General features: G+C 33.4%; 4 protein-coding genes and 1 non-coding gene across 9 annotated transcripts; 3 read left to right on the top strand and 2 right to left on the bottom strand.

Moving 5' to 3' along the window:
• Positions 1-18,157: 18,157 nt before the first annotated feature.
• On the top strand, positions 18,158-21,319 carry LOC130973314 (uncharacterized). 5 transcript variants are annotated; one of them, XM_057897788.1, is made up of 5 exons: positions 18,170-18,276; positions 18,378-18,436; positions 19,781-20,075; positions 20,320-20,526; positions 20,816-21,319. In XM_057897788.1, exons 3-5 carry the CDS (start codon positions 19,818-19,820, stop codon positions 21,110-21,112), a joined length of 762 nt encoding a protein of 253 aa, XP_057753771.1. In that variant the 5' UTR covers positions 18,170-18,276; positions 18,378-18,436; positions 19,781-19,817; the 3' UTR covers positions 21,113-21,319. The 5 variants fall into 5 exon arrangements, with proteins under 5 accessions (XP_057753772.1, XP_057753770.1, XP_057753769.1 ...); XM_057897790.1 differs by having other exon boundaries at positions 18,224-18,276; positions 19,792-20,075; XM_057897789.1 differs by having other exon boundaries at positions 18,158-18,436; positions 19,792-20,075.
• Positions 21,320-35,676: 14,357 nt separating this feature from the next.
• Positions 35,677-38,454, top strand: LOC130973355 (cationic amino acid transporter 5-like). Its single transcript, XM_057897838.1, has 3 exons — positions 35,677-36,560; positions 36,863-37,249; positions 37,732-38,454. Exons 1-3 carry the CDS (start codon positions 35,789-35,791, stop codon positions 38,319-38,321), a joined length of 1,749 nt encoding a protein of 582 aa, XP_057753821.1. The 5' UTR covers positions 35,677-35,788; the 3' UTR covers positions 38,322-38,454.
• A 1,330-nt stretch (positions 38,455-39,784) lies between these two features.
• LOC130973403 (cationic amino acid transporter 5-like) lies at positions 39,785-42,103 on the bottom strand. Its single transcript, XM_057897899.1, has 2 exons — positions 40,838-42,103; positions 39,785-40,723 (listed from the first exon to the last, which is right to left on the bottom strand). Exons 1-2 carry the CDS (start codon positions 42,021-42,023, stop codon positions 40,197-40,199), a joined length of 1,713 nt encoding a protein of 570 aa, XP_057753882.1. The 5' UTR covers positions 42,024-42,103; the 3' UTR covers positions 39,785-40,196.
• A 235-nt stretch (positions 42,104-42,338) lies between these two features.
• LOC130973404 (uncharacterized) lies at positions 42,339-44,456 on the bottom strand. The gene is made up of 8 exons (XM_057897900.1): positions 44,222-44,456; positions 43,990-44,139; positions 43,656-43,832; positions 43,430-43,521; positions 43,274-43,338; positions 43,056-43,158; positions 42,747-42,857; positions 42,339-42,629 (listed from the first exon to the last, which is right to left on the bottom strand). Exons 1-8 carry the CDS (start codon positions 44,319-44,321, stop codon positions 42,510-42,512), a joined length of 918 nt encoding a protein of 305 aa, XP_057753883.1. The 5' UTR covers positions 44,322-44,456; the 3' UTR covers positions 42,339-42,509.
• A 13,375-nt stretch (positions 44,457-57,831) lies between these two features.
• Positions 57,832-57,939, top strand: LOC130978291 (small nucleolar RNA R71). The gene has a single exon (XR_009085943.1). It is a non-coding gene; the product is annotated as a small nucleolar RNA R71 (small nucleolar RNA).
• The last annotated feature ends 14,150 nt before the right edge of the window (positions 57,940-72,089 follow it).

Here is a 72,089-nt window from a genome sequence, read left to right as displayed (position 1 = left end):
GCTACGTGATGGAATAGGCAGAGATTGGAGCAGATGAAGCCATCATCATCATGAAGCATCAAGGGCCAGAATTTCATCTTGGAGAGCAAGCCAAGGATGGAACGCTCGGATTGATGAAGAGTGATGACAAAGGAAGAACTAGAGGTATTTGCATGTTGGATTTTGCATGGGTTACCTCTTCTCTCTCTTTGGCCGAATCAGTTATGAGTGAAGGAAAAAAGTTAAGCTTGGTTTTTGTTTCAACTGTGAAGGCTTCTCCTCTCTATAAAAGGGGTGAATAGTCACGGTTTGATTCAAGGAGTTAGAAGTAAGCAGTGAGAGTGCAAGGCACAGAAGTCTCATAGCTACCTAAGCTTACAGATTTTCTTCTCCTTCAATGTATTCTGTTTAGTATTTTTCTGTTTAATTTTGTCATGTCTTGAGTCTCATGGAAAAAGGCAAACATTGAGGTTTGTAAGAAAAAGCCATAGAGCGGAAAAAGGCAGAGAGCGCAAAATTAAAAGAAAAAGTCATAGATGTCCTTAGAGTTCCTTTGTACATCTGTGTTGTGTGTCATGATTCTGTGGGAATCCCCTTGTAAGTTGGGTTAGCACTTTACAGTTTGTAATCAGGATGATTATAGTGAAATTCCATCATTGTTGTGATGGAGACTGGATGTAGGCTGTACTGCACTTAGCAGCTGAACCAGGATATATCTGGGTGTAATTTTCTCTCTTCCACTCCATTTCTGTTTCTACTGTATAGGAGCTAAAACCGAAAAAATATCTCGTGCCAAGTGACGAGACAAAAATAAAAGTCTCGTGGCTAGGGACGAGACAAAAATCAAAAAGTCTCCTCAAAGACCAGAAAGTGAAATTGACAAAAAGGGGGGCTAAGATTCAACCCCCCTTCTCTTAGCCACTGAAAACCATCAATTGGTATCAGAGCTTGGTCTCAAAGAGATCAAGCTTTGTAGCTTGGAGAAAAGATTCACATGGCAGAAAGTAGTGGCTCAAATCTGGTGTCCTACAACCTTACAGAAGGACAGTCAAACAACAGACCGCCTCTTTTCAATGGAAAAAACTATACCTATTGGAAGGAGAGAATGAAAATCTTTGTGCAAGCAGTAGACTACAGACTTTGGAAGATCATCCTAGAAGGTCCACAATTTCCAACTAACAAAAGTGCTGAAGGAGTAATCACACTTAAACCAGAAGCTAGCTGGACTGAGGAAGATAGAAAGAAGGTTGAGCTAAATGCTAAGGCTATAAATCTACTCAACTGTGCTATCAGCTTTTAGGAATACCGACGGGTATCAAGATGCACAACGGCAAAAAAATCTGGGACAAACTGCAAATCACTCATGAGAGAACCACCATTGTGAAGAAGACTCAGATAGACATGTTAAACAGAGAGTATGAAATGTTTGCAATGAAGGAAGGAGAATCCATTGATGAACTGTTCGAACGGTTCAACACCATCATTGTTGGCTTGGATGCTATGGGAATAACACATCTAATTCTGTGCTTGTGAGAAGAGTGTTGAGATGTCTCACTAAAGAGTGGGAAACAAAAGCTTTAATTATTTTTGAGAGCAATAGTCTTGATTCCATGACATTTGATGATTTGAGAGGAAACCTTCTTGCTTTTGAAAACACTTATTTGAAAAAAGATTCAAAAAAGAAAGGAATTGCTTTTTCTTTTGTAACTAACCCCTTGGATGATGAATCCAGTGATAACTCCTCTGAAAATAAATTTGTATTGTTTGCCAAAAAATTCAGGAAAATGGTGAAGTTCAAAGGCAAAGGCGGCAGCTCAAGAAAAATGAAGAAAGACCTTAGCAAAGTAACTTGTTACAACTGCAAGGAAATAAGGCACTTCAAATCTAATTGTCCTAAGTTAAAGAAAGAGGAGAAGCAAAAAAGGGGGAAGAAGAAGGGTCTGATGGCATCATGGGAAGATTTGGAAAATGACTCAGACAGTGATGAAGAATCTGAGACCAAGTCACAGCCTTGTCTCATGGCAAATCATATAGATTAGGTATTCTTTCAAAACTCTGACACTGAAGATCTTCATCTTATGATAGATCACCTTTCTGAAAAAATAAGATGTTTTTTTCTGGATAATCAAGATCTTGAACAACAAATTATCATTCTTAAAGCTGAAAATAATTTTCTCAAAGAAAAGCTAAGGGAGGCCGAAACTGCTTGTGATCTTGTGGAAGAAAATAAGCAGTTGAAAGCTTAACTTAGAAGTTACGAAAGTGATCATTCAGTAGTTGCATATGTAAACTGTTTCAAGAAAAATGAAAAGTTGCTGAAAAGGGTTAAAAGTCTTGAAAATGACTTAGCCAAGTTTACTCAAAGTTCTGAAAATTTAAATCAAATATTGGCTAGTCAAAAACCACTCTTTGATAAAGCTGGTTTGAGATTTTATAAATCTGATAAGAAACTTTCTTTTAAAAATAGAGCTTCTTCCTCTAATGACACAAGGTTTCAAGATCTCACCTACTTTAACAAAACAGCAACTCCAAGGTTTTGTAGGCTATGCAACCGAAACGGTCTTTTTTCTGTTCAGTGTTTTTTTGGTGAAAGAATGATTGATGATAAAGTTTACAAAGTTATTTTTTATTACAATGATTTAGGACATAGGAGATGGTTTAACGTGAAAAGATCCAAGAAGATTTGGATACCTAAGGTCACTTGAGCTCATTTTGTAGGTATGCCTAGCATCCAAGAGGAAGGAAAATATGTGGTACATGGACAGCGGATGCTCTAGGCATATGACCGAAAAGACAACCTTCTCCATAAAGCTTGATGAATATGATGGAGGACTTGTCACTTTCGGTGATGATGGTAAAGGAAAGATAGTGGCCGTTGGAAAATTTGGTAAAAGCTTTTCATCTTGTATAAATGATGTTCTCCTTGTAAATGGTTTGAAACATAATTTACTTAGTGTAAGCCAATTATGTGATTTAGGATTTGAAGTTATTTTTATAAAGTTTGTGTGTTTGGTTGTTTGTGAAAAAACTGGAGATATTCTTTTTGAAGCTAAAAGATGCAACAATGTGTATGGATTAACTCTTGGGGACTTGAAAGAACAAAATGTAACATGTTTTACATCACTTGAATCTGAAAAATGGCTATGGCATAGAAAGTTGGATCATGCTAGCATGTACCAAATTTCTAAGCTAGTAAAGAAAAATCTGGTTAGAGGAATTCCTAAAATCAAATTTGATAAGGATCTTACTTGTGATGCTTGTCAATTAGGCAAACAAGTTAAATCCTCTTTTAAACCAAAAGATGGAATTTCAACCAAAAGGCCATTAGAGATGTTACATATTGATCTTTTTGGTCCAACAAGAACTCAAAGTCTAGGAGGTAAATACTATGGTTTGGTAATGGTAGATGATTACTCTAGATTTGGTTGGGTACTTTTTCTTGCTCATAAAAATGATGCATTTCATGCCTTCTCAACTCTTTGCAAGAAAATTCAAAATGAAAAAGATTTAAAAGTGGCCCATTTGAGAAGGGATCACGAAAAAGAATTTGAAAACCAAGATTTTGAAAAATTCTGTGATGAATTTGGAATTACTCATAATTTTTCATGCCCTAGAACACCTCAACAAAATGGGGTTGTTGAAAGAAGGAATAGAAGCCTTCAAGAGATTACTAGGGCTATGTTATGTGAGAATGAGGTTCCAAAGTTTCTATGGGCTGAAGCTGTAAATATAGCATGTTATATTTTGAATAGGACCATTATTAGAAAAGGGTTAAAGAAAACTCCTTATGAGCTATGGAAAGGAACCCCTCCAAATCTTAAGTATTTTCATATTTTTGGATGCAAGTGTTTTGTGCTTAATAACAAAGAAAATCTTGGCAAATTTGATCCAAAATCATATGAGGGCATATTTGTTGGATATTCCACTACTAACAAAGCTTATAGAATTTACCTCAAAGATCATAGAACTATAGAGGAATCCATACATGTTACTTTTTGTGATTCTAACTTAATTCCCAGTACTGTGATAGATAATGATTCAGATTGTGAAGAAGGTGGAACAAGTAAAGAAAATTCCAAATCTGCTCAAAATAAAGAATCTGCCAGTCAAGTTTTGTCTCGTCAGAATGGATGAGACATTTTCATTTTGTCTCCTGAGCCAGCAAGAAAAATTGAAACAGTGAGACCCATAAAAGATCATCAAAGCTCAACACCAATCCGGAAGCCTAGAGAATAGAAGTCCATGAGGGGTTATCCTCATGACTTTATCATTGGAGATCCTTCTCAAGGTGTGACCACAAGATCCTCAACCAAAAGGCAAGCCAAACCAAGCAATTTTGCACTCTTGTCACAATTGGAGCCCAACAACATCAAACAGGCTCTTGAAGATCCATCATGGGTGAAAGCCATGCAAGAGGAGCTTGCTCAATTTGACAAGAATGAGGTTTGGACACTAGTACCTCATCCGGATGGTAAGAAAGTTATGGGTACTAAGTGGGTGTTTAAAAATAAACTTGGTGAGGATGGACAAGTTGTTCGTAACAAGGCTAGATTAGTGGCCCAATGTTATGATCAAGAAGAGGGTATAGATTTTGATGAATCTTTTGCTCTGGTAGCTAGCATAGAAGCAATTAGGTTGCTCCTTGCCTATGCTGCCCATAAGGGCTTTAAAATGTTTCAAATGGATGTTAAATATGCTTTCCTTAATGGCCTTATTGATAGAGAAGTGTATGTGGCTCAACCCCCCGGTTTTGAACATAAGGATTTTCCAAATCATATTTTCAAACTCTCTAAGGCTCTTTATGGTCTTAGACAAGCTCCAAGAGCTTGGTATAAAATGCTTAGTACCTTCCTAATAGAAAATCAATTTCAAAGGGGTGTCACAGACACAACTTTATTCATTAAAGCATCTATGGATGATATCCTCCTAGTTCAAGTTTATGTGGATGACATTGTGTTTGGATCGGCCAATGAGTCCTTGTGTGAAGAGTTTGGAAAACTCATGACTAGTGAGTTTGAGATGAGTTTAATGGGAGAGCTTACTTTCTTTCTTGGTCTCCAAATTAAACAAACTCCTAGTGGTACCTTTATTCACTAAGGAAAGTATGCAAAAGAACTTATCAAAAAGTTTGGCCTAGAAAACTCTAAACCAATGGAAACACCAATGCATCCAAACACTAAACCTGAAAAGGATGATGATGGCAAAGATGTGGATGAAACACGGTATAGAGGAATGATTGGTTCACTAATGTATCTTACCTCCTCTAGACCGGATATTGTTCAAAGTGTGGGTGTATGTTCAAGATTTCAATCTCACCCAAAAGAATCTCATCTTACAGCCGTTAAACGCATCATTAGATACATTAAGGGAACTAGTGATTATGGCTTATGGTATCCAAAATCTGATAATTTTTGTGCAGTAGGGTTTTGTGATGCAGATTATGCGGGAGATTGAGTGGATAGAAGGAGCACCTCCGGCATGTGTTGCTTCCTTGGAAGCTCACTCAACATGTGGTCAAGCAAGAAACAAGCCACAGTAGCTCTATCCACAGCTGAAGCTGAATACATATCTACATCTGCATGTTGTTCACAATTAATTTGGTTAAAAACGCAGTTGGAAGATTACAAATTAAAGATCAATAGTATACCATTATTTTGTGATAACATGAGTGCTATAAATATTTCAAAAAATCTTGTTTTGCACTCAAGAACAAAGCACATTGAGATCAAATATCATTTTATTAGAGAACATGTGCAAAAGGGTACTATTGATATTCAATTTGTAAAATCTGAATATCAACTTGCTAACATTTTTACAAAACCCCTCTGTGAAGACAGATTCTGTTCATTAAGAAAAAGCTTGGGAATGATTGATCTTGTTTCTATTGATAATTTGTGAAATTAGGATTCTACCCAGTTTTGTCTCGTAGGAATGGACGAGATAAAAATAAGGATGAAGGAAGGGATGAGATCTAGGGGAAGGCTGCGCAGAAATTAATTTTCGTGGGCCATACCAAATCTCTTTGACCCCACCATGATCGTTTTATTAGTTCATCACTTTTTGAAAATCAAAATCTTTTTGTGGTCTTTTCAAATCTAGTTGAAAGTGGCATAGTGTCAAATCAAATCTTTTCTTTCAACTAATCCCTTGATTTAAGGAAACCACTTTTTCAAATTCATGGAAACCCCCTGGTTAATAACCGTGCTCTTGATGGTCATTAACTTCCTCCACCATCTCTCTCCAATCCACATTTAATGCTTCCCTATCTTCCCTCCTCCCTCACTCCATTCGGTTCCTACTCAACCTCCTCATATCCTACTTCTCTATTTTCACTACCATGAAAAAGAAAACTGCTCCTAGGAAAAGCGAATGGATTCTCCTTTCTCAAAAATCGTCCACACCCCAATCTCATACACATATACACATTCATTCCACAACATCATCTTCTCCCTCACCTCCCTCCAAACACACAGACACCATGAGAAGAAAATGCATAGCCAAGAAAACCTCTTCAAGGAGGAAGAAGGGAAAGAATCCTATGGAAGAAGAGGAATCACAAACATCCTCCATTCCATCACCACCACATTCACCACCCAAGAAGGCCATTCCTGGAAAGAGTACTCAGAAGACAGACGGTTTTGCACTGCACAATATCACCGAACCTGCCAACTTGGAATCCATGGAATTCAAGAACAAGTTCAGCAAAACACACTCCCACTATGACCCTGCCAGATTCAACTCCTGTGCCTCATATGAATTCCACAAAGAGGTTCTAGAAAGGCGTCATCTCTGTCTAACCTACCTTGTCAACCTTGACAATCTCTCCAACAAATGAATAAATGTATCTCCTCTATTTGAACTACTTCAATGGTCTCCATTACTTCACATTCAAAAACCAGTTTACCCTGGCTTAGTCCGAGAATTCTATGCCAACATGAGGCTCATTGATGGCACCATCCACTCATATGTGAAAAGGATTCACATCACTCTTGACACTGGAACCATTGGGATGGCCTTAGACTACAAAGATGAAGGGCCGAAAGCATACATGGCTGAAAAATGGGATTCTCAAGTCGGCGTTACCTATAGGGTTGTTCTTCAACACATATGTGAAAATGTCTCTGGTTTGGATGGCACTACTCCTACCCATAAAGCCCTCGGTCCCATCAATTCTCTACTACGCAGGATCATCACCCACATCTTGACTCCTCAAAGCAGCTCTCACAATAGAGTAACATATTCTGACTCTCTCATCCTTTTTGCACTTGTTACCTCTACTCCTATTTCTTTTGGTTATCTTATGATCCGCCATATGTGGGACTCGGTAAAGAGCACCAAAAAGGCAAATCTGCCTTATGGTATGTTCTTAACCAGTATCTTTGAATTTTTTTAAAGTTGACCTTTTGAATGAGGTAGTAGAAAACAAAGTGTCAATAGTCAAAGGAGGTGGAGCTGTTAAAGGAACAAAAAGCAAGAAATCTATAGCTTCAGAGAGTGACTATGAGAACAGACCTGAGTCATCCAAAACAACCGAGTCCATCAAAGAAATTCTTACTGAATTTTCAACTATGTCAGAACTCATGGTCCAATCTCACAAGGCAGCATGCAAACTGGCATATGAAAGTGAAAGAGCTTGGATGAGATGCAAGGACAGGGTTAGTTTGATGTTAGAAAATTTGTAGTAGGAACTGAGAGATGCAAGTGAGGACGGGGCTGAGGAATCTGATCTGCCTTTATCTAATGATTAATTCTCTATTTAAGTTTAGGATATTAGCTTAAGTAGGCTCAATCTGTTTTCCTATTCTGTTGGTTTGAATACTTTGTGATACTTTGTGATACTTTGTTTTGCTTAGTTATATCTTGCATATTATGTTTCCTATGTCAAAATCTTTTTGCAGGTGCCCCTTTGATGACAAAAGGGGAAGAAAATGCTGAAAGTTGAACTGGAAAATAGGGGATGAAATTCTCTTTTGAGAGTTCATGATCACCCTTGTTAGAATGATACACTTGATTCTTGATAATGCACACTAATAATGCTTGGTTGATTGTAATGTGATGCATTTGTTTTGACAATATGGCTGCCTGGTTGTTTATATGCATGTGTGGAAGCAATCGTTTTATCTTGATGAATAAGTTTTGGATTAGAAATATACATCTAATCCATCTTGATAAACATGCTTGCTGAAAACTTTATTTTTGGCAGTTCCTTTAAGCATTGGGTATGAAAAATAAATGTTAAAAAATTTGCTGTGATCATGTCATGATTAAAAATATTTTCTTACCATAAGTATGTTGCTCTGATTTGATTGGAAAATATTTTAAAACAGCGATTTATTTTCAAAGATTTTTGGTTGATTAATGTTTGAAAATTAATTTATGATAACAAATGAGTTCCAACTCTGCTCATAAATCAAGCATTTAGCATAATGTAATGAATATGCTAAATAACATTGTTACTTGAAGTTTGATTAAAATGTTACAGGTTAGTGCTTCCCTTGGTAAAAATGGCATATATTAAGGGGGACCCATGTGACAATTTGAAAGGGAGAGAAATTCAAAAATTCAAAGGGAATATTCTTTACTCAATATTAAATTTCTTTCTATTTCAATTTTAATAATGTTTGTCATCAAGGGGGAGATTGATGAGTTTGGAAAACTCTGAATTAATATTTGTGATGACTAAACATGATTAATGTGATTAATTGCAAAAATATTAATCCATATATGTTGATTAAATTAATTTTTGCAATGCAGGTTCTGCTTGGGCCGAAAAATTTTGCCAAGCCCAATTTGATGAAACATATTCAGCATTGATATAAATCTTTATCACTATAGCTGAATTGATTTGGGCCGAAATGATAGAAAATTGGCAAGCCCAAGTGTATTACTAGTAGCTTAGCCTTGAAACAAAATGTCCAAACTGATTTTGGCTGAAGCAAGTTGTTAACTTGGGCCAAATTGATCCATTATTGTTACAAGCCCAAGTTAATCATGTTTTTCTATTTGCCCCAACGCATGATCTGAAAATAATTCATTAGGAAAGCAAATGTTACTATTTGCCTTAAGCCTTCTAATGGATCTAAGCTTATTACCATGTGATGGATTCATTCAATTATCATTTATTGCAAGGGAACTATGAGAGAGAAGTTGTCAAATTAATTTGATGGTGATTATCAATGCTACACGCTACTCCACCTAAGGGAAGTAAAAGCAACTCATTTTAATTAATTTATTCAAACACACTTGATTGCTTTTCTTCATACTTTTTCTTCTCTCTCATCACTTTCCTTTTCTTCTTCGGTCCTTACATAGCAAACCATGGAGACTTTGAGCTATCAAAAAGAAGGAGAGGCAAGCTACAAGATCATCTCAATGATGGCAAGAAAAAGAAAACATAAAGTATGCTGTGGCTGAGATTCTTATCACTTGTGAAAAGATTTTGTGATAGGATCTTAGCTTCTCCATACCAAAAAAGGTTGAAGAAGATCTCGGCCAGCAAGGAGAAGATCCTTGGAGGGATGGCTTGTCTCTGATTTTGCTCAACCACCACAGAAGGTAGCTAGGGTGGCTACGTGATGGAAGAGGTAGAGATTGGAGTAGATGAAGCCATCATCATCATGAAGCATCAAAGGCCAGAATTTCATCTTGGAGAGCAAGCCAAGGATGGAGCGCTCGGATTGATGAAGAGTGATTACCAAGGAAGAACTAGAGGTATTTGCATGTTGGGTTTTGTATGGGTTACATCTTCTCTCTCTTTGGCCGAACCGGTTATGGGTGAAGGAAAAGAAGTTAAGCTTGGTTTTTGTTTCAACTGTGAAGGTTTCTCCTCTCTATAAAAGGGGTGAACAGTCACGGTTTGATTCAAGGAGTTAGAAGTAAGCAGTGAGAGTGCAAGGCACAGAAGTCTCATAGCTACCTAAGCTTACAGATTTTCTTCTCCTTCAATGTATTTTGTTTAGTATTTTTCTGTTTAATTTTGTCATGTCTTGAGTCTCATGGAAAAAGGAAAACAGTGAGATTTGTAAGAAAAAAGTCATAGAGCGAAAAAACGCAGAGAGTGCAAAATTAAAAGAAAAAGCCATAGATGTCCTTAGAGTTCCTTTGTACATCTGTGTTGTGTGTCATGATTCTGTGGGAATCTCCTTGTAAGTTGGATTAGCACTTTACAGTTTGTAATCAGGATGATTATAGTGAAATTCCATCATTGTTGTGATGGAGACTGGATGTAGGCTGCACTGCACTTAGCAGCTGAACTAGGATATATCTGGGTGCAATTTTCTCTTTTCTACTCCTTTCTGTTTCTACTGCACAGGAGCTAAAACCGAAAAAATATCTCGTGCCAAGTGACGAGACAAAAATAAAAGTCTCGTGGCTAGGAACGAGACAAAAATCAAAAAGTCTTCTCAAAGACCAGAAAGTGAAATCGACAAAAAGGGGGCTAAGATTCAACCCCCCCTTTTCTTAGCCATTGAAAACCATCACAATATAAATATTGGTATCAAGCAATGATTGAAGGGCTAAATGCTCTATACAAGACCAATACATGGTCTATTATTGCTACAACTACAAACACTAAAGTGATAGGCTACAGATGGATATTTTCATTAAATGCCATCCAAACGGTGAAATCATGAAGGCAAGATTAGTTACCAAAGGAAATCATCAAATAAAGGACATTGACTATGATCAAGTTTTTGCTCCTGTTATCAAACCCACAACTATTCGGATTATTCTTACAATTACATTGAAAAATCAATGGCAAATTTGCCAATTTAATTTTAACAATGCATTTTTTAGTAGAGACTTAAATTAACTTATTTTTATGAAAGAACCACTAAGTTTTATACAAGGTGATGCTGTCCAAATTTGTAAATTGCACAAGTCCTTATATGGACTCAAGCAAACTCCAAGATTATGGTTTCTTAAACTTTCTTCTGCTCTAGCACAATTTGGATTTATTAAAATTAGGTCAGATCATTCTTTATTTACTAAACATGATGGTGATCTTATCTTATATATCCTTGTTTATGTTGATGATATATGAATTATTGAAAATAATTCTCAAGCCATACAGTCCACTATTAATCAATTAAACAATGTATTTTTCCTCAAGGACCTAAGTAAATTTAGCTTCTTTCTAGAAATAAAGCATGCAAATTAAAATCTAGTGCTATCCACCTTTTTCAAATAAAATATATTTATGATCTTCTTTAAAGAGTGGACATGAAAGAATTTAAAGCGGTTCCTACACCCATGACTACCTTTGTTAAGTTGTCCAAAAATAGAGAGGATGAATTTGAAAATCCTTCTCTTTATAGGTCGATCATGGGCTCCCTTCAATATACTACTCTCACCCGTCCTGACAGAGCTTTTTCGATAAATAAATTGTGTCAATATATGCAGAGACTTCTCACTAGTCATTAAAAATGTGTTAAGAGATTATTACGCTATCTCTCTGAAATTATTACTCATGGTCTTGTATTTCATGCTAGCAATGACTTACATTTATTTACATTTTCAAACTTTGATTGGGACTTGAATTTGGATGATTGCCATTCTACATGTGGTTATTGCATCTATATGGGATCAAACATTGTCTCATGGTTAAGTCGGAAGCAAGCATCTGTTAGTAGATCAAGCACGAAAGTTGAATACCGTGCTCTTACTATTGCAGACTCGGAAATTATTTGGATCCAAAATCTGTTACAAGAATTGAGAGTGTAGATTACATTAACACCAACTTTATACAATGATAAGCAATGAGAGTGATGTCCTCTTGTTCGCAAATCCAATTTTACATAGCAAAATCAAGCACTTTGAGTTTGATTTACACTTTGTGAGAGATAGAGTAAATCAACATCAGCTACATGTGGTGCATATAAGAGCCACTGACCAAATGGCTGATACATTTACAAAGCCTATTTTCTTGAATTTATTCACAAAGTTTACTACCAAACTTAAGGTTGCTTCTAAAGCCACCTTAACTTTGAGGGCCTGATAATGATACCGGTATAATATAAGAATAGTGGCAAGATTAGTTTAGTTAGTTATCAAGAAGAGTGTGTTGTCTTCTTGAAGAAATAAAAAATATATTTTATATAAATACTACTCTTATATCAGTAACTATGGAACAAGTAATAATACAATTCTGCAGAATTTATTTTCACATGTAATTTTACTCTTGATACACAAACTCTATCATAGTTTTAGCTCCAAAAATTAAACAAGTGAAAAATCTCAACCGTTTGAAATCTATTAGTTATTGTAACAACATCTACAAAATTATCTCAAGGGTGATGGTGACATCACATCATTTTTCCAGTTTAGAATGCTTTTGTTAGAAAGAAATAAATTCAAGATAACATAAATATTGTTAAAGTGTTTCATTCTCTCACAAGGAAAGGTAAGAAAAGTTCACAGGACCTGGCGGCTAAACTTGATATGAACAAAGCATACGACAGACTTGAATGAGATTACTTGAAAAAAATTTTGTTAACCTTTGGATTTAACAAGAAGTGGACGGGTGACGGGTCTTATGATGGAATGCGTAAGGAGTATTAGATACAGGTTTAATATCAATGATAATCTGACAAAAAAAAAATATCTCGCAGAAAGAATTGAGATAAAGAGACCCTCTTTTTTCTTATCTTTTCATTATTATTTCTAAAATACTAACTATTCTTATGGATGAAGCATAATAGAAAAAATTAATTTATGGTGTTAAATTAGTTCCTTATGCCCTGACTATTACTTTTTTTTCTTTTTACTGATGATTGTATTATTTTTTCAAAGGTCGGAGAGGAAGAGATTTATCAAATTATATAGATCCTCAACATCTATACTTTAGCATTGGGATAAATGATAAATTTGGACAAGTCGAGCATAATATTCAAGAATCAGATTTCTATTCAAATAAGAGCGAACATAAAAAAAATCTCGGGACCTCAATTTGAGATAATCCTAGTAAATATCTTAAACTCTCGACTTAGTAAGGTAGATCTAAATCAAAAGTTCTGAATTGAATAAAGAAAAAAGTAGAGGAGAAGATAGAAGGCCGAAAAGAATCTCTTTTCAATTAACCTGATAAAGAAGTTCTTATTAAGGCAATGATTCAATCTATCTCATTATATGTCATGAGCGTTGTACAATTTTCTAAAATTGTTTGCAAGAAAGTATATGCTAAAGTGGCAAAATTTTAGTGGAGAAGTCCAAAAAAAGATAGATGAATACAATATAGAAGGTGAGATAAGTTGTGTAAAAGTAAAAAAAATGAAGGGCTAGGGTTTAAATAGCTATCTCATCAGAATACAACTCAACTAGAAATATAGACTTAAAAGTTGGTTCACAATCTTAAAATTTTATGGGTCCAAATCTTAAAACCCATATATTTTTCAGATGCATACTTTTGGGAAGTGAAAGAACATAAAATTTTTTGAGTGCGAAAAAGTATGTTATAAGGAAGAGAATTTTTAAAAAGGAATAACAAATAGAGTATATAACAGGAAAGAAAAGTCAATATTTAAAAAGATAACTGAATTTAGGAATTAAATTATCTGTTGAAAAAGAGAAATCAAAAAGTGAATAAAGTGACAAAATTCATCAATATTCACAAAGAATATAGGATAAAAAGAGAATTCATGATATTTTTTTTAGAATATTACAGAAAAGATATTTCAAACTCCTTTAAGAAAATAGATAAGTTGGATAGTCTAGTTTGATCTTGAAAAAAAAAATTATACCATGAAAAAAATATATCATATAGCCAAAAGAAATGAGTTAGGAAGAGGGGATAGCAAACCAAGCACCAGTGTTGATCTTAGAAGGTTATGAAAAAAAATTTGAGATATAAAAGTTTCACCAAAAATCAGGATATTCCTATAAAAAGCTGTATATAATATAATTTTTATAAAATCAAATTTGTATAAAAAAAGAGAATAACTAATTGTCGTAATTATTCTCTTTTTTTTGCAAGAAAATGAAACATCTATCACCAAAAAAAAAAAAAAAAATAAAACATCTAAACACAAAAAATATAAAATCTACGATAATAGTAGTGTGTGAAAATAGAGGCGTCTTATGTAAAAAAAAATAAAATAAAAAACTTCGTACCGATGTTAGAAACTTAAATTTTAATAATTGTCTTGTATAATTGTGTAATCAAATTGTATATATAGCATTATTAACAGTAAAATTGGTAGTTGACTTAACAAATAAAAAAATACAGTTTAATTAAAAAAATCATTTTAGTTTAGTTTATATTTTTTTTAGTATTTTATATTGATAAAACTTTTTAGATTATTTGATTCTCCATTTTATAGAATTTAAACGTAGAAATTTATTATTTTTGTTAAGTCTTAAGTTGCAGGAAAATATCTAAATATATATCTTATTTTTTTTAATAATTCATATTTGTAGCAATGAAATACTTTAGTTCCTCCCCAATACAGATTTGAGAACGAAAATAACTTTTAATACAATCATGAATGCCATTTTTGCAACTCAATTTAGTATTATACATGTAATGATTATCATGTCTCTTAGAGACATTATTCAGATAGTTAGAATTCTTATTATAACTATTAAAAAAAATTTCTTGTTTATTTAGAAAAGAAGGATCACTAGAAATTTCTAAAAATTGATTTGTAATATCAAAATATATGGAATAACAGTTTGGCTATTGTTATCCCTAACTAAAAAAATTTTATCAAATAAAGTATTTTTAACGTTTTTGACACTGACTAAATAATCAACATTACTGTCATTTCAACTAAGAAAGTCTTTTTTCATATCAATTAAAATTGGGTCTTCACTTGCACTGATATTTTTAACAGAATTAAAACTATCTATTGAGTTACTTGTTTGGCAAATACGTTGGGGAGGAGAGAAGTACGTTTGAGCTTCTTGAAAGTTTCACTTTGATGTTTGGCAATTTTTATCTTTGTGAACGCAGAATTGATTCTGCCTCTAAACCCACGTTTAGGAGAAGCTCAAATTTGTAGCTTCTGCGTTTCACGTTTCACGTTTCATGTTTAGGAGAAGCTAAAATATTTCTTTTTTACCAACCCTACCCTTCATTTTCTTCTATAAGAATGATACTAGTAACTATTATCTTCACAATCAAACTTTGTAGTTCTTCCTACTTCTTCATAATTTTTTAGTTCCATTTTTTTTTTATCAAAATCGTTCAGATTTATTTCAATCACTAACAAATTGAAATTTTTTTATTTTTATTTGATTTTATTCATATGAATTTTATTTACGTTTTATGGTATTTTTTTGTTCATATGATATATGTTGTTGGTTTTATGGAATTTTTATTATTTCTTATCTGTATAATTTTTTTCTATTCTTTGATGTACTCTATTTTTGTTTTGTATTAATTTTTTTTATTTTTTATTCTGAATTTGTAAAATTTGTAATTGTAATTGTAATTATTATATACTACGTTTATTACCAAACTTTTGAATAATATAAATTATGATCCTATAAAAAAGGACAAAATAAATAAAAAATTAATTATAAGTAACAATAGAGTCATAAATAATAAAAATTTATAGTCTAAAATAATACTAAATTAAAGAGTACTGACGATACTAAAAAAAATTATAGAATATTTTCTTTTTGTGTGACATTATAAAATATATAGTACTCTCTTTTATATTTTTATTTTTTATTGTATTTATTTTATTTATATGATAAATATTTTTTATATTATTTTTTGTAGTATTCTGATTTTGCAGGTATATAAAATTGATGTCTATTTTAGTAATTTTTCATCTAAAAGTGATTTTGAATAGTATAATTCAAACAATATTTATTTTACTATAATCAATTTTGATATAAAGATTACCAAACATAAATCACGTTAACCCAAACTAACTTATCATCAAAATCAATTTTACAAAATCAATTTTATGCAAACTCTGGTTTACAAACTGTAATCCAAACACACACTTAGCCTATACTTATATTCTAACTATTGTCTATAAAATAGCATAAAATTGAACCACCATTTTTTTATAGAATTTTTTTTATTACCATTAAAATACAATAAATAAATAGTCATTCGAAAAAAAATCATTAAACATAAATATAAAATATTCAAAATATTTTATCACATTTTTTTACTAATATATATAAATCCAATAGTGATTGGTAACTAGTAATAAGTTAAAGTTATTTTTATAATTAAGTTTAGCAAATTTTTTTATGTTTTTATTAATTAATTTTTATTATACTAATAAACTATTAAACCAATTTAATTAAACTTAATTATCAAATAATTTTGTCATATACCATCATTAGAATTATTTTATTATTAATCTGTTAAAAATTGTAATACCAAAAAATATTAAAAATAAAATTAAACAAGGACAAAATATTTTGTCAACAAATATGATGAAGAAATAATTTTTATTTAAAAAAAAAACAAAACTAAAAAAAAATACGAGATTTTTTGGATAGAGAAAAAATTTTGGTATAATATTTAGTTATTAGGTTTTATGGTATTTTTAAAATTGTGGGTGAAATAATACGTCTCTATGAATTGATAATATATTTCAAAATTTTAAAAATTATCATCTAATAATTAAATATTATACCAAAATTTTATCAATATTTAAAAAAATAAAAAAATAGCATAGACAACTAGAAATGGCAAAAAAAACTCAAATCTGCGGAGACTGCGAAAAAAATTTGCGACGGGGAGTAAAATAAGAATCTGCAAAATCCCTAGAATGATGGAGACTTGTCTCCACGAATAAACGGAGAAGGAGACGGGGATTGAGGTACCCGCTACATGGAGATCTGCTAAATTTTCATTAGTGTAAAATTACTAAAATATTCTTTATATATATACACACAAGTTAACGTAAAATTCTAAATTCCTATATGTTAAATTTTAGATTCAAATAAAAAACTTTAAAATTTAGAGACAAAAATAAGATTAGACCTAAATGTAAGAGACTAATTTAATATTTTATCCCACATCTTATTTACAAACAAATTAATAATTTGCATAATATTTAAATTTGCATTAACTAATTATTTAAATTTGTATTATTATAAGTAGAGAGTATTATCATTGAATTATGATCGTCAATCAAGATTTATTATATTATTATATTAAAAATTTTTATATTTTATTTTAATTTATATATGAAAAATTTTAAATTTATGTTATTATACTGAATGTGTTTAAATTATTTTTAATTTAATATATTTTAGTTAAATTATATAAAATTTTAACGTGATTTTATTTTTTTATTTTCATGTATCTGTCTTTTTTTTTTAAAAATAAATAAAAACTCATAACAAAAATAAAACAGAGATGGAAGACAATTTTTTAAACAGAAATGAGAAGGGGAAAGAAGGTTCCCATTTCCTAGATATCCATTGCCATTCCTGCGTAACATTACTACATTAGAATATTAGATTCAGTTCCAAGGTTTACGGTCCCACAGGATGGGGTGCACGTGCAATAATGTAATGAACATCAATAAAAGCTTTTGGAATGTAATTTTGATATATTAATAGTATAAAAAATTTATATAATTAAAAATTATATTTATTTTTTAAATTATTATTTATATGATTAATATCAAAAAATTATTTTTATTAATATATATAAAAAGTTGTTTTACACTAAGATGCATCAATTTTTTTTTAAGAGTTCAAGGCCATTGTTTTAGGTGCAAAGCAAATGGTATTCCCTCAAAACCTGACGCTGTTTTCTGGTGAATACGCAATGACCATAATACCCCAATACCACATATATTCTGCGACCATAGTTTTCTCTCATCCTACCCTCACTTTTCATTTTTGCCTTTTCTATTCTTCAACTTTTAGCTTATTGCTATAACAAAGTTAGTTTTACTTAATGACTGGTTTGATAAAACCTTTAATTTTCAAAAAATAGTTTATTATAATAAATATAATTTAAAATAATTGTATTTTGATAAAATAATTTATAAAATTTAAAATAATTTTAATAGACATAAATAAAATAAAAAATATAAATATCTATTAAGATATAAACTAACTTAAAAAATATTGTTTCTAAATATTTTCAAAAAAAATATTTCTAACTTTTAAACTTATGTCAATGTCATTCTGTAAGAAATTAATATTATTTCTGTCTAAAATTTTTTAAAACAAATTAATTTTCAGACAAACAACGTAGGAAAAATGGAAAATAGATGCAGAGGAAAACAAAATAGTGACGAATCAGGGGGTTGTTGATTCCTCATTTCCTTGTGACATGTACTCTTCTTGGGAGAGAAGCAATTCAGTCACAGCGTCTCTCTCTCTCTCTCTCTCTCTCTCTCTCTGAATGTCCTTTTTTGCATATATAAAAATGGGTTCTCACTTCTCTCACTGTGTTCTCCATGATTGTGTAGCTTGAGCATTTTCCCATTTGGGGCTTTAAAAAAGCATCTCGATTTTACTTGAGCTTCTGGTAAGAACCAAGATTCTTTTCCTGCCTCAATTTTATTGTTCTTCTTCTTGTTATTGTTGTGATTGAACAATTTGAGTTTATTTCTACAAGTGGATTGTAAAAATATAATCTTTTTTGTGAAATGTTTCTGGGTGTTGACCTGCTCAAACTCTAGTGCGTGTGTGCATTTTTATTTTATTTTTAATTTTCTTTTCTGGTAATTTTCTGAAACTCTGATTTGATCTCGTGTCAACTATTTCTCTCAAGTGTTTTGTTTCCGCTTAAATTTCATATTGGAAATTTTCCCAATTTGAATTACTTTGGACTGGATACTCCATTTTTTTTTTGTAGCTGATGAACTTTGGCTTAGCCACATTGTAAACCTTAGTTCATTTTGACTTAAACCCATTAAGATTGCTTTTTTTTTTTTTATATCTTTTCGTTTAAAAGAAGAATGAAAGTATAAGCCTTTGACCTGTGAGGTAGATGGGTTGATTTCAGGTTAAGATTTTGTGTTGATGAATGATTATAGAGATTAAAAAGAATATGCTTCATTATTTGAACTGTTAGTAATTAGTGATTTTTGTTATTTCTTCATCTTGCATTTGTTGATGATTGCAAGATGAATTAACATAAGACTAGCATTATGTATAACATTTTGAGCTACCCATTTTCCAAGATGTATTAACATAATACTAGCATTATGTATAACATTACAACTAAGTCTAAATTGCTGATGTTTGCAAGGAAAATGTGTTATCTGAAAGTGCCTGTTGTGTGTGGCAATGGTATTTAATTATCCAAGTCTAAGGGTATTTTTGGTTGCGGGTAAAAATGGAGCGAAATTCCTATAAAGAAAATGGGCTAGAAAATTTCATGGATGAGTTTCGTGGGTAGATTTTACCTACAAAGCTCATCCATGGAAAATTTCACTCTCCAACCGAACATAGCTTATCCAGTTCCTTTCAATTTGCAATGGTTTTACCATGTTATACTTTTTTTTTTTTTGGTTCTTCTTGCATTCATCCATTCCTTTAATCATGTGTAGTTTCAAAGCCACGTTCGTATCATTCAGTCTAATAATTCTGATATTTATTAGAAAAGTTCTGTCTCTCTATTCTGCGCAATATTATCAATAACTTCATCAATTCAAAGCAACCATTTCCATGCTCCTCTCTTTTACTTGGTCAAAGATTTTACAATGCTCTTCTTTGATTGAAGTTTCATTTCCACTTCAAGTCACTAATATAGTAATATGAAATCACATGTGCAAGCTTCAGTATCAATGTTAAAGGAGCTCAATACTTTATTCCATTAGTTGATTTATTGCTGCTGTTTGTGAAATTCTTCTGATCAGTCTCTTAGTCAGCACACAGGAGCCTACTTCCCGATTCGCGCTACCATGTCACTACTGAATAAACTACGGTGTGTCACCATAGATGTTACGGGTACCTTAATGGCTTACAAGGGAGAGCTTGGTGACTACTATTGCATGGCAGCCAAGGCAGTTGGCTATCCATGCCCGGATTACAAACGTGTGCACGAGGGCTTTAAGCTTGCCTATAAGGACATGGCAAAGAAGTATCCATGTTTCGGTTATGCAGCCAAAATTCCAAACATTGTGTGGTGGAAAACTTGCGTGCGAGATTCTTTTGTGAGGGTAAGAGTAAGATATCTTTGGAAGTCAGTATTGTTGTATACTTGTACTAATTTATCAAAATAACATGAGAAATGTAGCAAATTTAGTTTTGAACCATCAAATGTGTTGAACCCACTTTGATTGATGTGTTATGCTGCATTATAAGATATTGATATTGATATCAAGTAATGAATTATAGCTTTATGATAATCACGTGTGAAAAGAATTTCTTGAATTTCATGGAGATAGTTGTTTTCCCTGGCAGGCTGGATATGAATATGATGAGGAGACATTTGAGAAAATTTTCAGACGCATATATGCGGCCTTCGGTTCTTCGGCCCCATACACCGTCTTCCCTGACTCCCAACCATTTCTTAGATGGCTTCGAGGAAAAGGCATAACCGTCGGCATTGTCAGCAACGCAGAGTATCGATATCAAGATGTGATTCTTCCAGCTCTGGGTATAAACCAGGTAAACTATCCTACAATTTTTGAAGGTTTGTTTGTTAGATTTTTACACACAACTCTAGAAGATTAGTTCACACCGTTGCGCTTCAATTTTGTAATCATAATTTATCATTTTTATCTCCTGATCCAAGCAAACCACACTCCCAGCAGAAAATTTTGTTGAACCAGTGTTTCTTGAGCTTTAAGACTTTACTAACCACTACAAGTATCCATTGCTTTTTGATACACTTGCAATGCGATTATATTGAATTTTGCTTCTACAATTCCGATTGATTGTCTAAATGATGGTGCAGAATTCCGAGTGGGACTTCGGTGTGTTTTCCGGTCTGGAAGGCGTGGAGAAGCCGAACCCAAAAATCTATGAGATTGCACTGGAGAGGGCTGGAAACATTGCACCTCAAGAAGCTTTACATATTGGTGACAGCATCCGCAAAGACTATGAGCCGGCCAAGAGCATAGGGATGCATGCCCTGTTGTTGGATAGATTTAAGACACCGGATGCCGTGGAGTGGAGGAAAGCCGGTGCAGTTGTCCTCCCTGATTTGGTGGCCACACAGGAATGGCTATCGTCGGAGAAGTCGGCTTGCTAGAGAGTAGAGGAGTCTCTGACTTTGTTAAAGTGAACCATTTGTGTTTCATTTTTCCCCCTCTGATTGGGTGTCATATTTGCTTCATTGCTTGTGCAGCTGCATGTTGCACTAGAGAACCATACCTGAGGACCTGATACTGATGGCAAAGAGCTATGTTTTTATGTAGCTTGGTTATAACTTAAAAAAAAAATTAGAAATTTGTTCAAATTTTCTGTCTCTTCCTTTGTTTCTTGTTTTGCTTTGTCATCATCTTTTTCTTTTTTCTTTGTGTTGAGTCGCAAGGTGGAATCAAATTCAAAGTTTATTATCTCATGAAAGTAAACTGATGAATAAAAACTGAAAAATACAACTAAGATTGAAGCCTTATGCAGCATTGATAATTCAGCAAAACACATTTGATTCAAGTCTTCTAGGCTGGGTTTGTTTAGTTGCAGGCATGGAACATTGAGACGGACGGATCTATGAACAAGACACACAAAATTATGTTTAACAAACAAATGAGACACACAAAATTATGTTTAACAAATAAGCCATGACACAAAATTATGTTTAACAAATGAGACACAAAATTAGAGACAAAATTAGAGCCATGAATAAGAGACATCATGTCGGAGACACTAATAAAGAAATATATAAGGAACACATCTTATTTTTTTATTTTTTCTTTTATTATAATTTATACCTATTAATTTTTTATAAATATATTTTTAATTATTATATTTTTTTTCTAAATTTTTTTGTATGAAAAAATTAAAGTAAATTAAATTTTTATAATTCAGTTTTTTATATTTAATTTATTACTAAATAAAATATAAAAATGCTAACTTTTATATATCTGTTTTTATCTTTTGTTCTTAAAATTAAACAGTCTTCTATCTCCTCTCACATAAAGCCTCGGCTATTATTCAAATCTTTTTCTTTAGTTAGTCATATATTTTTCTTTAGCTTTTTATTCGGACATTAGTCTTATTCAAAGATTTTACATCAAACTAGTATTTTTACTCGTAATACTATTACAGAAATATAAATTTTTTAAAATGATGTAGGTCTGGTATTATAGATTATGACATGAAAAATGTATAGCATTAAACTATTTTTATAAAATGATCATAAGGGACAAAAATTTTCGTCGGCTAAAAAGACTAGAGTCATAAACAAAATTAAATAATAAAATTTAGTTATTATTTTCAAACGAAAAAGTTTAATTTTTTTACTTAATTTTAACATTTGATATCTAAAATTTAAAAGAATTTAACATGTATATTTTTATATTTGATTAGGTATTAAATTTGTTGCCCAAATAGAAATAATTAATCTTTATACTTGTTATTTAAAAATAATATTTTTTCTATATATATATCAAAATATAATTAGATATTAACATAAAAAAATTTATATTGATAGTTATAAAATTAACTCATTTTTTTTAAAATAATTAAATCTTAATTCTAACTTTTAATCACAGTATTAATACTTTTTTTAAATTATATGTAATAAATATTTAAAAGAAAAGAAGTGAAAATATATATTAAAAAGATAAGCAGTAAAAATTTAAAATTAAATAAAAAATATGTATATAATAATATTTTTTATTTAAATTATATTATGTTGTTAATTTTATTTTTTGTAAAATATAAAGGTAAAGAAAAATAAAGAATGAGAGAAAAGAGAGAGAAAGATAAAGAAGAAGAATGAGAGAGGAAATTTGTTAATTTTGGAAGTTAAAAAATTTTTTTATTTTAATTATAATAAAAATATCTAGCGACACAATTTGATTATTAATATAAAATATGAATTATAAATTATATATAGAGTGGGAAGGATAGAGAGAAATAGAAATAAAGAGAGAGGTAGATAAGAAAATATAAGAAGGATGTTTACTAATTTTAGAGAAAAATATTTTTTCTAAATTTTAATAAGAGAGTGTCATGTGATACATTTTAGTCATTAAATTAGTTAGTAATATATAAATATAATATATAATATACCTATATTTCAATTTTAGTATTTTAATTTTAATTTAATTTAAATACAGTTAGAGAATGTTATGTTGTATATTTTGATTGTCAAATTCATAATTAGTCATTGATAATGATATATAAGAGAGATAGAGTGAGTGAGGAATGAGAGAGATAGAGAAAGAAAGAGAGAAGATGGGAGAGTTTTTTAATTTTGGAAGAAAAGATTTGATTTCAATTGTAATGAGGGAGTAACATATGGTACATTTTGGCCTTAAAATTAGTAATATATAATAGAGTATATAATAGATAGATTTGTCAAATTACTAATATAAAATATGAATTATAAATTATATATAGAGTGGGAAGGATAGAGAGAAATAGAAAAAAAGAGAGAGGTAGATAAGAAAATATAAGAAGGATGTTTACTAATTTTAGAGGAAAATATTTTCTCTAAATTTTAATAAGAGAGTGTCATGTGACACATTTTAGTTATTAAATTAGTTAGTAATATATAAATATAATATATAATATAGCTATATTTTAATTTTAGTATTTTAATTTTAATTTTAGTTTAATTTAAATACAATTAGAGAATGTTATGTTGTATATTTTGATTGTCAAATTCATAATTAATCATTGATAATGATATATAAGAGAGATAGAGTGATTGAAAGAATGAGAGAGATATGGAAAAGAAGAGAGAAAAGGAGAGAGTTATTTAATTTTGAAAAAAAAGATTTGATTTCAATTATAATAAGAGAATAACATGTGGCACATTTTATTCTTAAAATTAGTAATATATAATAGACAACAACATTAATTAAGTTCTCACATTTGTATTTTAATTTTGGGATAGTTTTTGGCATTTTTTTTTTGTTTTCCACTCTTAGTATATTTAACAAGGCCCAGCATTGAGGTCTAAGAATCACCTATGAGTCTATGACCCACTTCATATAATCCACAACATGGTTTGCATTCATTCTTTTTTTTTTTTTTATGTGTGAATGTATAAGAACAAATGTGGCCTATGGTGTATTAGCCCTTATTATTTCCAAATTGTAGATTTTGTTTTTATAATCCTAATTTGTCAATCATGAGACCTAGCACAAGTGATAATTATTTTCAAGAAGAATTCTGTTAGGAAGCCAATGGAATAAGTATACAATATGTACAATAGACTGATTCTTTGGTCTAATAAGAAGAAGTAACCATTCGCTATCGTACAAGTTCAAACATTGAGGGTAAAATACTACTAATTTATCAAACACAATACACTCATATTATCCAGAATAACCATCCGGATATCAGGGATAATAAACATCTGATATCCTACTGAATCGAACATCCAATTTTAAATACTTAAAACTGTTCACACAAATATACTTTTATTATTCTAAAATAAGTATATGTGAACAGCTTTAAATAAACATCTGATACTTTAATTTTAATTTGAAATTAATCCCATTATATGCATTGTATGGAACATGTATTGGTTTCCTATACTTCCTTTTTAAAAATATATTAAAAATAATCAAAAAATAACCATAAGATTGGCCGATAAAAAAGAAATGAAAAGAATGTTATTAGTTTTGCAATCTCCTCTGTAACTACCTCTTATTGTCTATTTAATAGACGCGTGCCAGAATTGCATCATGCAAGAGTTGATGGTATCCTATTAAAAATTAATATATATATATATATATATATATATATATACACACACGGTTAACTCTCAATTTAGTATTTGAAAGATTCATTCATTGACAAAAAATCTTTAAAATATGTTATCAATAAACAGTCCTTTAATGATTTGAAAATATGATAACAAAAAATAATAAATATTATATTTTTTGTAAGTAAAAAAAGTGCAAACGGCTTATTAATAATAATCGAAAAATAACAATAAGAATGACAAATAAAAAGAAAAAGTAAATATCCAAAATGGGACTTGAATTTTAAATCTTTACCAAATTTAGTCTTCCACTATGACCAATTAAATCTCTAAAATTTCAAAATGTATATTTTCGTTAGTCCCTCAAAGAAGTTCCGTTTAAACGCCAATGATGTGGAACGTGAAATGCTAGGTGGGCATTCCAACTGTATGCTGATGTGTATGAATGTTGAATGTGATTTAAATTGATATCCAAAATTGCTTAATAATATCCAAATTAGTCCATCTTTCAGTATAAAACCCTAAATTCCAAATTCTTATCTTCTCTTATTCGATTTCTCTATGATTTTTCAGTTTATCTTATTTTCTCGTCTGTGTGAGTGATGATGGGAGATGAGAAGAGAAGCCAAAGTAGCTCAAGTAGGAAAATTTTGCAGAAAGACCTTATAGCAGCAATGAAATGCGCAATATGGGAGGTAAGAACGCCATTTTCTGTGATTGCGGATCTCGAACGATGATGAAGTACTCAACGACGGCAGAGAATTCTGGTAGACTATTTTATGGTTATCCAAACTATAAGGTAAAGTTATGACTTTGAAGAAAATGTTAAGATGGTTCCACTTTGAGGTTGGATTCACCTGCGTTTGTTACTTTACAGTATGGATGTCATTGTAATTTTTTTTTTGCTGGACTGATGGATGTGAAGAACCAATTTGTGCAATACCTATTTTGCAAAAAATTTTGCATAAGTTCAATTGGAGATAACAAGTTTGGAGAGTGATGTTAAGACCTTGAAGATGGTGAAAATGGTCTTGTTAGCTTTTGCAGTTGCTTTTGGTGTGTATTTAGGTTTTAGCTTGTTATGTTTTATAATCAATAAATGATGATTATATTATGAAATTTTAAATTTTTTAAGTGCTATGTAATATCTTGATGAAAATGCAATGAAATAAAATGCTAATTTTGCATGAGTTCAACTCTTGAATGCTGCATTTGTTTTTCTAAAATTATGATCAATTAAACAAAAAAGAGATAAATCAAAACATACAAAAAAGCTAAACATCAATTTAAATTAACATAATATTTACAGCTGCATGAAATAAGTATTGTTTGTGCTAAAGCACATAGTGCATAACATACTATCATAACCCAAAACATCATAGGTCATAACAATAGCAAAGACCATACATATAGGTTTTAAAAGTTACACTACAAAAAATATAACATTATTTAACCATAGCATTCAATCACAACAGCATCAACTCAAAAGATAACTACACATTGTTCTACCTAGACTATTACAAGTTATAAAACAAAACTATATCATGAAGGTTTTTTTTCTCAATGGTTGAATTCTGAAGTTGGAACAAACTTTATGAAGGAAGTCAATTTTGCAGAGGTTGTTGCACTAACTCTCTAAATAGTCTCTTAAAATCTCAATTGGATGTAGAGCAGCAATGGTAGCAATAGTAAATGCAGTTATTCTCTTGATAGAAAATTTATTGTGCCTTTCACTTTTAGTCCTCAAAAGTCCTTTCTTGATATTTTTTGTAGTCTTTATAATCTGTGATAGCAATAACATCCATAATGCTAAAACAACAACAACAACATAAATAGGAATGTTAATGATAACAATTACTTGAGTTGCAGGATCTTATTCAGCTCCTTGACCCCTTTCAACAGTAGCTTCTACTTGAATTTTAGTTTGTCCCTTTTTAGCACCAGTCACACTTCCTGCATCAACAACTCCACCTTCTTGAACTTCAACTTCAATTTTACCTTCACCACTAGCATCACCCTCATTTGCAGCATCTTTAACATCTTTTGTAGCAACTATTAGCTCATCAGCCTTTTGTTTTTTTGCTATTTCACAACCCTTAAACTCTAACATTTATGCCACTAACAACAACATCATTTCATTTACACATGCAACGCCAGCATTCTAAACTATACATTTACACATAAGTACTAAGAACTCTCAACAAAATACAAAAATGGAAGAGAAGCATCAACATGAACCTTTACATTTCGCTGTCGACAGTGTGCGAAGGCAATGCTTTGTTGACAAGTCCTTCACTGACCGAAGAGAGTATATTCCAAGGATGATCGCCGGCGAAAAAATGTGAGTGGGAGATATCAGAAAACGAACGGACAAAAGAGAAAAGAACGTTTCTTTGAGATTTTGTTGGAAACATTAATAAAGGGGACCAGTGCAAATAATTTATTCGAAGAGGAGAAGATGTTGAAATAATGTCGTTTTCACATGCTTAGGGCATCTCTCTCTCAACGATGTCGTTTCATCCAATGCCCACATAAAACTTCACGTTCCACATCATCGACGCTTAGACAACACTTCTCTAAGGGACTAATAGAGATGCACATTTTGGAGTTTCAAAGATTTAGTTGGTCATTTATGAAAGTGAAAGACTAAATTGAATAGCGATTTAAAATTCAGGGACCATTTTAGATATTTACTCTAAAAAGAAATGAAAAAATTGTTATTAGTTTCACAATCTCCTCTACAGTACAACTACCTCTTATCGTGTATTTAATAGACGCTTGCCAGCATTGCATCATGTAAGACTTGGTGGTATCCCATAAGAAATCATGGATTAACTACTAATTCGATATCTGAAAGATTCAGCCACAGACAAAAAAATTTCTGAAATATGTTATCGAAAAACAACTCCTAAATGATTTGAAAATATGACAAAAAGACCAATAAATATTATATTTTTGGTAAGTAACAAAAAACTTTCATATTTAGCAAACGACTTATCCATTAGATCTAAACTGTTGTAGCAATATTTGAATAAATATTTAGAATGTGTACAAAAAATTCAGAGCAAAATTTGATCTTTTTAGACTTTTTCTTTTTATTTTTCAAAACAATATGGTAATTTACAAATTTTTTTAAATTCATCTAACAAAAAATTACTAAATTTTAAGGATGAAAAGATCTTATTTTTATAATAATGATTGCAAAAGTTTATATCAAAATTTTATCTCTTAAGTCATTTTTTAGAATATACATTTAATATTTTTTTGTGGTATTTTTAAATCTTTCGAGGATTTATTTGTTGTTAGCATTTTTTGGAGTTCATTTTGTCAGCAATGCAAACTTTCGAATATCATTTTGATAGTTTACTTTATTTATATATATATTCCAAATAAAAAATATTGTTTGTATATGCTTAATTAGTATGTTTATTAACTAAGGTGAGATTAATTTAGGGGCATGTGAGTGAGTAGAAGAAACTGATTCTTTATTGAATGGGGATGATTTAATATTTATTTTAGATATAAAAATTGAATTTAATTTTAATGTATTATTAATATAAAGTAGTATTATATGTGATGTATTATTTTAAGAGTATTTTTAGAAAGAAATATTATTAAAATTTTAGTCTCTGTCCTTATAAATTTTAGTTTTATGTGTTTTTATTTTTTGAAAATACTGAAAAGATTAAAATATTGTGTCCCGAGGCTGAAATTTTAGTTTCAATCTTTGATCACTAAACAAAATACTTAATCTTAGTCTTTCAGACTCAGTAAAAAAAAAAAAACAAACATACCCTTACATTACAAAAAAAACCTATATGTTATATTGACTACATAAACAGTCATATAAAGGAATGAATGTGATTGAACGATGGTAAAAAAAATTTACACTATAAGTGTATTGAAATTAAACTTATAAAATAATCAAAATTTTGGTTCATCTATTCTATCTATCGAAATGTGTAAAAAAAATCTAATTATTATATTTGGCACCGTAAATACTAGGATAACCTTTTAAGGTATAAGACTAAGGTTTATTTTGGTAAAATTTTTAATTTTTAAAGATAGTTTATAAAAGTTAATTTTTAAAAGATATTTTTAAAAAAAATTGTAGTATTTATATTTAATAATTCAAATTAAAAATTGTTTTTAATAAGCACAAGTAACAATAATTGTGTTTGACGAAATAATTTTTAAAATTTAAAATATTATAATAGATATAAATATAAAAGTTGAATTTGAAAATTAATTAATGTATGCGGTTATATTAGACTTTTTAATTTTAATAAGTACAGGTTAATTTTAAAAAGTTCCACTTTAGATACTTTTAAAAACACTCCTATATTTTAAAGAATAAAACTCTATATCCAAATCATTTAACTAACCAATTCCAATCAAGTCATTTACACTCACGCGTGCACGTTCTTCTTCGTTATTTTTCTCTTTTGTTATCGTCATCATCAACACCACCTCTTCCTCCGTTTTTTTTTCATTCAAATTTCTTCTCCTCCTTCATTTTTCTCCTTCTCTTCTATCATCTTCATCATCAGGATCATCATCGTTATAGTCATCGTCGTCGTCTTCTTATACGTAGCATCATTATTGTTATTGTTATCGTAGACTTTTTTCCATATTGATGACGTTGCCTGATCCAAAATTAATTTGGATGTGTTTTTGTTGATGATTCAATCATTTTTATTTGTTATTTTCAAACTGAGTTTGTGTATTGTAATTATTAAGTAATTCCAGTGTATTTCTGAGTTAATTGAGGTGCATTTGGTCTCATTCACTTAGATTTAGTGTATTTTAGTGTAATTGTGAAAATTTGTGCTTTTGTAGCAAAATTTCAATGTTAAAGCTAAGACATTTATGTGTTATGTGTTGTTTTCAAACTGAGTTTAAGTGTCGCAATCATTAAGTAATTTCGGTGTATTTCTGAGTTAACTGAGATGCATTTGGTCTCGTTCACTTGGATTTGGTGTAATTCGGTGTAATTGTGAAAATTTGTGCTTTTATAGCAAAATTTCGTTGTAAAAACTAAGACATTTATGTGTTATATGTTATTTTCAAACTGAATTTATGTGTCGCAATCATTAAATAATTTCTATGCATTTTTTAGTTAATTGAGGTGCATTTGTTCTCGTTCACTTGGATTTGGTATATTTGGTGTAATTGTGAAAATGTGTGCTTTTGTAGCAACATTTTAGTGTAAAAATTAAGAAATTTATGTGTTATTATTAAGAAATTTATGTGTTATTATTAAGAAATTTCGGTATATTTTTATTCTGATAAGTTATGCATAATTCAAAACTCTTCTTCTTCCTCCTTCTCATCTTCTACTACTTCTTCTTCTTTTTCATCATCATCATTTTTTTTTCTTATTCATCTTTCCTTTTTGTTTTACCTTCTCAAGTTTCTTCTGGTTTTACTCTCTTAATAAGAATAAAAACAAAAAATCAAACAAAAAAGAAGAAACACAACAATGATACAAAATTACTAGAAAGAGAATGAACCTACATTCATTCAACTAAAAGAAAAAAAAATAAGAAAAAAAAGAAGAAGAAAAATGCAACATTAAAAAAGACATTTTTGTACTTTTGAAGTAAAATTTTGGTGTAAAAACTAAGAATTTATGTGTTATTATTAAGAAATTTCGGTATATTTTTATTCCGATAAATTTTACATAATTCAAAACTCTTTCTCTTTCTTTTCCTCATCTTCTACTGCTTCATTTAAAATTCTTAAAAATACTAATAAAATAATCAGAACTAAATCAAATCTTTTAACAAATCCTAACAACAAAACAAATTAAAATAGAGACTATATAAATCCAAAAATAATTGTTAAATTTGTGTCTTTTATTAGACTTGAAAAATACTGATATTTTGTTGTCTTGACTTAGTCTAATAAATTTTGAGTTGCTGTCATTTTAGAACCATTATTTTTTTAGACGAATTTTTTATCTCTTTGGTATCTAAAACTGACATGGTATAATTTTTCTATTATTTAGATATTTAAACATAACAAAATTATCATTCTACTCCTTAATTCTAAAATATCAAAAATATCCTCTTGAATACACATATCACAGTTGTCCCAGCTCCACACCGTGCAATCATTCCTGATGAGTATGTAAAACTAAAAAGCTTCTCATAAAGCTAATTAAATGTGATGTGAACTTTAATTATTTTTATTCATTTATTGTTGAATTAATCATTAAGGTGTGCCTCCCATTGTTGTTGTTGTAATGGTATTTTGGGAGAATTGAAGGTGAGGCAATGCTTGGAGTGAGGGGTTTTCATTTGGGCGGAATAATGGTTTGGTTTAGGAGAAGGGGTTGGAGCTATTGATGAAAAAAAAGAAGAGACAGAATGAAACCTTTTCGCATGGTGTGAGAGAGAAATGTAGCATGTCTGCATGGTGCGAGAAATAGAATATTAATCAGTTCTCAAATTTATATTTGTATTGGAAGCATCTTACATAGTACGAGAGTAAGATGTTAGTAGATTGCAATATGTGAAAAGTTACGTATTCCACATATGTGCATAGTGTATAATATTTTTATTATCCATGTTCGAGCGATACAGCATTCAAAGTTTCATTTTAAAAAAAGTAAATTATAATTTTTATCCAAAAAATAAAAAATACTGACATATTTATTCATAAACCGCACACTCTCTCATTGGGGTCAGTTGCGACTCAACAATACCAGTACCATCATCACCAGCATAATCATCTAACGCAAGCTCAGTTTCTAGATCTAAGAATGCTGCGAGTAGTGAGCGATCCGTTGGGATGGGTAAATTGTCACTACCATTAACTTCATCATCCTCGCCATCTTCCATCATCTTCAAGCTTAACTGTCTGGCCTCGGAATTCAACACCCTAACGGAATCCATAGAGCGTGTGAAGAGGCTTCTGCATTACATATCTTTATTCCACCATTCGACGATTCAGATCGGGTTCCAGAGAATCGAATTCAGATCTACACACACTCAAAAGCTGCGACTTTTTTAAGGGTTGATCGAAAAATGGTGTCTGGGAACGACCCAGTTGAGTCCTTCTTCAATTCCATTCAGGTTGTGAAGGAATCGCTATCTCCTTTGGAAGTGGGTATTCGAAAAGCTGCAAAGGATCTTGAGCACTGCTTCCTGTCAGGACATAAGAATAAGGGCACAAAAGGTGTTTGTTTGATTGCCCAGGTGAAGCAAGATGGTGAATTTCATATCTGCAATGTGAAGAAGAAGAGAGGGTTGTCAATGAAAGTTCCCTTGAAGATTTTCTTGGGTATTTTCTCACAGAACTCAGTGAGTGGTAATGGGAATGTGAATGTGAATGGTGATGAGGTGGATAAGAAGGGTGATGGGTCTTCTTCTTGCACCAATTACTTGAAGTTTGCAGTAACTTGGTCTTTGCTGGTTAATATTTTCTTTCAAGCACTCCTAGTTCCTTTCAAAGCTGGTAAGGAAGGAGGCGACAGGGTTGGAGTTTCGGAAGAGGTGGAAGGTAAAGGGGAAGCGGAACCTGCGGTTGAGATCGGAGAGGAAGAGATGGAGGGAGGAAAAAAGGTGGTGATAGCGGTGGTGGTGATGGTAATAGCAACAATGATAGTGGTAATTGGGGAGAAAAGTGGTGGCAGAATTTGAAATTTGAATAGCTAAGAACATTGAGAGAGAGAGAGAGGGGGGAGAGAAGAGACTATGGTAGTAGTGGTGAAAAAAAAAGGATAGTTTAGGAATTTTATTTAATGTTTTTTAATTTAGATAATTTTACTTGTAAAAATCATTTTGTATAGGTACAAATAATAATTTTTGTTTTCTATGAATAAATACATCAATATTTTTAACTTTTATGAATAGAAATAGTAGTTTACTTTTTTAAAATAATTTTATTTTAAAAAACACAAACATATTTTTAAAAATTTTTATCAAAACAAGTGAGCAACCGAGCAAGCATATTAATGCTCAAGTTGGGATACTTATTGTTTATGGTATGGAAATGGAAATTCCAGCTATCTGATCTCTTTGGAAAAATTGTGTGGCTGTCGCATCATATTCAATTATTCATATCCTAATAACATATAGTCCACAGTGATTATTACAATTTTAATTCGATATAAATGAATGGAGACCAGCTTTGTGTACTACATTCACAACCATAAAGTCAAGAAGCAAGTAGACTTTAGAGGCAATCAATGTCAATCATGTATGTCTATTTGTATTCTACGGATGATTTGAAGATTCTCTGATCTTAGGAAGCAATATTCAAATCATGGAAGTGTGATTTATTTGCCAAGTAAGCCCAACAACATTGTACGAACGACATCACACTAGAGTGTCAAATGAATCACTCCTCTGACCAAAAAAAAAAAAAAAAAAAAAAAAATCACTCCGATTCATTTAAGTTCAGTCCGTTTAAATTTATTTTATTTATATAATATAATTTTTTAATTTAAATCATTTATAGCTAATTTAATAAGTTAAATAAAGTGATTTATTATTTTATTTTAATTTTTAAAAAATATTTTAACAAAAAATATTATTTTTAGATTAAAACTTTAAATAAACAATATTTTTTCAGTTAATGAATTGAATTTTTGGATCAATTCTAAAAAAAAAAGTAAAAAAATCTAATCGTCCGTTAATCCTATGAATTAGTCTACGTTTAATTTAAAATTTAAATAGATTTAATTTTAGATACAAAGCTTACTCATTTAAATAAATAAATAGATTGAGTCGAATGATTGTAAATTTATGTGGTTCAGGCGTCAATTGTATAGGGTTTAGGATGTTAATAACTTTTGTCAAAAATAATTAGAAATTAGTTTATTTTATCTGTTTAATATTTTTCTATTGATACTCCATCTTACTGTGTTGAACTTTTTATTTAAAAAAAATAATAAATTCAACCGATAAATTTAGTCTATTTTATTAACCCTAAATGATACTTTTAAGATAAGACTTTTTTTTTTTTTTAGTAAAAAAATTGAGACAACTGGTAAGATATTGTTATTGTCCTACTAGGATTTAGTATGGTTCCAATTATTCCTCTCTGTTAGTAATTGGTTTTTGTTTTTCTAACTTTCTATATCATCCATGTTCAGAAAATTTCGCACAACTCCAAATTTCCAATATTTAAACCGGTCTGCTCTACTTTTCCTTTTATGCTGATGATGATAATAAAATTACATACATATCTCTTTTTAAAAAGGAATAGCCAAGAATTCTGTATTTTATTTTCAAAAATTAATACGGTCACATGTCAATTCAGAACAATAATTATCATAAATCATAAACAATTTTTTCTGCGCTGATATTGTTGAAAAATGAAAAGTATGGCCTTGTGGGCATGCATCTTTTTTTTTCTGGTGACTTTGTGGGCATGCATCTAGTTAGATAAGGTTGCACTTCTTTGGTTTAACAAATAATATGAATAGATTGAAAAATAACTATACGAAATATATATTAAAATTAATTATTAATATAAAATATATATTAAAATATAAAATATATACTAAAAATAAATTAAAATTAATTATTAATATAAAATATATATTAAAATATAAAATATATACTAAAAATAAAATAAAATAAATTATATATAATTATATATACAATATTTGTAGTTAAATTTAATATATATAATTGATTTTAATATATACTTAATATTTTATTGAGAAATCATTTGCATGACAGTATTTTCGTTTTTTATTTAATTTATTAAAGAATTAAAATATGTTGTGATTCAAGTCAATTTAAAAACAATTATGATATACATAATTAAAAAATTAATTATTATTCAATTATTACATATGAAGATATATTTAATATTTAAAAAAATTAATTATATTTTTATAAAAAAATCATTATTTTGTTGTAAAATGTGTGATTATTTGTAATAAAACTGAAATAATACATAAAAAGTACGTAAAGATAATAAAATTGTGAAAGAATAAAAAAAATAAAAAATTTTATTGATTGTTGATTGATTGAATTATAAACTATATATATATATATATATATATATATATATATATATATATAGCATTGACCTATAAAAGATAAAAGTAAATAAAGATAGAATAAGGATAAGTAAAAATAAAATAAAAATAAGATGATAATAAAAATTAAAATTATAACTAAATTTTTGTATTCTGTTGGGTTAAATTTGTGGACGGTGAAACTTTTTTATTTTTGTCATAGACTAAAATAAAAGAGTGGTTTAATAATTTGAATTACTATATGCTTTATTAGAAAAACAAAAAAAATTATATATAAATTGATTAAATTCAAACAAATTTGTGGCTGATTTTGTTATTAGCATATTCCTACCGAAGATATTTGTTATTAAATTTGTGACTAATAACAATGTCCTTTTTAAGAACTTGGGTTGACTTGACGCTCTAAATGTTAACTTGGCTTGGCAATTGGCAATTTGCATTTCACTTGCCTATCCATATATTAACATCATATTCTATGGATCAGAAAAGCTAATAGATCAGCATCTTTTTACTAATTTTATCTGGTATAATATTTTTTAATTTTTATACTAAAGTGATAAATGATGTATTTAAACTTTTTTTTAACATAAGTATAAAAATAAAAAATATTATTATTAGTCAAGTACTCATTAATTATGTAGCACTGCTCTTTATGAATTTTAACAACTCTTACAACTGGAATTTTTATGGTGTTTTAACTCTAGCCGTCGAAATTCGCCTTTCACGAGGTAGAAAGTCTGCCAAAATCAAATCCAAAACATGATTCTTAAAAGAAGAAGTATAGGAAGTGAATAGAGTAACCATCCAGATACCAGGAATAATAAATATCTAATGTCTTACGAAATCAAACATTTCTATATTTCATTGTACACATTGTATAAATATTCCATTGACTCCCTAGCAGGATTATGAAAGATTGTCACTGTACACTAACGAATAAAAAAGAACTAAACTCACTTTCAACAGTTCCTTGATAAATACATTTGTATTCAGATACATGGATTCAAATATGAGCAGCACATAGAAGATTTCTAAAAATTGCAATGGCTTCTACAAGAAGTTATTGGAGATGGAGCAAGCAAGATTTCTTGCCAGAAGAGTCCTTCCAAACCTGGACGAACTACACCTCTGCCCTCTCACAAACATGGTTCAGATTCAAGAACCGCCTAACATCAAGATCAGATGATGAAACCGAAACTACACAACTCAGAAAGCAAAGCGAGAATGAAATGAAGCGTTGCCTCAGTTGGTGGGACCTAATCTGGTTTGGTTTCGGAGCAGTGGTTGGTGCTGGAATCTTCGTTCTAACGGGAGAAGAAGCTCATGATACCGTTGGTCCAGCTATTATCTTATCCTATGCAGTTTCTGGAATCTCAGCAATGCTTTCAGTCTTCTGTTACACCGAATTCGCCGTCGAAGTTCCGGTAGCCGGCGGCTCTTTCGCTTACCTGAGGATTGAGTTGGGAGATTTTGCTGCCTTCATAGCTGCAGGGAACATTCTTCTTGAAAGCATTGTTGGAACTGCCGCGGTTTCCAGATCTTGGACTTCTTACTTCACAAGCCTTTTGAATAAACCAAAAAATTCCCTGCGGATCAAGACTGGTCTCAAAGACGGTTACAACTTGCTTGATCCTATTGCTGTTGTGGTTCTTGCCGCCGCCTCCGCCATCGCCATCAGCAGCACTAGGAAAACCTCCTACCTCAATTGGATTGCATCTGCTGTCAACACTTTGGTGATTTTGTTTGTGATCATTGCAGGCTTTGTTCATGCGGACACATCAAATTTGACACCTTTTCTCCCATTTGGTGCTAAAGGTATTCATATTCATAATTAAATTTCATAATGAGTTTGTGTTTATGTTGTCTTCTTGTTTTCTTGCAATAAGTTTCACTTTACTTTGCTGATTTTCTTTTGCTAAAAAAAATCATTACATGTTAAAATTTAAAATATATATTAAAATTAAGTTAAACAACACGTGCATTTATACACAATATACGATACCTGACTTGGTAGTTAATTTTAATGTGGATATAGTATTTTTTATAATATAATCATATTTGATTTATATTATAATCAAACTCCGTAGGTAATATAATCAAACTTGATTTCTTAACAGGAATATTTCAAGCTGCCGCAATTGTTTATTTTGCATATGGGGGTTTTGATAGCATTGCAACAATGGCTGAAGAAACCAAGAACCCTTCAAGGGACATACCAATAGGGCTTGTTGGATCAATGTCGATGATCACAGTGATATATTGCCTAATGGCACTTACACTCAGCATGATGCAGAAGTACAAAGACATAGACACTGATGCAGCATTCTCTGTTGCGTTTCAGAGTGTGGGAATGAAATGGGCTAAGTATGTTGTTGCTTTTGGTGCATTGAAGGGTATGACAACCGTTCTTCTTGTTGGGGCATTGGGACAAGCACGTTACACCACTCACATTGCACGTTCACACATGATCCCTCCATGGTTTGCCCTTGTTCATCCAAAGACAGGTATGATGGACGGATATGGAAGTTAGACAAATGAATTCCTATCGTTATTTAATGAAAACATAACAATTTCAGTTAAAGTTTGAAAACTGATTTGGTGATTAAGTACTGATTCGAGATATTATTCATAGAGTAAATAGTCATTTTGGTATTGAAAGATTTTAATTTTGATAAAACGAACCTCAACTTTTATTTTTGTCAAATGAACTCCAAAATATCAATTCTGCTTGATAAAATGATCTAAACGTCTAGAGTAATAGGTTAATAATTACTCTATTTTGTCAAACGAAACTGATATTTAGGGGTTCATTTTGTTAAAAACAAAAGTTGAGATCCGTTTGGTTAAAATCCGAATCTTTTGGGTAATCAAATAGCTATTTACTCTTATTTATACTTAGCTTTTCTTGTTACTAAATTGTGATATTTGCAAATTGTATTTTACATACCATAACTAATAGCTATACCCTTATTGGTGCACATATCAGGAACACCTATAAATGCAACACTGTTAATCACAATCTCAAGTGCTTGCATAGCATTTTTCTCAAGCTTGGATGTGTTGTCAAGCTTGTTATCAATAAGCACACTCTTCATCTTCATGATGATGGCTGTGGCACTTTTGGTTAGAAGGTACTATGTGAGAGGTGTGACACCAAGGGAAAACCTTTTAAAGCTAGTAGCATTCTTGCTACTAATCATTGCTTCATCAATGGGGATTTCAGCTTGTTGGGGCATAAACCCTAATGGATGGATTGGATATACAATAACTGTTCCTATATGGTTCTTGGCCACATTAGGCATGTCACTTGTTTTGAAACAGCAAAGGGATCCTAAGGTTTGGGGAGTTCCACTTGTTCCATGGTTGCCATCAATTTCAATTGCAATTAATATATTCCTAATGGGATCTTTGGATTCATCAGCATTCATAAGATTTGGAATTTGCACTGGGGTAATGTTGATATACTATTTTTTCTTTGGACTACATGCAACTTATGACATGGCTCATCAACAAGAAAAGTTGCAAAATGAGAACAAAATTAAGCAAATGGAGACCATGGAGAATGCAGGGCCTTAAATATTTACTCTCTCACATGTTTGTATTAAAATCAGAATTCCTTTCTACAAGTTTTACTAAATTGTATGCTAGTAATCTATATATGTCCCAGTATGATGATCAAATTGAAAACAAAAACAGAAGAATTCCTATAGCAGAATGAACTCTAGTACTTGTTCACTCATTTACTTACAATCCGTATACATAATCTTCTATTCTGCTACGGAGCCTCAAGCAATAGCTTCACTGGAATGATTGACCTTGCCAAAGACACAAATAGGATCCCCAATTTGATGACATTTCCAGAATAATCCTCCTGATTCCAAGTTAAAAAATTGGCAAAAAGTATACCTGCAGAAGCATTTAATAACATATCAACACCGTTCATTGATTATGCATATAGTTCATAAGAGAGGACTATATTCATTAAAAGCTTGACTGATATGATCAATGCCTCACTCTTTGATTCACTTGAGGTACCTTAGCCATCAAAAACAGCATCTATGACTATACATGACTATATCCCTGTTCGATTTTCAAAACCTTGAGTTATGTTTAAAACTAATAACTATGTTAAATAAATAAAAAAAAATCAGCCATTGTATAATAACAGGAATGGTTCTATATTTATATTTATAATCAAACTCCACAATTCAAAATATTGATTCAAACTTATATTCAAATCATATAATCAACTTAAATTATTATCAAATTTGATTTACATTAATAGTCAAACTTTATGACTAATAAATCAAACCAGATTTTCATTTTAATCAAATACGAATAGAAGATTAGAAGTATAACATACGCTGGGTATTGATTTTCGGTGTTCATAGAAAGTTTGATTTGATTTGCTATGAAAAAATTGATTTTTTAAAAAAAAAAAAAGAATGGTTATGCTACATGAAATATTTGATTATTTTTGTGGTGATTACTTTATTGAAAAATATGAATGAATATAAGTTAATAATCAAATTAATCTTAAAAAAGATTACTCGTTCTTTAAATTTGTCTTTAAAAGATTTTATTAATCAAATTGGTCCTTTAAAGATGATAAATTAATCATTTTTGTCCTTAGGTCACTCACTTATAAGTTTTCGTCAATGATTAACGATATAGAATCACATCATATATGACACTTAGCATATCGAATCAGACATAAAATAAATATATTTATGAAAATTTATCAATTTAGTGTTATTAGGTTATATTAGGAGTATGGTTCTTTTTTTAATTAGGAAGATTAACTAAATTGATAGATTTTCATAAAGATATTTGCTTAGTTTTCAATTGGACATGGTAGGTGTCATATATACTATCAGTTAACGTTCTATATTATCAATCATTGATGGAAACTATTAATTGAGTGACGGAATGATAAAAATGATTAATTTATGATATTTGAAAGACTAATCTAATTAATAAAATTTTTCAGAGATGAAATTAGAAAATGACCTATCTTTTGAAGACTAATTTGACCATTAATCCAAATAAATATACACAAATACTAGTGACTAATTTTAGGTGTTCATAAAGCATTTTTAGAAACCAATTCACCAGGTTTTCACCTATTTCTACTCCTACACCAAATCCACAAAAATAGTTGAGACTTACTCTTAACGTGAATTTTAGAGCTAAACCAGAGGTATTAACTTATCAATTAGCTTATTATTCTTCTTTTGAAAGTGTCGGTCATATAGAAAGACTAAACAGATGGAGGTCCATATATGCTGTTGACTTGAGTAAGCCTTTACAAAGCTATCAAGTATCAAATTTCATCTTTTCTTATTTCTAATTTGATCATCATATTGGAACACAGTATTTCATACTTGGGGAGAGGAATTCTTCTTCAAATAGTATACAACAGATGAGAGAATGGCCATGCATGGAGTTTTCTTATTGATGAGCCACGTCATAAGTTGCATGGAGTCCAAAGAAAAAGTAGTAGATCAACATTACCCCAGTGCATACCCCAAATCTTGTGAATGCTGATGAATCCAAAGACCCCATTAGGAAGATATTTATTGCAATTGACATTGATGGCAGCCATGGAACAAGTGGAACTCCCCAAACTCTCGGCACCCTTTGCTGAGTCAAAAACAGTGACATTCCTAGAGTGGCCAAGAACCATATAGGAACAGTTATTGTGTATCCAATCCAACCATTAGGGTTCATGACCCAATAAGCTAAGATCCCCATTGATGAAGAAATTATTAGTAGCAAGAATGCTACTAGCTTTAAAAGGTTTTCCCTTGGTGTCACACCTCTCACATAGTACCTCCTAACCAAAAGTGCCACAGCCATCATCATGAAGATGAAGAGTGTGCTTATTGATAACAAGCTTGACAACACATCCAAGCTCGAGAAAACTGCTATGCAAGCACTTGAGATTGTGATCAACAATGTTGCATTTATAGGTGTTCCTGATATGTGATCAATAAGGGTACAAGTATTAGTTACTTTAAGATAAAATTTAGACGGGTTCAGCCAACTTCCAAATTTTTTTTTCGTTAGACAAATTAATCCTGACATCATACCTGTGTTTGGATGAACAAGGGCAAACCATGGAGGGATCATGTGAGAACGTGCAATGTGAGTGGTGTAACGCGCTTGTCCCAATGCCCCAACAAGAAGAACTGTTGTCATTCCCTTCAATGCACCAAAAGCAACAACATACTTAGCCCATTTCATTCCCACACTCTGAAATGCAGCAGAGAATGCTGCATCAGTGTCTATGTCTTTGTAATTCTGCATCATGCTGAGTGTAAGAGCCATTAGGCAATATATCACTATGATAATCGACATTGATCCAATAAGCCCTATTGGTATATCGGTTGAAGGGTTCTTGGTTTCTTCAGCCATTGTTGCAATGCTATCAAAACCCCCATATGCAAAATAAACAATTGCGGCAGCTGGGAATATCCCCTTAGCACCAAAAGGCAGAAAAGGTGTCAAATTTGATGTATCTGCAACGAAAATTCCAGAAAAAATGACAAATATAATAACTAAAGTGTGGACTGCAGATGCTATCCAATTGAAGTATGAGGTCTTCCTTGTGCTGCTGATTGCAATTGCTGAAGTAATTGCTAAGACCACAACAGCAATAGGATCAAGCAAGTTGTAACCGTCTTTGAGATCAGTCTTGATCCGCAGGGAGTTTTCTGGTTTATTCAAAAGGCTTGTGAAGTAAGAAGTCCAAGATCTCGAAACCGCGGCAGTTCCAACAATGCTTTCAAGAAGAATGTTCCCTGCAGCTATAAAGGCAGCAAAATCTCCCAACTCAATTCTCAGGTAAGCAAAAGAGCCGCCGGCTACCGGAACTTCGACCGCGAACTCTGTGTAGCAGAATACTGATAACATTGCTGAGAATCCTGAAACACCATAGGACAACACAATAGCTGGCCCAACAGTATCGTGAGCTTCTTCTCCGGTTAGTACAAAGATTCCAGCACCAACCACAGTTCCAAAACCGAACCAGATTAGGTCCCACCAAGTGAGACAACGCTTCATGTCATTCTCACTTTGCCTCCTGAGTTCTGTAGTCTCAGCAGCAGCATCTGATCTGCTCATGAGGCGGTCCTTGAACCTGCACCATGTTTGTGACAGAGCAGAAGCATAGTTGTTCCAGCTTTGGAAGGACTCTTCTGGCAAGAAATCTTGCTTGCTCCATCTCCAATAGCTCTTTTGCGATAAAGGGTCAGCCATGCCTCTCGTCGAAGCCATTGAAACTTTAGAGTGGCTTCACTATGAGGCCACCATTACATGATATGTAAGCAGCGAAAAGGATGGCTTGTGTCACAAGGAATCTGCATTTTTTTTTCTATTCTTCACACGCTTTCTCCTGATTTGTTATACAACTGAATTTTGTTGTTGTCCAATACAATTTTAACACATCATTTTCACAGAATTTGTCAAAATATTTTTGAACCATCTTGCACTTCTCTGTTATATTTTAACACATCATTTTCACAGAATTTAAATGTTAAATGATAATAATGCCTATACCCACTCACTAGATAAATTAAGAGATTTCTCAAGTGAAAAAAATGGACACAATTACCTTTTGCATATTATTTTAATAAAAATTCACTATAGTTATAGATGCATTATTACAACTATGCAAAGCAAAGTTCAGCAACATGGTGGTTTCTCTTTTTTCATCATAGAAACATAGTATGCAGGATGAATAATGGAGATTCCACTAGAGTTTCAAGCAATAGCTTCACTGAAATGATTGACCTTGTCAAAGACATAAATAGGATCCCCCAATTTGATGACATTTCCAGAATGATCCTCCTGAATCCAAGTTAAAAACTGGCCAAAGTATACCTGCAGAAGCATTTAATAACATATCAATACTACTCACTCATTATAATACATATAGTTCATAAGAGAGGTCTATGTTCATTAATAAGCTTCATTAATATAATATGATCAATGCCTCACCCTTTGTGCATGTGTTCCTTGTGGCCTCAAGAGTTTCCCAGACCTAATTTTCCTCAGGGTCTGAGCTGGTTCTTCTCCAACTTCCCCTGTATCTTGATTCACTTGAGGTATCTGAACCATCACAAACAGCATCAATACATTACTATAATCAGGTTTCTGAATAACAAACATGTGAATTATTATCTTATTTGACATCAAGATTGATAAGTCTAACAAAATAAAAGATCAGAGATTGATTTGGCGATTAAAATTTGTTGAGCATTAAAGTATTTGACTAAAAATTCGTTGGGAACTAATTCGAGGTATTACCTTACAACGATAGCACAACCTCACACTCTGAAACGAGTGCTTTCCTATCTTGATCTTTGTCCATAAATCCTCATCAAATGGTTCACAACCTTCAACAAAGATACTGCACCATTCAACAACACAAATCTTAGTTATTAAGAGATTAAACAATCCAGTTAGACCAAGCAGCAACAAATTTCAGGAGTTAAACTAGAAAAAGGCATGTTAAAAATCAGTACTTGGCTCTAAAACGATTTATAGGTATGGGTTCTGAAGCATGCTGGTTTACTACATCCAATGATCCCTGAAAGTTACATGTGACACAAAAACATTGATTAAAAGTTTCAATTGGAAATTGAATTTAGACTTCATTGAATTTGAAAACACTAGCTAACCTGAGATGCAATTAAGTATTGATAACCATCAGTAAAAAGGACCTTTTGTTCATTATGATAGTATTCCGGATCTGCGAGTCTAGCTTGTGACTCTGCATTAATAAAGTTGGAAAGTTATGGATAGGTTCATTATAATTTTGTTCCATAACAAACACATTTAGTTTGTTTATCTGTTTCTATTTCTGTCACCAAATAGGCTTAAAGATACACAAACTCAATGGCCTACCGATATCGAAGCGAATCAGTGCACTGGTTTTTCCTAAATAATCTGAGAACCACTTTGCTGCTTCTGGTCCCTCATGCCAGGCAGATCCACTCCAATCCCATAGAGAAACACCATCTGCTACTTCGTGTTCTTTACACAAACTAATTTTGAGAGGTTGCATCCCAGGTGCTTTCAACACTAACAAGTAACAATCATATCCAAGACAGTAACACTTGATAATAAGTCATAATCAACATTTTAATTCAGCAATTCTTCATTCAAGTTAGAACTAATCACAGTAATTAAAACTTAAAAGGCCTAATTTCAAGAAACTGTAATTATTCTTAATTGTTACCAATAAAAGAATCCTTTGTAGGCTCCCAGCCTTCATCAAATGCCTCAGTTGGCATTTCAACTTCAACCAAAGCAAGCCTTGGCTCAACCCTTTGAGTGTATCCTCTCCCTCTTTCATTCACCACCAACCAATTTCGATCCCATCTAAATCCTATCAAATAATGTTACAATGTCATTATTGCTATATAGACTAGTACTTACTAGTACATATAACACGCATGTATTGGTTTTACCATAAGGACTAAGAGCAGCATGAGAAACTGAAACTCCACGGCATGATTTGACAGGGTACACGAAAATGGAAGTAACTTTAGCTGCTGATTCTGATGACATAGTTGTTCTTGTTCTTGTGCTTGTTTCTGTGTTCTTCTGAATGAAACTCCTTGATTGTGATAGATGCTAATTATATGCATCTCTAATGAGCTAACTATATCATTTATATAACTTAGCTTGCATTGGACTAGTATTTAATTTACTAATTCATATAAATAGGAGTTGAAATTTGAATTTTATTTTGTATATATACTATTATTAAAAATAACTAAATTTTAAATGAAATTTTAATTTATAATAAATTAATTTTTGGCTAGTTGAAAAATACCATAAAAAACTTAAAAACTACATTTATATTTTCGAAAAAGAAAACCAAGTCTTTTAGTGAAAAATAATTTTATATGTTATACTCCTTTTTCATAAGAATCGTTAATTTATATGTTACACTCCTTCATTTAAGGTTAGGTTCATCGAGAATTTAATGTTAAAATATAATTTTAAGTCCAAATACATAAAATTATCAGTCAACCTAAAAAGAGTAGTAAAGGAAAATTATTTCAAGGAGCGTGTAATACTATGTAGTTAATTTAGATAGAGAAAACTGTGATAAAGGTACGGTCAAGAAATGTGGATGCAGCCATGCAGGTACATTGCACTTGCACCACGTTTCATATGTCTAGAAATGTAAATTGACACTAGATAGAAGAAGATATTATGAAATGATGCCAAAGAATGGCAGAAAATGAGGAAGTAGGAGACAAATATTTTTAAATAGCAGCAGATAAATCTGACGGTGATTGTGATCTCACTGACCTGTGACAATCACAGACTATATGTATTTCCAACAAAGTGAGATTCTTTTTCTCTTATTTTTACTATAAGGAAATATTGGAAATTTTGTCCGAAATAAAATAAAAAAATAATTATTTTTTAAAATTTGTTTTTTATTTTTAATTTTTTAAGTGTTTGTTTGAGTGTTATTATCTTAATTAAAAAATATTTTTTTAATAAATTTTTTTTAGCGTATTTGACAAATTTCTAATAGTAAAAGTAAGAGCAGTAAAAAAAATAAAAAAACATCTTTTTTTGCATCCTTTTTAAAAGATTTTTTTTTTAGAAAAAAATATTTTTCATATAATAAATAAATAAAAAAGTACTTTTATATTATTATACCCAAACATAATTGATAGATGAAAAGATCTTTTTGCATGAGATATCCAAACATAAAATTACTTTTACTTTTCCATAAGATTTTTTAAAAAAAATAACTCAAAAAAAATATTTTCTTAAAAGCTCACCCAAACAAATCTTAAATATGATTTTTTTTTTATTAGGACAAGTTCGCCTATATTTTTTTATAAAGTTCGCCTAATCCAGTAAGAAACTTCATTAATTTTATAGAGTTCCTCTAATCCCGACGAATTTTACCCCAATTCTCTTCAAAACCAACAAAACTCAAATTTTTAAGCAATTATCATCGTTTTCAAGAGGGCATACGAGTACACAAAGTAAACAGATAACAAGTATGACTTCTTCAATATTGCTGACAGCAATGGCCAACCATTATCATCTTCAGAAATACAAAGATATATAAAAATAAACTATATTTAACCAAGATTTTTTTCTATTATAAATTAAAAAAAAATTATTATTTTTCTAATAAAAATATGATTTATTGCTGTGTACTCTTGTGTACTGTATGTTCTGGAGACAATGATAATGGTTGTCAACAATTTGAATTAGCCAAGTTTTTTTATAGTGAAATTCGCTAAGCAAATTTTTTTATAGAGTTTGCCAGGTGCGACGAACTTGTCCTAAATCCTAAAAAAAATCGTATTTAAAAAACTAAAGTTAAAAAATAGAATTTTAAAAAATAATTATTTTTTTATTTTATTTCCAAAAAAATCCAAAAATCTTGGGCATAAACATTTTGTTTAGATTGTAATATTTTATCTTGTATTTGAATTCAGACTAATTTTTTTATTTTTATTAAAATATTTCCACTTATATTATCTGTTAAATATATTAGCATATCAGTATAACGGACACTAACATATTTATTGATTCATTTATTTATCACATCTCTATAAAAATAATAAAATAAAATTAGTTAAAATATCAAATGATTTACAATTTTTTGCGTTAACTAATGTTAATTTTATCAAATTTTCAGGAAAAAATAAATTGTTTTTTTTTTAAAATATTCTTTAACAAAAAAATTTTTTTTATTAATTTTTTTTAACAAAATACCTTTTAATAAATTATTTTTTTATGGATTAAATTATATTTTTACCAATATATTTTAAAAAATATTAATAATTAAATTATTTTTTCTAAGAAACTCTTCAATAATTTTTTAATTATTAAATTGTAATTTTATCAAAATTTTCGTTAACAATTATTTTTATATTTTAATATTAATTTTTTTATATCAATATATATTATTTTAACATTAAATAAAAAATTTTACCACTGTTAATATGTATAACAATTAATATATATTGATATCGAAAAATAATCTTACTAAGATTTTTTTATTTAATGTTAAAATAATATATATTGATTTCGAAAAATTAATAGTAAAATATAAAAATAATTGTTAACGAAAATTTTGGTAAAATTATAATTTAATAATTAAAAAGTTACTGAAGGGTTTTTTAAAAAAAACATTTAATTATTAATTTTTTTAAAAAATATTTTAGTAAAAATACAGTTTAATCAATAAAAAATAATTTATTAAAGAGTATTTTGATAAGCAAAATTTAATAAAAACAATAAAATTTTTGTTAAAGTGTAATTTTGTAAAAAAATAATTTTTTTTGAAAAATAGATAAAATTAATATTAGTTAACATAAAATATTTAAAATGGATAAAAGAGGAAGTTTTTTAAAAGTTATAAAGAAGAAGAATATATATTTTATAAATAAAAAGAAAAGAAATATCATTTTAGCATCTCCCAAGAGAAGAGAGTAAAATTTTTTCTTAAATTAAAAAATTTAGGTTCAAATCTTGAAATTTGTAAAAAATATATATTTTTATGGATTAAAAATTGTATACTAATTTTTTTTAATATGTTCATTATATATACAATATATCAATATGCACTAATGTATTTATTGAAAAAAGTTGTACACCAACCTTTTGTATATCTTTAATACATAGTATAGATTAGCGTATCACTAGACAATTGAAATGATAAATTATTTATAACTTAACTAAAAAATTGTGAGTTTAAAACCTTTAATTTAATTGTTAATGAAAAGAATTGCTGGACAGCAAAAAGTGGGGAAAAAACAACCAAATTTAATGTGGCATAGACGTAATTAGAAACAACGATATGAAATAGAGAACTATAAAATCAATAAAATAAATAGAACTCAAACTTAATTAAATTGAATGTTTTAAAGAAAGTCAGAAGAACATCCAATTAAAAGAAGGTTTAATTATTCTCTAAATCTTTATAGTTTTACTGATTTTCAATTAGATCTTATATATTTTTTTTAATTGAATCTCTATACATTAATTTTTTTAATTTAATATCTATCGTGACAAAAATGTTTAAAATAATAGAATATTCTATTAAAAAATAAATATTTTCATAATTGAGTTAAAATACCTAATTGAAGATACTTCCATATTTTTAAAATATAAAAAAATCTTGGCATTTTGTCCAAAAACTAGAGAACCCTAGCCAATCCTAAGTTCTTCGCCGAAGTTTTATCTAGCTGCGTTTCTCCTCCGTCGCATTGTGGTGTCGTTATCCGTGGTGTGGTCGTCATCTGTTGTTTGGTGGTCATCGTCCCTCTGCATTGTCGACGGGTGCTCTGCTCTGCTCGTTCGCCATCAGTGGACCCATTGCCTCGCCTTGCTTCGCCGCGTCGCACCTCCATCTCACTCATTCCTAGGGATTTCTCTATAAAATTAATTTTGGTACTGTTTTATGTTTTATTATAAAGTTCGGAACCTTCTTGTGTAGCTGGCTGCAATATTACAATTTAGTATATTTTGATGACTTTTATATAATGGGTTTTGAGCTTTAGATTAGATTATGATTGGTTCTGAGGGGGTTTTAGTTGCTTTGTTTTTATTGTTTTGTTTAATATGTATGTTCCTTTTTTATGGTTCTTGCTTCTTAGTTTTTTGTTATTCATAGTAATCTTTTTCATTTAAATGAAGCCATACTTTAACATTTTTAAGTTTGAGGTTCGAGTTTAAATTTTCTGCTAAGCAAGTCAAGCTGAATTAAGATGCTGTGGATTTTTCTGTTTGTGCCTTACAACCAGGATTGTGTTTGCTTGGTGGTGTTTTCTTGTGTGATTCTGTAATTTTATTTAGCTGAGATTAGCTATTTTGTGCTTCTATTTATTTTATAAATGTTTTCCTTTTAACCCAAACTCCACCTATGTTACACTTGCAGTACATAGCCGATTCCAAACCCGGATAAAGGAGGAGGGTTGTGTTAGGCCTACGACAGCCAACATAAAAACTTAGTCGAATCTTCATGACATGGATCAAAGATGTTATTGTGCTAAAGTTAGGTCATTTTCTGGAAGCAACGCACTGTATGGCTCACATACAGTATTAAATGAGCAAGAGCCGCTGCATCGTTGCTCAGGTGTAGTGTTAAATGAGTAGGTTTTCGTGTTTCTGTGAACAGACAAGGGTAAAAAAGCTAGTTCACAAAGAAAAAGTTAAAGGTAAAGATCGGAGCGACAGAATGTTGAGATTTTGGACATCGAATATAGACACTTTAGTAGGAAAATCTATGGAGGTATCCACCATGATAAGGAGAAATATTAACATCATGTGCTTATAAAAAACAAAATGGGTCAGCACGAAGGGGAGTTGGATACCTCCGGGTTCAAATTTTGGTATACAAAAAATGTGATGAATATGAATGGAGTAGGTATTATCGTAGATAAGCAGTGGAAGAAGGACGTAGTGGATGTCAAGAGGGTGGGTGATCGAATCATCTCTATCAAACTTGTAGCGGAAGGAGATATTTTTCATGTGATTAGTGCCCATGCACCGTAAGTGGATTTGGACGAGCAACACAAGATAAGGTTTTGGGAGGATCTAGAGAGTTTGGTCCAAGACATACCTTCAGGAGATAAGATTTTCTTAGGAGGAGATTTAAATGGCTATGTTGGAAGAGAAGTGACTTGATATGGAAGTATTCATGGAGACCATAGTTTCGAGATGGTCAATGCCGAGGGTAAAACTATTTTGGATTTTTTCTTAACCTTTGACATTCTCATCGCAAATACATGTTTTAGAAAGAGAGATGAACATCTTATAACCTATTGGAGTGGCATGACAAGCTCTCAAATTGACTTCTTCTTGTTGAGGAGAGTCAACTGGAAATTTTACATTAATTGTAAAAGTATTATGAGAGAGAGTTTAATAACACAATATAGGATGCTCGTCATAGATTTTCACATTGAGCAAAACTTGAGGAAAATATATCATACACAGAACCTATGAACAAGGTGGTGGTGGATGAAAGGTGAGGAACAAAGAAGCTTCCTAAGACGGGTAGGAGAATAGGAAAAATGGGAGGGAATGGAAGCGCGGAGGAGAGGTGGAGGGAGATGGCAGAAGTTATTAGAAGAATAGCAAAACAAAAAAATTTGGTGAATCTAATCTAGAGGGATAGGACCAATAGATAAGGAGTCCTCGTGCTGGAATGCGCATGTACAAGAAAAGATAAAGGCAAAAAGGAAGTGCTTTAAAGAGTGGTCTTTGTGCCGTAATATAGATAATTGGGAAAAATATAAGACACCTAAGAAAGAGACAAAAGTGGCTGTAAGTGAAGTAAGAACAAGGGCATATGAGGGCCTCTACCAGTCTTTAGGCAAGAAAGAAGGAGAATGCTGAGTTTGGAAAACTTATGTTAGATTAAAATGATGAACAAACATTATTAAAAGTGTTATTAAAATATTAATTAGATGTTTATTAAAATATTTTCAATTATTTGTTTGATGAATTTGGTTTGTGTGCAACAAAGAAAATTAATTTTTCTCTTGGCCTAGTTATTGCAAGTCCAGTTTGACCACTAAACAAGTTTAGCCTAATGCAAATTTATTTCAAATCATGTGGTTGAACTTTAAAGGATAGTAAAATCAATTGGCCCAAGAAACAAATGCAAAGTCCAAGTCAACACTACTTTTGGTCCATCAATATCTTTAATCCAAAATAAAAGAAAAGAAGGAATTGGCCCAAGGTTCTCAAAGCATGCTTCGGTTACTCCATCCCTTGGTAATTGGAACTTGGAATTCAATTTGATTTAATTTCATTCAAAGCTTCCACCGAAAGTTTCTCTCTTCTCTCTCCTCTCTCTTGCTTCGGTCACATCATGTATTCATCCAAAAAAAGAAAGAAGAAAACAGAAGGTTCGGAGATCAGATTTTGAAGAAAGGCAAAAATATCTTTGCCAAATCAAAGTGAAGAAAAGAAGGCTACAAACCGTAGCTACTCTCTCGGTCAAAACACAAAAAAAAGTTTATTTCTTCATTTGTGCTATAACAAGGAACGAAGAAGAAAGCTTCAAGGTCTCAAACATGGAAGAGTGGTGCGTATGTACGCAATCCCCCACACTTTCCATACAGCAGCAGTACCAGCAAGTGCAATGCGTCGTCCAAGTAATACCTGAGCGAGTCAGGCTTGATCCCACGAGGATTGTGGCTTGAAGCAAGTTATGGTTATCTTGCAAATCTTAGTCAAGCGGAATCAGAAGGATTTGGTTTTCATTTATCAAGAGAAACTATTTAATGGAGAATAAAGAAAATACTGATAGGAATAGGGTTGAGAGTCGGAGTTGCTTTACCTTTCTGAATGAACTCTGGTACTACTGTCTTCTTTGCTTGTGAATGATCTTCTTCTATGGCAGGCTGTATGTGATCAACGCCATGGGCCGTGGTCATTGATCTCCTCTGCTACAGATTGAATGCCATTGGCCGTGGTCATCCAATCTGACGAAGGGTAAAGCGCTAGCAAGTCACTCTCCTGGCGATCCTACTCAAAACGCCACAAACAAGGTCGAATCTTCCGAATCAGAGAACGCTGCTTCTTTAGATTCTAGCCTATACCACGGAGACCCTAATCTCCCTAGAAATGGGCTGAACTGGTTTCCCGAGAAGTCCCCAACGAAGTCGTGGATTAACCGTCTGAGAGATGTATAAACATAGCTGTTGGGTCGTGCTTTTCCTTTCGAGTATTGACACGAATCCAAGTAGACGTGAGTGTTTGTCAGGCACGTTCGTCTTAATGTGATGAACAGATCTAATTGGTTAGATCAACCTACTCACCACGATGAAGATCGGGATATACATCTTAGAGATAGATCAAACATGAATCGAAGAAGAAATAGTAGTACTTTTACTAATTCATAGGACTCAACAGGGCTCTTTCCCTCAACCTAAGATGTTTAAAAACTCATATTGAAAGTAAAATACATGAAAAACGAAAATATGGCAGACCTTCATGTGTGAGAGGTGTAAAAGTTCTTTAAATACTAGGTTAATGACTAAGGATTACATAGAAAGGGTAAAACAGTCTATTTAGTGCTAAAATCCACTTTTGGGACCCACTTGGTGAGTGTTTGGGCTTAGCTTTGATGAAATCCACGTGCTTAGACTTCCTTGAGCGTTGAACTTCAGTCCTGGCACCTTTTTGGTCGTTGGACTCCAGCTTGGAATCCCTTTCTAGCGATGGACGCCAGAACTGGTCATATAGCTGGCGTTGGATGCCAGTTTTGGGCCTTCTAATCCGAAGAAAAGTATAAACTATTATATTATTCTGGAAAGCTCTGGAAGTCAGATTTTTATAACCATTAAGAACGCTCCATTTGGACTTATGTAGCTCCAGAAAAGCTCTTCTGAATGCAGGCAGGTCAGATCTGGACAGCATCTGCAGTGCTTTCTCTGTCTCTGAATCAGACTTCTGCTCCAGCTTCTCCATTTCAGCCAAAAAATACCTGAATATTTTGAAAAATACAAAAATTCATAGTAGAATCCAAAAATGTGATTTTAACATGGTGCACGAAATTGTGATCATCAATGGCGCCATCAACATGGTACGCTCAATTGCAATCTCAACTCTTTATCACAACTTCGCACAACTAACCAGCAAGTGCACTGGGTTGTCCAAGTAATAAACCTTACGCGAGTAAGGGTCGATCCCACGGAGATTGTTGGTATGAAGCAAGCTATGGTCACCTTGTAAATCTCAGTCAGGCAGATTCAAATGGTTATGAATGATATATGAATAAAGCATAAAGATAGAGATACTTATGTAATTCACTGGTGAGAATTTCAGATAAGCGTATGGAGATGCTTTGTCCCTTCCGTCTCTCTGCTTTCCTACTGTCTTCATCCAATCCTTCTTACTCCTTTCCATGGCAAGCTGTATGTTGGGCATCACCGTTGTCAGTGGCTACAGTCCCGTCCTCTCAGTGAAAATGTTCAACGCACCCTGTCACGGCACGGCTAATCATATGTCGGTTCTCAATCAGGTTGGAATAGAATCCATTGATTCTTTTGCGTCTGTCACTAATGCCCAGCCTTCAGGAGTTTGAAGCTCGTCACAGTCATTCAATCATTGAATCCTACTCAGAATACCACAGACAAGGTTTAGACCTTCCGGATTCTCTTGAATGCCGCCATCAATTCTAGCTTATACCACGAAGATTCTGATTAAGGAATCCAAGATATAAACATTCAAGCCTTGTTTGCTTGTAGAACGGGAGTGGTTGTCAGGCACGCGTTCATAAGTGAGAATGATGATGAGCGTCACATAATCATCACATTCATCATGTTCATGGGTACGAATGAATATCTTAGAACAAGAATAAGCTGAATTGAATAGAAGAACAATAGTAATTGCATTAATACTCGAGGTACAGCAGAGCTCCACACCTTAATCTATGGTGTGTAGAAACTCCACCGTTGAAAATAAATAAGAACAAGGTCTAGGCATGGCCGTGAGGCCAGCCTCCCAATGATCTAAAGATTCAAAGATCTCAAGATGATCAAAGATCCAAAGATCCAAAGATCCAAAGATGAAAATACAATAGCAAAAGGTCCTATTTGTAGAGAACTAGTAGCCTAGGGTTTACAAAGATGAGTAAATGACATAAAAATCCACTTCCGGGCCCACTTGGTGTGTGCTTGGGCTGAGCATTGAAGCTTTCATGTGTAGAGACTTCTCTTGGAGTTAAACGCCAGCTTTTGTGCCAGTTTGGGCGTTTAACTCCCATTCTTGTGCCAGTTCCGGCGTTTAACGCCGGGCAGTTTTGAGCTGATTTGGAACGCCGATTTGGGCCATCAAATCTCCGGCAAAGTATGGACTATTATATATTGCTGGAAAGCCCAGGATGTCTACTTTCCAATGCAGTTGAGAGCGCGCCAATTGGGCTTATGTAGCTCTAGAAAATCCACTTCGAGTGCAGAGAGGTCAGAATCCAACAGCATCTGCAGTCCTTTTCAGCCTCTGAATCAGATTTTTGCTCAGGTCCCTCAATTTCAGCCAGAAAATACCTGAAATCATAGAAAAACACACAAACTCATAGTAAAGTCCAGAAAAGTGAATTTTAACTAAAAACTAATAAAAATATACTAAAAACAATGCCAAAAAGCGTATAAATTATCCGCTCATCACAACACCAAACTTAAATTGTTGCTTGTCCCCAAGCAACTGAAAATCAAATAAGATAAAAGAAGAGAATATGCAATGAATTCCAAAAACATCTATGAAGATCAGTATTAATTAGATGAGTGGGGCTTTTAGCTTTTTGCCTCTGAACAGTTTTGGCATCTCACTCTATCCTTTGAAATTCAGAATGATTGGCTTCTATAGGAACTCAGAATCCAGATAGTGTTATTGATTCTCCTAGTTAAGTATGATGATTCTTGAATACAGCTACTTTATGAGTCTTGGCCGTGGCCCAAAGCACTCTGTCTTCCAGTATTACCACCGGATACATACATGCCACAGACACATAATTGGGTGAACCTTTTCAGATTGTGACTCAGCTTTGCTAGAGTCCCCAATTAGAGGTGTCCAGGGTTCTTAAGCACACTCTTTTTGCCTTGGATCACAACTTTATTTCTTTCTTTTTTTCTTTTCGGTTTTTTTTCGTTTTTCTCTATCTTTTTTTTTGTATTCACTGCTTTTTCTTGCTTCAAGAATCATTTTTATGATTTTTCAGATCCTCAGTAACATGTCTCCTTTTTCATCATTCTTTCAAGAGCCAACCATTCATGAACAACAAATTCAAAAGACATATGCACTGTTTAAGCATACATTCAGAAAACAAAAGTATTGCCACCACATCAAAATAATTAATTTGTTATAAAATTCAGAATTCATGCAATTCTTCTCTTTTTGAATTAAGAACATTTTTTTTTTCAAGAAAGGTGATGGATTCATAGGACATTCATAACTTTAAGGCATAGACACTAAGACACTAATGATCATAAGACACAAACATAGATAAACATAAGCATTAAAATTCGAAAAACAGGAAAATAAAGAACAAGGAAATTAAAGAACGGGTCCACCTTAGTGATGGCGGCTTGTTCTTCCTCTTGAAGATCTTATGGAGTGCTTGAGCTCCTCAATGTCTCTTCCTTGCCTTTGTTGTTCCTCTCTCATGATTCTTTGATCTTCTCTAATTTCATGGAGGAGGATGGAATGTTCTTGGTGCTCCACCCTTAGTTGTCCCATGTTGGAACTCAATTCTCCTAGGGAGGTGTTGATTTGCTCCCAATAGTTTTGTAGAAGAAAGTGCATCCCTTGAGGTATCTCAGGGATTTCATGATGAGTGGGATCTCTTGTTTGCTCCATCCTTTTCTTAGTGATGGGCTTGTCCTCATCAATGAGGGTGTCTCCCTCTATGTCAATTCCAACTGAATAACAGAGGTGACAAATGAGATGAGGAAAGGCTAACCTTGCCAAGGTAGAGGACTTGTCCGCCACCTTATAAAGTTCTTGGGCTATAACCTCATGAACTTCTACTTCCTCTTTTTCGGATCTCATGTCGGATCTCCGGATATTCACTCTTTTTGAGTTTGAAAGGGACCTCGGGGATCACCTTCTTCATGGCCACAACTTCATAGAAGTGGTCTTGATGTACCCTTGAGATGAATCTCTCCATCTCCCATGACTCGGAGGTGGAAGCTTTTGCCTTCCATTTCCTCTTTCTAGAGGTTTTTCCGGCCTTGGATGCCATAAATGGTTATGGAAAAAAAAAAAGCAATGCTTTTACCACACCAAACTTAGAAGGTTTGCTCATCCTCGAGCAAAAGAAGGAAGAAGAGAGTAGAAGAAGAAGAAATAGAGGAGATGGAGATGGCTTTGTGGTTCGGCCAAAGGGGGAGAAGTAGTGTTTAGGTGATTGGTGAATGGGTGAAGAAGAAGAGAGAGGGTGGTGGAGTAGGTGGGGATCCTGTGGGGTCCACAGATCCTGAGGTGTCAAGAAAAATTCATCCCTGCACCAAGTGGCGAGCAAAAATGCTCTTCATGCCAATTTTGGCGTTAAACGCCGGGCTGGTGCCCATTTCTGGCGTTTAACGCCAACTTCTTGCCCTTTCCTGGCGTTTAACGCCAGTCTGGTGCCCCTTTCTGGCGTTAAACGCCCAGAATGGTGCCAGACTGGGCGTTAAACGCCTATTTGCTGCCCTTACTGGCGTTTAAACGCCAGCAAGATCTTCCTCCAGGGTGTGCTGTTTTTCTTTCTGTTTTTCATTTTGTTTTTGCTTTTTCAATTGATTTTGTGACTTCCCATGATCATCAACCTACAGAAAACATAAAATAACAAAGGAAAATAGATAAATATAACATTGGGTTACCTCCCAACAAGCGCTTCTTTAATGTCAGTAGCTTGACAGAGGGCTCTCATGGAGCCTCACAGATACTCAAAGCAATGTTGGAACCTCCCAACACCAAACTTAGAGTTTGAATGTGGGGGTTCAACACCAAACTTAGAGTTTGACTGTGGGGGCTCTGTTTGACTATGTTTTGAGAGAAGCTCTTCATGCTTCCTCTCCATGGTAACAGAGGAATATCCTTGAGCCTTAAACACAAAGGATTCTTCATTCACTTGAATGATCAATTCTCCTCTGTCCACATCAATCACAGCCTTTGTTGTGGCTAGGAAGGGTCTGCCAAGGATGATGGATTCATCCATGCACTTCCCAGTCTCTAGGACTATGAAATCAGCAGGGATGTAATGGTCTTCAATCTTTACCAGAACATCCTCTACAAGCCCATAAGCTTGTTTTCTTGAATTGTCTGCCATCTCTAGTGAGACTCTTGCAGCTTGCACCTCAAAGATCCCTAGCTTCTCCATTACAGAGAGAGGCATGAGGTTTATACTTGACCCTAGGTCACACAGAGCCTTCTTAAAGGTCATGGTGCCTATGGTACAAGGTATTGAGAACTTCCCAGGATCCTGTCTCTTTTGAGGTAATCTCTGCCTAGACAAGTCATCCAGTTCTTTGGTGAGCAAAAGGGGTTCATCCTCCCAAGTCTCATTACCAAATAACTTGTCATTTAGCTTCATGATTGCTTCAAGGTACTTGGCAACTTGCTCTTCAGTGACATACTCATCCTCTTCAGAGGAAGAATACTCATCAGAGCTTATGAATGGCAGAAGTAAATCCAATAGAATCTCTATGGTCTCAGTGTGAGCCTCAGATTCCCATGGTTCCTCATTAGGGAACTCATTGGAGGCCAGTGGACGTCCATTGAGGTCTTCCTCAGTGGCGTTCACTGCCTCTTCCTCCTCTCCTAGTTCGGCCATGTGGATCATGTTAATGGCCTTGCATTCTCCTTTTGGATTCTCTTCTGTGTTGCTTGGAAGAGTACTAGGAGGAAGTTCAGTAACTTTCTTACTCAGCTGTCCCACTTGTGCCTCCAAATTCCTAATGGAGGACCTTGTTTCAGTCATGAAACTTTGATTGGTTTTGATTAGATCAGAGACCATGGTTGCTAAGTCAGAGTGGTTCTGTTTAAAATTCTCTGTCTGTTGCTGAGAAGATGATGGAAAAGGCTTGGCATTGCTAAACCTGTTTCTTCCACCATTATTGTTGTTGAAACCTTGTTGAGGTCTCTGTTGATCCTTCCATGAGAGATTTGGATGATTTCTCTATGAAGAATTATAGGTGTTTCCATAGGGTTCTCCCATGTAATTCACCTCTTCCATTGAAGGGTTCTCAGGATCATAAGCTTCTTCTTCAGATGAAGCGTTCTTAGTACTACCTGGTGCAGCTTGCATTCCAGAAAGACTTTGAGAAATCAAATTGAATTGTTGAGTCAATATTTTGTTCTGAGCCAATATGGCATTCAGAGTATCAATCTCAAGAACTCCTTTCTTCTGATTCGTCCCATTGTTCACAGGATTCCTTTCAGAAGTGTACATGAATTGGTTATTTGCAACCATTTCAATGAGCTCTTAAGCTTCTGTAGGCATCTTCTTCAGATGAAGAGATCCTCCAGCAGAACTATCCAATGACATCTTGGACAGTTCAGACAGACCATCATAGAAGATACCTATGATGCTCCATTCAGAAAGCATGTCAAAGGGACACTTTCTGATCAATTGTTTGTATCTTTCCCAAGCTTCATAGAAGGATTCTCCTTCCTTCTGTCTGAAGGTTTGGACTTCCACTCTAAGCTTACTCAATTTTTGAGGTGGAAAGAACTTTGCCTAGAAGGCATTGACTAGCTTTTCCCAAGAGTTCAGGCTTTCTTTAGGTTGTGAATCCAACCATATCCTAGCTCTGTCTCTTACAGCAAAAGGGAATAGCATAAGTCTGTAGACCTCGGGGTCAACCCCATTGGTCTTGACAGTGTCACAGATTTGCAAGAATTTAGCTAAAAACTGATGAGGATCTTCCAATGGAAGTCCATGGAACTTGCAGTTCTGTTGCATTAGAGAAACTAATTAAGGCTTAAGCTCAAAGTTGTTTTCTCCAATGGCAGGGATAGAGGTGCTTCTCCCATAGAAGTCGGGAGTAGGTGCAGTAAAGTCACCCAGCACCTTCCTTGCATTGTTGGCATTGTTGTTGTTTTTGGCTGCATGTCTTCTTCTTTGAAGATTTCCGTTAGATCCTCTATAGAGAGTTGTGCCTTAGCTTCTCTTAGCCTTCGCTTCAAGGTCCTTTCAGGTTCAGGGTCAGCCTCAACAAGAATGCTTTTATCTTTACTCCTGCTCATATGAAAGAGAAGAGAACAAGAAAATATGGAATCCTCTATGTCACAGTATAGAGATTCTTTGAGATGTCAGAGGAAAAGAAAAATAGAAGGAAGAGGTAGAAAATTCGAACTTATCAAGGAAAGATGGAGTTCGAATTTGTGCATTGAGGAGTAGTGTTAGTCCATAAATAGAAGGATGTGAGAAGAGGGGAAGAAATTTTTGAAAATAAATTAAGAAGATTTTTAAAAACATTTTGAAAAAATACTAATTGATTTTTGAAAACTTAAGAGTGGAAAAGAAATCAAGTGATTTTTGAAAAAGATTTTGAAATTAGAAATTTAAAAAGATATGATTGAAAACTATTTTGAAAAAGATGTGATTAAGAAGATATGATTGAAAAGTTATGGTTTTAAAAAGATGTGATTGAGAAGATATGATTTGAAAAACAATTTAAAAAGATTTGATTTTGAAAATCAATGACTTGGCTAGCAAGAAAAGATATGATTCAGACATTAAACCTTTCTCAACAGAAAAGGTAACATACTTGAAATGTTGAATCAAATCATTAATTGTTAGCAAGTATTTTTGAAAATGGAAAGAAATTGATTTTGAAAACATATGATTGAGAAGATATGATTTGAAAAAGATTTGATTTTGAAAAATTTTGAAAACTTGAAAAAAATTTGAATTAAAAACAAAATCCTCCCTCTTGTGCCATCCTGGCGTTAAATGCCCAGAATGGTGCACATTCTGGTGTTTAACGCCCAAAACACTACCCTTTTGGGCGTTAAACGCCCAGCCAGGCACCCTGGCTGGCGTTTAAACGCCAGTTTGCCTTCCTCACTGGGCGTTTTGAACGCCCAGCTTTTTCTGTGTAATTTCTCTGCTGTATGTTCTGAATATTCAATTCTCTGTATTATTGACTTGAAAAGACACAAATAAATTTTTTTTTGGATTTTTAATAATGAGGAATAATCAAAATGCAACTAAAATCAAATAAACAATGCATGCAAGACACCAAACTTAGCAGTTTGTATACTACTGACACTAACAAAATGAGAATGCATATGAGAAACAACAAAACACTCAAGTCAAGAGAATTTAAAGATCAGAGCAAAGAAATCATCAAGAACAACTTGAAGATCAATGAAGACACATGCATGAATTCGAAAATGCAGGAAGAAAAGAAACGTGCAATTGACAACAAACTTAAAATGAGACACTAGACTCAACAAGAAACATAAAATATTTTTTTGGTTTTTATGATTTTGAAAATTTTTTTTGTGCTTTTTCGAAAATTAAGTGGAAAAGAAAATAAAGGTATCAAAATTCTTAATGAGAATTCCAGAAATCATGCAATGTTAGTCTAAAGCTTCAGTCTAAAGAAATTAGACATGGCTAGCCAAGCTTCAGCAGGACATTGCATTCAAGAGCTAAATTGATGAGAATCAATCAGCTTTGGTGATGATAAGAACATCCCCTTGAAACACTAGAATTCATTCTTAAGAACTCTGAAGAAAAATACCTAATCTAAGCAACAAGATGAACCGTCAGTTGTCCAAACTCAAACAATCCCCGGCAACGGCGCCAAAAACTTGGTGCAAGAAATTGTGATCATCAATGGCGCCATCAACATGGTACGCTCAATTGCAATCTCAACTCTTTATCACAACTTCACACAACTAACCAGCAAGTGCACTGGGTCGTCCAAGTAATAAACCTTACGCGAGTAAGGGTCGATCCCACGGAGATTATTGGTATGAAGCAAGCTATGGTCATCTTGTAAATCTCAGTCAGGCAGATTCAAATGGTTATGAATGATATATGAATAAAGCATAAAGATAGAGATACTTATGTAATTCATTGGTGAGAATTTCAGATAAGCGTACGGAGATGCTTTGTCCCTTCCGTCTCTCTGCTTTCCTACTGTCTTCATCCAATCCTTCTTACTCATTTCCATGGCAAGCTGTATGTTGGGCATCACCGTTGTCAGTGGCTACAGTCCCGTCCTCTCAGTGAAAATGTTCAACGCACCCTGTCACGGCACGGCTAATCATCTGTCGATTCTCAATCAGGTTGGAATAGAATCCATTGATTCTTTTGCGTCTGTCACTAACGCCCAGCCTTCAGGAGTTTGAAGCTCGTCACAGTCATTCAATCATTGAATCCTACTCAGAATACCACAGACAAGGTTTAGACCTTCCAGATTCTCTTGAATGCCGCCATCAATTCTAGCTTATACCACGAAGATTCTGATTAAGGAATCCAAGATATAAACATTCAAGCCTTGTTTGCTTGTAGAACGGGAGTGGTTGTCAGGCACGCGTTCATAAGTGAGAATGATGATGAGCGTCACATAATCATCACATTCATCATGTTCATGGGTACGAATGAATATCTTAGAACAAGAATAAGCTGAATTGAATAGAAGAACAATAGTAATTGCATTAATACTCGAGGTACAGCAGAGCTCCACACCTTAATCTATGGTGTGTAGAAACTCCACCGTTGAAAATACATAAGAACAAGGTCTAGGCATGGCCGTGAGGCCAGCCTCCCAATGATCTAAAGATTCAAAGATCTCAAGATGATCAAAGATCCAAAGATCCAAAGATCTAAAGATGAAAATACAATAGCAAAAGGTCTTATTTGTAGAAAACTAGTAGCCTAGGGTTTACAAAGATGAGTAAATGACATAAAAATCCACTTCCGGGCCCACTTGGTGTGTGCTTGGGCTGAGCATTGAAGCTTTCATGTGTAGAGACTTCTCTTGGAGTTAAACGCCAGCTTTTGTGCCAGTTTGGGCGTTTAACTCCCATTCTTGTGCCAGTTCCGGCATTTAACGCCGGGCAGTTTTGAGCTGATTTGGAACGCCAGTTTGGGCCATCAAATATCGGGCAAAGTATGGACTATTATAGATTGTTGGAAAGCCCAGATGTCTACTTTCCAACGCAGTTGAGAGCGCGCCAATTGGGCTTCTGTAGCTCCAGAAAATCCACTTCGAGTGCAGGGAGGTCAGAATCCAACAGCATCTGCAGTCCTTTTCAGCCTCTGAATCAGATTTTTGCTCAGGTCTCTCAATTTCAGCCAGAAAATACCTGAAATCACAGAAAAACACACAAACTCATAGTAAAGTCCAGAAAAGTGAATTTTAACTAAAAACTAATAAAAATATATTAAAAACTAACTAAAACATACTAAAAACATACTAAAAACAATGCCAAAAAGCGTATAAATTATCCGCTCATCACAACACTAAAACCTATAAAAACTTAATAAAAACTAAATAAAAACTACTAAAAACTATATGAAAGTGATGTCAAAAAGCGTATAAAATATCCGCTCATCATAACACCAAACTTAAACCGTTGCTTGTCCTTAAGCAACTAAAAACATAGTAGGATAAAAAGAAAATTAAGATACAATAAATTTCTAAGTTTCTAATGAAGCTTAGTTACAATCAGATGAGCGGGACTTAGTAGATTTTTGCTTCTGAATAGTTTTGGCATCTCACTATCCGTTGAAAACTCAGAATGGTTGGCATCTTTAGGAACTTCGAATCCAGATGATATTATTGACCCTCCTAGTTAAGCTTATTTTGATTCTTGAACACAGCTTTCTGAGTCTTGGCCGTGACCCTAAACACTCTGTTTTTCAGTATTACCACCGAATACATTCATGCCACAGACACTTTAACTGGGTAAACTTTTTCAGATTTTGACTCAGGTTTGCTAGAGTCCCCAGATAGAGGTGTCCAGAGTTCTTAAGCACGCTTTTTTTCCTTTGGATCACGACTTTAACCGCTCAGTCTCAAGCTTTTCACTTGACACCTTTATGCCACAAGCACATGGTTAGGGACAGCTTGTTTGAGCCGCTTAGGCCAGAATTTTATTCCTTTGGGCCCTTCTAACCACTGATACTCAAAGCCATGGGCTTTTTTTACTCGTGCCTTTTGGTTTAAAGGGTTATTGGCTTTTTTTGCTTGCTTTTTATTTTTTTCTTTCTTTTTTTTTCTTTTTCTTTTCGCCATTTTTTTTGCATGCAAGCTTTTTCTTTCTTTTTGCTGCTTTTTCTTGCTTCAAGAATCAGTTTTCAGATTTTTTAGATTATCAATAATATTTTTCTTTTTTCCTTATTCTTTCAAGAGCCAATATTCTTAAAGTTACAACTTCAAATATGCACTGTTTAATCATACATTCAGAAAGCAAAAGCAAATGACACCACATCAACATAATTAAACTACTCTTATTTTAAAATTGAAACTCATGCATCTCTCAATTCTTTTCAAAAAAATTTATTTTAAGCAAGGTGAGAGATATATGGAATATTTTACAACCTTAAGACATCAATGCAAATGATTGATAAACGATGATTTTTGGTTGAAATTGAATTGATTTCATCATATAAACTTGCACTTATTCCCTTAAATAGCATGCTTTTAAGCTTTCCTCCTAAATTGTGCCTTATTATGAAAACATTCTCTTTTATGCCTAATTCGATCAATTCTTATCCCATTTGCCTTTCATTCGATACCTTGATGTTGTTTGTGAGTGATTTCAGATGTATAAGGTAGGAATGGCTTGGAGAGGATGGAAGAGTAGCATGCAAAGGGGAGGAAGCATGAAGAATCAAAGGAGAAGAGCAAAGCAATCTGTGCGTACGTACAGACCTGCGTGCGTACGCATAGGCATCAAAGCAGAGCAAAGCATGCGCATGAGCAGCATCATACGCATCGAACAACCATCCAGAGCATCGCCTAGTGTGCATGCGTACAGCCTCTTGTGCGTGCGCACTAACAGAGATTTTGGCAGAGTGTGCGTGCGCACACGTCTGTGTGTACACACAGGTACCCGCACATGCATAAAAATTTCACGTGACTCGCGATTTTGATGGATTTGAGGCCTAATTCTGAAGCCAATAGCTTATAATGAAAGGGAAAACCATAGCATAACATTAGGATAGTTTTAGGAGTAGAGGTAGAAAGTTTTGTAGTTAGTTTTTCTCTAAGTTTCCTCTCAACTACATTAGGATTTATATTAGGATTTTACATTCAAGTGCCATTTCCATTTTTTATCTTTGATTTCGCTAGTCTCCATTGTAAGTATTTCTTAATTACTACTCTTTATAGTTATATTTTCACACTCTTTCTTGTAATTGAAGTCATGGTTCAATTATATCTACTTTTTGTAATTTTAATTTTTTGTTGATGTTTTGATGATTGATGATTGTTATATGCTTGTTTGAGTTTGTATTGTTGATTTTGATCATTTGTTGCTCATAGTTTTAAGCATTTTCTCATTTTCCCCATGTTTAGTGCTTTTGCCAACCAAGTGTTTGACAAAATGTCAATTTTGAATATGGGCTAATTTTCTATCTCTTGGCTTGGGAAAAATGAGCAATTGGGTTCCTTAAGTTGGAATGTCCAACATTTAGTGGCGATTCTTGGATTGTTAATTGTTCTTGTTCCCACTAACACTAATTTGTTGCTAAGGTAATTAGCAAGCAAGTTAGGTGGTGCACGAAATCTTAATCTCAATATCAAAATCAAAATTTCTTATGATCTCGTACCACTAACCAGCAAGTGCACTGGGTCGTCCAAGTAATACCTTACGTGAGTAAGGGTCGATCCCACGGAGATTATTGGTTTGAAGCAAGCTATATTTATTTTATTAATCTTAGTCAGGATGCCAACAACAGTGTTTTTCAAGTTTAGTGAAGAAAGGGAAAAGGGCATAAAATAAATACTTGTTACGCAGTAATGAAGAATATGTTGGGGTTTTGGAGATGCTTTGTCCTTTGAACTTCAACTCTTCCTTGAAATCCTTTAACACACTCAAGGTTCCTTCCATGGCAAGCTCTATGTAGGGTGTCACCGTTGTCAATGGCTACTTCCCATCCTCTCAGTGAAAATGGTCCAAATGCTCTGTCACAGCACGGCTAATCATCTGTCGGTTCTCAATCAGGTTGGAATAGAATCCATTGATTCTTTTGCGTCTATCATTAACGCCCAGCCTTCAGGAGTTTGAAGCTCGTCACGGTCATTCAATCCCAGAATCCTACTCGGAATACCACAGACAAGGTTTAGACTTTCCGGATTCTCATGAATGCCGCCATCAATCCGGCTTATACCACGAAGATTCTGATTAAGGAATCTAAGAGATACTCATTCAATCTGATGTAGAACAGAGGTGGTTGTCAGTCACACGTTCATGGATTGAGGAAGGTGATGAGTGTCACGGATCATCACCTTCTCCATAATTAAGCGCGAATGAACATCTTAGATAAGAACAAGCGTGTTTGAATGGAAAATAAAGGAATTGTATTAATTCATCGAGACGCTGCAGAGCTCCTCACCCCCAACAATGGAGTTTAGAGACTCATGCCATCAAAAAGTATGTAATTCAGATCTGAAAATGTCATGAGGTACAAAAGAATTCTCTAAAAGTTGTTTAAATAGTAAACTAGTAACCTAGGTTTACAGAATATGAGTAAACTAAGATAATTGGTGCAGAAATCCACTTCTGGGGCCCACTTGGTGTGTGCTGGGGCTGAGACTAAAGCTATCCATGAGTAGAGGCTTTTCTTGGAGTTAAACTCCAAGTTATGACGTGTTTTGGGCGTTCAACTCCGGATCATGACGTGTTTCTGGCTTTTAACTCCAGACAGCAGCATGTACTTGGCGTTCAACGCCAAGTTACGTCGTCTATCTTCGCGCAAAGTATGGACTATTATATATTTCTGGAAAGCCCTGGATGTCTACTTTCTAACGCCGTTGAGATCGCGCCAATTGGACTCATGTAGCTCCAGAAAATCCATTTCGAGTGCAGGGAGGTCAGGATCCAACAGCATCAGCAGTCCTTTTTCAGCCTAAGTCAGATTTTTGCTCAGCTTCCTCAATTTCAGCCAGAAAATATCTGAAATCACAGAAAAATACACACACTCATAGTAAAGTCCAGAAATATGATTTTTGCCTAAAAACTAATAACATTTAACTAAAAACTAATTAAAACATGCTAAAATCTACATGAAATTACCCCCAAAAAGCGTATAAAATATCCGCTCATCACAACACCAAACTTAAACTGTTGCTTGTCCTCAAGCAACTAGATAAATAAAATAGGATGAAAGAAATTAAGAAGTAATAATATCTAAGAGTTTTAAATGGAGCTCAGATTCTTTTTAGATGAGCGGGGCTTGTGGCTTTTTGTTTCTGAACAGTTTTGGCATCTCCCTTTATCCTTTGAATTTCAGAATGATTGGCATCCATAGGAACTCAGAATTCAGATAGTATTATTGATTCTCCTAGTGTAGTATGTTGATTCTTGAACACAGTTATTTTATGAGTCTTGGCCGTGGCCCTAAGCACTTTGTTTTCCAGTATTACCACCAGATACATAAATGCCACAGACACATGACTAGGTGAACCTTTTTCAGATTGTGACTCAGCTTTGCTAGAGTCCCCAGTCAGAGGTGTCCAGAGCTCTTGAGCACACTCTGTTTGCCTTGGATCACGACTTTAACCACTCAGTCTCAAGTTTGTAACTTGGACTTGCATGCCTGGTGCACGAAATTGCAATAACACTTTTGCAATCCCGCACAACTAACCAGCAAGTGCACTGGGTCGTCCAAGTAATACCTTGCGTGAGCAAGGGTCGATCCCACGGAGATTGTCGGCTTGAAGCAAGCTATGGTTATCTTGTAAATCTTAGTCAGGATATCAGAAATTATCAGGATTGATTGTGAAAAGCGAAAGAACATGAAATGGTTACTTGTTCAGCAGTAATGGAGAATAGGTTGAGGTTTTGGAGATGCTCCATCTTCTGAATCTCTGCTTTCCTACTGTCATCTTCATCAAACACGCAAGACTCCTTCCATGGCAAGCTGTATGTAGGGTTTCACCATTGTCAGTGGCTACCTCCCATCCTCTCAGTGAAAATACGTCCCGATGCTCTGTCACAGCATGGCTAATCATCTGTCGGTTCTCGTTCAGGCCGGAATAGAATCCAGTGATTCTTTTGCGTCTGTCACTAACGCCCCGCCTTCAGGAGTTTGAAGCACGTCACAGTCGTTCAATCATTGAATCCTACTCAGAATACCACAGACAAGGTTTAGACCTTCCGGATTCTGTTGAATGCCGCCATCAGTTCTAGCTTATACCACGAAGATTACGGTTAAAGAACCCAAGAGATATCTACTTAATCTAAAATAGAACGGAGGTGGTTGTCAAGCACACGTTCATAGTTGAGAACATGATGAGTGTCACGGATCATCACATTCATCCGGGTTAAGAGCAAGTGATATCTTAGAATGGAAGCAAGCATGATTGAATAAGAAACAGTAGTAATTGCATTAATCCATCAAGACACAGCAGAGCTCCTCACCCCCAACCATGGGGTTTAGAGACTCATGCTGTGGAAGGTACACAAAGAAACGTGTAAAAATGTCATGAGGTCATAAGGTACTGATACAATGTCCAAAAGATCCTATTAATAGTAAACTAGTATCCTAAGGTTTACAGAAATGAGTAAATGACAGAAAAATCCACTTCCGGGCCCACTTGGTGTGTGCTTGGGCTGAGCAATGAAACATTTTCGTGTAGAGACCTTTTCTGGAGTTAAACGCCAGCTTTCATGCCAGTTTGGGCGTTTAACTCCAAGTTTTATTCCAGTTCCGGCGTTTAACGCTGGAATTTCTGAGGCCGGATTGCTACGCAGGTTTGGGCCATCAAATCTTGGGCAAAGTATGAACTATTATATATTGCTGGAAAGCCCAGAATGTCTACTTTCCAACGCCGTTGAGAGCGCGCCAATTGGGCTTCTGTAGCTCCAGAAAATCCACTTCGAGTGCAGGGAGGTCAGAATCCAACAGCATCCGCAGTCTTTTTCAGTCTCTGGATCAGATTTTTGCTCAGAACCTTCAATTTCAGTCAGAAAATACCTGAAATCACAGAAAAACACACAAACTCATAGTAAAGTCCAGAAAAGTGAATTTTAACTAAAAACTAATAAAAATATATTAAAAACTAACTAAAAGATACTAAAAACATACTAAAAACAATGCCAAAAAGTGTACAAATTATCCGCTCATCACAACACCAAACTTAAATTGTTGCTTGTCCCCAAGCAACTGAAAATCAAAATAGGATAAAAAGAAGAGAATATACTAAAGACTCCAAAATATCAAAGAAACATAGTTCCAATTAGATGAGCGGGACTAGTAGCTTTTTGCCTCCGAACAGTTTTGGCATCTCACTCTATCCTTTGAAGTTCAGAATGATTGGCATCTATGAGAACTCAGAACTCAGATAGTGTTATTGATTCTCCTAGTTAAGTATAATGATTCTTGAACATAGCTAGTGTATGAGTCTTGGCTGTGGCCCAAAGCACTCTGTCTTCCAGTATTACCACCGGATATATACATGCCACAGACACATAATTGGGTGAACCTTTTTAGATTGTGACTCAGCTTTGCTAAAGTCCCCAATTAGAGGTGTCCAGGGTTCTTAAGCACACTCTTGTTGCTTTGGATCACAACTTTATTTCTTTCTTTTTCTCTTTTTCTTCTCTTTTTTTTTCGAAAAATATTTTTTTTTTGTATTCACTGCTTTTTCTTGCTTCAAGAATCAATTTAATGATTTTTCAGATCCTCAATAACAGTTCTCTTTCTCCTCATTCTTTCAAGAGCCAACAAATTTAACATTCTTAAAAACAACAAATTCAAAAGACATATGCACTGTTCAAGCATTCATTCAGAAAACAAAAAGTATTGTCACCACATCAAACTAATTCAACTAGTTTCAGAGATAAATTTCAAAATCCTGTACTTCTTGTTCTTTTGTGATTAAAGCATTTTTTTTAAGAGAGGTGATGGATTCATAGGACATTCATAACTTTAAGGCATAAACTTTAATTTTTATTAATTATGAATTACGAACAAGACTCAAAACTAAATATAAGATTAAACTAGAAAATAAAAATAGAGAACAAAATAAAATAAAAAAAATGCAAAAACATAGGCTCCTAATGATAGAGGTTTTCACAGAGTTAGGACTCAACAACCTTGATTTTGAGAAGTGGATGCTCCCTCAGCTTGAGAGGAGAGCTTTTGGCATTTCAATTCTTGGATTTCACGCCCCTGCTTCTCTTGTTCCTTCAGCAATTTGCAGATCATGCAGTTCTGATTCTGCTGTTCTTCCTTCAGTTGCTCTATAGTCTCTTGTAACTTGTTAATGGATGCTTCTAGGCTGGCCCAGTAGCCAATTTTAGGGAATTCAGGGAGGAACTCATGCGCCCTCCTCTTGATAGAGTTGTCTTGCACTTGTCCTTCCATTGACTTCTTGGTGATTGGATGTTCAATGGGTATGAATTCATCTACTCTCACCATCCTCCTATTAAAGGAGTCAGGATCATCTTGCAGTTGAGGCAACTTGAAGATTTCTCTAATTTTGTCCAGATGAAAGTACATAACTTTCCCTCTGACCATGGTTCTGTAGGTATGGTAAGCAGTTCCAGTCATTCTCTGCTTATCTGTTAGCCACAGATTTGAGTAGAATTTCTGAACCATGTTCCTTCCAACCTTTGTCTCAGGATTGGTTAGAACTTCCCATCCTCTGTTTCGAATTTGCTCTTGGATCCCCGGATATTCATCTTCTTTCAGATCAAATTTTACTTCCGGGATCACTGACCTCAGACCCATTATTTTGTGATAATGGTCTTCATGTTCTTTGGTTAAGAACTTCTCTTGATTCCAAAGATTCTTTGGATTATTCTCTTTCTTGCCTCTTAAATTGGTTTGTTTTCCCTTAGGAGCCATGATCTTGATAAATCTTGGCTTAGTGATCACGGAAAAGCACACCAAACTTAGAGGTTTGCTTGTCCTCAAGCAAAAGAAAGGAAAGAAGAGAGAGAGAAAGAGGAAATTCGAATGGTGTGGTGGAGTAATAGGGACAAACGTGTTTTTATAAGGTGGGGAGGAAGAGATTTTCGAAAAAAAAGAAAAATTGAAAGAAGATTTGAGAAGATATGGAAAGAAATTGAGAAAAGGGTGAGTTTTTGAAGAAGATTTGGGATTAATTTGAAATAGATTTGAAGAATGGTTTTGATTTGTGAAGATTTGAAAGTGAATTATGAAAGGTTGAAGTGCATTTATGTAGAAGAGTACGGGTAAAAAGAGGAAAGTTTGAAAAAAAAATTGAGTTGAAAACAAAAATGTGGTCCCCCCACCTTTCTGGCGTTAAACGCCCAGAATGGCACCCATTCTGGCGTTTAACGCCCATTTGCTACCCCTTTTGGGCGTTTAACGCCCAGCCAGGTGCCCTGGCTGGCGTTAAACGCCAGAAATCCTTTAGCACTGGGCGTTTTTCTGAACGCCCAGGATGCTGCACACCTGGCGTTAAACGCCCAGAATGGTGCCCATTCTGGCGTTTAACGCCCAGAATGGTACCCATTCTGGCGTTTAACGCCCAAAATGCCCCTTACTGGCATTTTTTCGCCAGTAAGCTCTTTTTCTCTGTTTTTTGAACTGAATCCTTCTGTAACTCTGTGAATTCCTTCATTTTTGATACTTGCCTCTGTAAGAACTAATCATATACCTTCCTAATGACTGGGTTGCCTCCCAGCAAGCGCTTCTTTACTGTCTTTAGCTGGACTTCTGCTAAGAATCACTCAAGTCTCAGTTTTGAGCATTCCTGCTCAAAATTTCCTTCAAGATAGTGCTTGATTCTCTGTCCATTAACAATGAACTTCTTGTCAGAATCAATATCCTGAAGCTCAACATATCCATATGGTGACACTCCTGTAATCACATACGGACCCCTCCACCGGGATTTGAGTTTTCCTGGAAACAATTTGAGCCTGGAGTTGAAGAGCAGGACTTTTTGTCCTGGCTCAAAGACTCTGGTTGACAATCTCTTGTCATGCCACTTCTTTGCCTTTTCCTTATAGATTTTTGCATTTTCAAAGGCATTGAGTCTGAACTCCTCTAGCTCATTTAACTGGAGCAATCTTTTTTCACCAGCTAATTGAGCATCCATGTTTAGGAATCTGGTTGCCCAGTAGGCTTTATGTTCCAGTTCCACAGGCAAATGACAGGCCTTCCCATACACCAGTTGGTATGGAGAAGTTCCTATAGGAGTCTTGAATGCTGTTCTGTATGCCCACAGAGCATCATCCAAGCTCTTTGCCCAATCCTTTCTTCGGGCCATCACAGTCCGTTCCAGGATTCTTTTTAGCTCTCTGTTAGAAACCTCAGCTTGCCCATTTATCTGTGGATGATACGGAGTTGCCACTTTATGGCTAATTCCATATCTAACCATAGCAGAGTATAGCTGTTTATTGCAGAAATGAGTGCCCCCGTCACTGATTAGCACTCTGGGAACGCCAAATCTGCTGAAAATGTGTTTCTGGAGGAATTTTAGCACGGTCTTGGTATCATTAGTGGGTGTAGCAATTGCTTCTACCCACTTAGATACATAGTCCACTGCCACCAGAATGTAAGTGTTTGAGTATGATGGTGGGAATGGCCCCATGAAGTCAATTCCCCATACATCAAACAATTCTATCTCTAATATCCCTTGTTGAGGCATGGCATATCCGTGAGGCAGGTTACCAGCTCTTTGGCAACTATCACAGTTACGCACAAACTCTCAGGAATCTTTATAGAGAGTAGGCATCTTTATAGAGAGTAGGCCAGTAGAAGCCACACTGGAGGACTTTAGTGGCTGTTCGCTCACTTCCAAAATGTCCTCCATACTGTGATCCATGGCAGTGCCATAGGATCCTTTGTGCTTCTTCTCTGGGTATGCATCTGCGGATCACTCCGTCAGCACATCTCTTAAAGAGATATGGTTCATCCCAGAGGTAGTACTTGGCATCTGAAATTAATTTCTTTCTTTGCACACTGCTGTACTCCTTGGGTATGAACCTCACAGCTTTATAGTTTGCAATATCTGCAAACCATGGAGCTTCCTGAATGGCAAAGAGTTGCTCATCTGGGAAAGTCTCAGAGATCTCAGTAGAAGGGAGGGACGCCCCAGCTACTGGTTCTATTCGGGACAGATGATCAGCTACTTGGTTCTCTGTCCCTTTTCTGTCTCTTATTTCTATATCAAACACTTGCAGAAGCAACACCCATCTGATAAGCCTGGGTTTTGAATCCTGCTTTGTGAGTAAGTATTTAAGAGCAGCATGGTCAGTGTACACAACCACTTTGGATCCCACTAGATAGGATCTAAACTTGTCAATGGCATAAACCACTGCAAGTAATTCTTTTTCTGTGGTTGTGTAATTCTTCTGTGCATCATTTAGAACACGGTTAGCATAGTAAATGATGTGCAGAAGTTTATTATGCCTCTGTCCCAACACTGCACCAATGGCATGATCACTGGCATCACACATTAATTCAAATGGCAATGTCCAATCTGGTGCAGAGATGACTGGTGCTGTGACCAGCTTAGCTTTCAGGGTCTCAAATGCCTGCAGACACTGTGTGTCAAACACAAATGGTGTGTCAGCAGCTAACAGGTTACTAAGAGGTTTTGCAATTTTTGAAAAATCCTTGATAAACCTTCTGTAAAATCCTGCATGCCCCAGAAAGCTTCTGATTGCCTTAACATTGGCAGGTGGTGGTAATTT

Source organism: Arachis stenosperma, chromosome 4, assembly GCF_014773155.1.
Source record: "Arachis stenosperma cultivar V10309 chromosome 4, arast.V10309.gnm1.PFL2, whole genome shotgun sequence".
Lineage (NCBI taxonomy): Eukaryota > Viridiplantae > Streptophyta > Magnoliopsida > Fabales > Fabaceae > Arachis > Arachis stenosperma.
This window is presented reverse-complemented; position numbering and strand designations above follow the sequence as displayed.

Bases quoted from the DNA above. Each gene is read 5' to 3' on its own strand.
- LOC130973403 (XM_057897899.1), bottom strand. From the start codon at position 42,023: ATGGCTTCGACGAGAGGCATGGCTGACCCTTTATCGCAAAAGAGCTAT. The intron at 40,724-40,837 runs GTATGATGTCAG...ATCACATATCAG, and splicing joins CCTTGTTCATCCAAACACAG to GAACACCTATAAATGCAACA.
- LOC130973355 (XM_057897838.1), top strand. From the start codon at position 35,789: ATGGCTTCTACAAGAAGTTATTGGAGATGGAGCAAGCAAGATTTCTTG. The intron at 36,561-36,862 runs GTATTCATATTC...ATTTCTTAACAG, and splicing joins TCTCCCATTTGGTGCTAAAG to GAATATTTCAAGCTGCCGCA. The intron at 37,250-37,731 runs GTATGATGGACG...TGCACATATCAG, and splicing joins CCTTGTTCATCCAAAGACAG to GAACACCTATAAATGCAACA.
- LOC130973404 (XM_057897900.1), bottom strand. From the start codon at position 44,321: ATGTCATCAGAATCAGCAGCTAAAGTTACTTCCATTTTCGTGTACCCT. The intron at 42,858-43,055 runs GTAATACCTCGA...GTGATGGTTCAG, and splicing joins GGTTGTGCTATCGTTGTAAG to ATACCTCAAGTGAATCAAGA. The intron at 42,630-42,746 runs GTGAGGCATTGA...ATGCTTCTGCAG, and splicing joins AAGGAACACATGCACAAAGG to GTATACTTTGGCCAGTTTTT.
- LOC130973314 (XM_057897789.1), top strand. From the start codon at position 19,818: ATGTCACTACTGAATAAACTACGGTGTGTCACCATAGATGTTACGGGT. The intron at 20,076-20,319 runs GTAAGAGTAAGA...TTTCCCTGGCAG, and splicing joins TGCGAGATTCTTTTGTGAGG to GCTGGATATGAATATGATGA. The intron at 20,527-20,815 runs GTAAACTATCCT...ATGATGGTGCAG, and splicing joins CAGCTCTGGGTATAAACCAG to AATTCCGAGTGGGACTTCGG.